General features: G+C 37.2%; 1 pseudogene; it reads right to left on the bottom strand.

Annotated features, from left to right (window-relative positions):
• Window positions 1-10,026: 10,026 nt before the first annotated feature.
• Window positions 10,027-54,641, bottom strand: LOC106008467 (G protein-coupled receptor 83-like; annotated as a pseudogene).
• Window positions 54,642-72,089: the final 17,448 nt, after the last annotated feature.

Here is a 72,089-nt window from a genome sequence, read left to right on the forward strand (position 1 = left end):
CAAAGAACAAAATACTACAAGCAGTTAGAGAATAAAAACAAATCATATACAAAGGAAAGTCCATCAGAATCACAGCAGACTTCTCAACACAAACCCTCAAGTCAAGGAGAGCCTGGAGTGAGGTATTTCAAGCCCTAAAAGAAAACAACCTCCAACCTAGATCGATGTAACCTGCAAAACCGTCTTTCAAAATTGATAGAGAAATAAGATACTTCCACATCAAAAAACACCTGAGAAACATCATGAATAACAAACTAGCACTCAAATATTAATAGACATGAAAAGCCAAATAAGCAATAATACAATTGTAGTGGGGGACCTCAATACCTTACTACAACAAATAGACAGTTCATCTAGACAAAAAATCAACAATGAAATACTAAAATTAAACCAAGCTTTTGAAGAAATGGACTTAATAGATGTCTACAGAGTGTTCCATCACACAAAATTAGAATATGTATTCTTTTCAGCTGCACACAGGTCATTCTCCATAATAGAACACATGCTAGCTCATAGAACATGTTTAAGTAAATGAAAAGGAATTGAAGTTATCCCCTGTATATTATCAGATCATAGTGCAATTAAACTAGAGATCAATAGCATAAGAAACTGCAAGAACTGCTTAAACACATGGAAATTGAATAACACTCTCCCGAACAACCAGTGGGTCACAGAGGACATTAAAGAAGAAATTAGACAGTTTCTACAATTAAATGGTAATGCCAATACAACATACAAGAATCTATGGGACACAATGAAAGCAGTTATATGAAGGAAATTCATAGCAGTGAATGCCCATATTAGGAAAACAGAGTGAGCTCAAATAAACAACCTAATGCTGAACCTTAAATTCCTAGAAAAAGAAGAGCAAGACAAACCCAAAGCTCATAAAAGGGAAGAAATTATAAAGATCAGAGCAGAAATCAGTGCAATGGACACTAAGGGAATGATACAAAAAAATTCAACAAATCAGAGTTGATTTTTCAAAAGTATAATTAAAATCGATAAACCTTTAGGCAACCTTATCAAGAAAAGGCTCAAATCCATGTAATTAGGATTGAAAAAGGTGAAGTCACAACAGAACCAGCAGAAATCCAGAGGATCATCAATACCTACTTTGAGAATCTCTGCTCTAATAAAATGGAAAACACAGAAGAAACAGACAGATTCCTAGATACATATGAATTACCAAAGTTGAATGAAGAAGATATAAAAAGTATAAACACCTCAATTACAATCAGTAAAACTGAAAATGTAATTAAAACTTTACCAAAAAAGAAAAGTCCAGGTCCTGATGGCTTCACTGCTGAATTCTACAAGACATTTAGAGAAGATCTATTGACACTGCTCTTTAAAATGTTCAATGAAATTGAAAGGGAAGCAATACTTCCAAATTCATTCCTGGAAGCAAGTGTTACTTTGATTCCAAAACCAGGGAAAGACCCAACCAAAAAGGAGAACTATGGGCCAATCTCCCTAAAGAACATAGATGCAAAACCCTTCAATAAGGTACTGGCAAACAGAATACAGAAGGGCATCAAGAAGATCATACACCCTGACCAAATTGGATTTATCCCAAGGATGCAAGGATAGTTCAACATATGTAAATCAAAAAATGTAATACACTATATTAACAGAGTCAAGTATAAAAACCATATGATCATCTCAATAGATGCAGAAAAAGCATTCAACAAAATCCAACACCCATTCATGATAAAAAAAAACCCCACCAAAAATTGTAGTAGATGGTCTTTATCTCAAGCTAATAAAGGTTATCTATGGAAAACCAATAGCCAACATCATACTAAATGGTCAAAACCTGAAAACCTTCACACTAAAATCAGGAACAAGACAAGGATGTCCACTATCACTACTCCTGTTCAATATAGTTCTGTGAACATTAGCCAAATCTATTAGACAAGAGAAAGAAATAAAAGGAATAAGAATAGGAAAGTAAGAAGTTAAACTGTCATTATTTGCTGATGCTATGTTACTGTACACAGAAGACCCAAAAAATTCTCCCTAAATACTCCTAGACTTAATTGACAGATTCAGTAGAGTAGCTGGATACAAGGTAAACATTCAAAACTCAATAGCCTTCTTGTACACAAATAACAGACTCACTGAGAGAGAAATTAGGGAAACAATTCCTGTCACAGTAGCATCCAAAAAAAGAGAAATATCTAGAATCAATCTAACAGCAGAGACAAAAGACCTCTACACTGAAAACTACAGCACTTTGGAAAAAGAGATCAAAGAGGATATAAGAAAATGGCAAGATATCCCTTGTTCCTGGGTAGGAAGAAACTTTATAGTGAAAATGGTCATACTTCCAAAGCTGCTATACAGATTCAATGCAATCCCAATTGAAATCCCAACAGTATATTTCACATAACTAGAGAAAAAAAATCCGAAAATTCCCACTTGGAACCAGAAAAGACCTAGAATAGCAAAAGCAATTCTAGGTAACAGAGACATGGCAAGGGGTATCACAATCCCCAACTTTAAACTGTACTACAAAGCTACTGTGATAAAAACAGCACGGCACTGGCAAGGAAACACACCTGAGGATAAGTGGAATAGATTAGAAGATACAGAATCAACTCCAGACATATTCAGCTACCTCATCTTTCACGAAGAAGCCAATCATCCTCACTGGAGGAAAGATAGCCTCTTTAACAAATGCTGTTGGAAAAACTGGATTTCAACTTGCCAAAGATTAAAACTAGACCCATATCTATCAACAAGCATTAAACTAAAATTGAAGTGGATTAAATATCTAAATATTAAAACAGAAACACTAAACTTACTGGAAGGTAAGTTAGGTTGAACTCTTGAAGTTATTAGCATAGGAAATATTGTGTGAACAAATCCTCAGTAGCAGGGGAACTTACACGAACAATCAACAACTGAGATCTAATTTTATTAAAAGCTTCTGCACTGCAAGAGAAACTACCATCAGTGTGAAGAGGCAACTTACAATGTAGAAAAAAATTTTACCAGCTGTTCCTCAGACATAGGTCTACTATCTAGCATATATAAAGAACTGAAAAAAAATCAGATCCCCCAAATATAAAACCCTGATTCAAAAATGGGCATCTGAAATGAACAGACATTTCTCAGACAAAGAAGTAAAAGCAGCAAAGAAGTATATGAAAATATGTTCAATATAACTCGTCATTTGAGAGATGCAGATGAAAACAACACTGAGCTTCCACCTCACCCCAGAAAGAATGGCTGCTATCAAGAAATCAACCAATAACAAATGTTGGCAGGGCTGTGGGGGCTCCATTGTTGTTGGGAGTGCAGACTGGTTGCAACCACTGTGGAAATCAATATGGCGATAGCTCAAAAGACTAGGATTAGAGGTCCCATTTGACCCAGCTATCCCTCTGCTGGGTATCTTCCCAAAAGAATTAAAAGAATCATACCACAGTGATATATGCTCACCCACGTTTATAATAGCACAGCTTGTAATAGCTAAAACTTGGAAACAGCCCAAATGCCCATCAACTGGAAACTGGATAAAGAAGACGTAGTTTTTCTATAAAATGAAGTTCTACTCAGTCATAAAGAATGAGAAACTAGAGACATTTATAGCTAAATGAATGCACATTAAGGCCATACTCTTAAGTGAAATAAATAGGACACACATGTGTAAATACCAAATAGTTTCTCCAGTGTGAAAAACTAAAAGTGTAAATCAAGTTCAAATGACATAATTTATAATGTGAAATAGGAAGAAAAAGTGTAAAGGAATTGGGGAATTGGAAAGGGTAGGGGAAAGGAAAGAAGGGAAAAGAAAAAACATGAGAAAAGGAAAAAATGGAAACAAAAGTCTCTGTAAATAGGGAAGCATGGAGAGGGTGAAGGGAAGGCAGGGAAATGGGGAAAAAATAAGAACTAAGATACATCATGTAAAGGTACAAGATCTCAATGATGAATGTAACTGTATTGTATACCTAAAATGTACCAATAAACTTAATGAAAAAATAAAATCCCTATAATAAAATAATAAACATATTTTAAAATTATTAAAGAGAAAATACCATAAATTACAGATTTGATTCATCCATCATATTTTGTTTCATTTTTCCATAATGACAATAGATGTGAGTTGGCTGAGATTATCAGCTACAAATAAAACATGTTTTAATGGAAAAGTAAAAAAAAAAATGTGTAACACTACCACTGTTTTATGCTTTAGATGTTGAGTGTCTCCCATATGTCTCATAGATGTTTATTACTAGCTTGGTGTTATTGAAATCTGAAGATGAGGAGCCCCATGGAAGTTCTTCCAGTCATTAAAGGATATGCCTTCAAAAGAAATTGTGGGAGCCCAGTGTCTGTCTCTCTCTCTCTCTCTCTCTCTCTCTCTCTCTCTCTCTCTCTCTCTCTCTCAATTACTGGCCATGAGGCTTTACTCTTCCACATGCTCCCCACCATGAATGTGCCACCTTACTACAGGCCCAAATGCAATAGAACCAATTGACTATGGAAACCTCTAAAACTGTGAACTAAAATAATCAAAATAAACCTTCTTCCTTTGTTAGTTGACTACCTAAAGTATTTTATTATAGTAATGGAAAAGTGACTAACACACATATGGGGACTCTCAGAGAGATATTTGTCTGCTTGTGTTGTATTACTTCTGGATTGACAAAGAGGACAGTGAGCCGGTCTGATAATACCAATTATTAAAATACTAAAATACTTACTATTTTAGCAAATAAGACCCTGGATACCCCTGGGTTTCCCAACCTTAAATTACTCTATCTGGCTATAATCCAGGAACTGATTATTAACAATAGGCTTTTAAGACAGTCTGTAAGACCCTGCTCCAGTCCTTACAGCCTATGATGACTAAACTGAGTGGCTACTTTCCAGGCCATACTGACTGATTAAATAAGTTGAATAAAATCCTGTGTAAATAGAGTTATATGGCACTCTATGTGTAGTCTCAGAGTTAGAGAGGCACCAACATGGCCTACCCACCTTCAGATGTTTTGTTTGCTTGTTTGTTTTTGTGGAAATGGAGATTTAACCTGGGACTTCACACTCAGCAACACTTATTTAAAATTTAAGATACAGTATCATTAAATCTCTAAGTTGACCAGACCTGGATCAAACTGACAATCCCCCTGCCTCATGAGAGAGAGCTTCTCAAGCATGTACCACTACTCCAGTTTAAATCCTCAAAATTTGCCCATTCATTGTTACAAGTCACCATCTTTTTCTATACTTATTTACCAACAAATTTTCTTCACGTTTCTTCTACATATGATTTATAGCCAGCAAATAATGTCTTATTCCTAGAAAGATTCAGAGGTTAAAATGCCTGTAACTGTTGTGCCACTTTCCCCACCCATTTCCTTCCAAGACATTCTTTACTTCACTACCCACACTTTCTGGCAGCTTACCCTCCACTGAGCTTGGCACTTAGAGAAATACTCATCCTCCACACATTTCATTCTCCACATGTGTTTTTCAACCACAAAGATCTGAGCATGTAAGCCAAGGCTCTGGATAATCAAGTCAGCATAGGATAACACAAGGGGTTTGCACTGAAGGAAGAAATCACTTTCCTGTGTTTTAGCTTAAAAGATATACCCTCTAAGCCAAGCTTTATTTATTTTTAATTGACCATAAACATAGTCAAAAATTCACAAAAATATATAGATTGAAGTTCTTGAAAAATTATCCTAAGCAAGACACACTTATATACACAAAGCAACTAGCACAGTATAATCACAATATTTGTCTACTCCAGTTCCTTTATCCCTTTCTCTATGAAAAAAAACCTGTGAGAAGGGTTCCAGAGCAGAGTTTGGGCTTGGAACTCCAGAACTTCACATTTGCTTGTTCTCAAGTAAAACATGATGTAAGAAACAGTCTCTCTATCCAAGTGAAGATTTTCCAACAGGCACAATCAGCTTTGACTCTATCCTAGGGTAGCACATTGTCCAGAAGTCCACATCAGAGTTCATTTTTGAGGGCTTTTCAGTGTTCCATATAAACAGGAATACATAAATAATACTTTGGGGACACTGTGGATAATATTTGGGGTTTTTTTTGTTTCTTTGTGAGCTACTGTTTTAGAAAAATATTTAAATGTAGCACCATAATATACTTTAACACACGTTAGAAAAGTACCACAAATAATGTTACATTTAATATTTTACTATTATATCTATAACATTAATAAATATAAATGCACAATACAGTTTCAGAGAATTAAAATGAATCATAATTAGTGTTCTTAGCAAAGAAATAAAAATTCAGAACAGGGACCTTCTACTATCTCTATACTTACATTCTCATTGTCGCCATCTTATCTCTCTCAAGTTTCCTTCTTTGATTTTCTATCTGATTTCTGCCTGAGAACAGAACTGCATGAAACCCACAGAGGGGTTTAACTCAAACATGCATTTGACTATAAATTGGCCTCTGTCTCTTCTGTTCAATTGTCTATAATCTGCCATTAAGCTAGCTCTCTGTTCCTGCCATGGAAGTCATCGTTCTCCTCAACAGTGTTCCCATGGCCAAGCTAAGTCTACAAATATTTTGCCTTTAATCATTCAAGCAGACAATTGAAGTTTATTTTTCACCAATAAGCTATCTCAATCATTTCCTTCTTAAATATCTTCTCTATCCTCTGAGTTGCCTTAATAAGTTCAGCATTTAGAGGAGAGCATAACAACATTAGTATTAATAGTAACAATAGTCTTAATGAAGAGTAGTAATGTTAGTAGCAATAATCATGAGATAAATAATAAGAAAATATAACTACTAATGTTAATAATAATACCTTGTATTTGGGAAAGTGCTATGTTAAAACACTTCCAAATGTGTCATCTGTTTTTACAGATAATCCTCACAACAGTCCTGAAAGGTAGGTAGGTATTATTATACTCATTTTACATATGAAGAAACTGAGGTAGGCCAAGGTCAAGTCACTTGCCCAAGGTGATACAAATGATTGAGTCAAGAAAACAACCCTAGTCCCATCACTGAGTCTTGGGCACTTTTCGATTATATACACCATCTTGTCCTCGTATCTAAACCAAAACATAGAATTGTTATCTTAATTATACAGATGGTGCTTTTATCAGAGAAGCTCCATCTGTACCAGGGTTCTGTCAGTTGTAGGAACAGGTTGTGGTGGAACATCTAGTCTTGTTTAAGTCTATTAGGTCAGCAAAACCCCAAATTAGAAGTAAAGTTTGCCGCCATGCATAAAATTGTCCTCTTTGTGAAGTAAACTGAAATCAGTTCACAACTTTGACTTTAATGTGACCAGTTTGTTGCCTATATTTAAAAGCACATATTAAACAATAGCTAATCTTTAAAAATGTATAAGCAAAGAGTCTGGCTGGAGAGAACAATCTCATTAAGGAATGCTGAGATCTCAAGGAAAATGATATACTTTTCTCAAAGTCCTTGTGCATGATATCCTCAGATGGATGTCCTGGGCCAACATAATTTATGAGAGCAGGAATATTTAATCTTCTAAGGGACAAAGAGAAAAGATATGTAACAAACAAGATGCTTAAAACAGAAATATTGTTTATTCTTGTCATCAACACCACCAGAAAGACTGGCTCCCTTGAAAGCCCAGAAAGTCACTTCCCCTCAACGACCATCTGACACTCCTGAGCTGATGGAAGGCCACAAGTTCCTCTAAGAGTTCTTAATGTCTCCTCACTTTGCCCCTAATTTTCATGTGCCTCAGAAGCAGGAAAAATCCAGAATTGGTGACACAAAGTACAAATAAATGTTCAGGTCTGTTATTGGGTCCATGTGTACACATGAGTTTGTGCATATGAATGGCAGTAGCTAAAGAGAGGAAAACAGAGAACAGGAATACTGAAGTAATAGTAGGTCAACACTGAAGTTGAACTTAACACTGAGGAAGTAAGCAGAGGGGAGACAGAGAGAGAGAGGAAGAAAAAGGAGGAGGAGGAAGAGAAGGGAGAGGAGGAGAGAGAGGGAGGGAGAAGGATGGATGAAAAGGAGGAGGAAAATGGGAAAAGGGAATATACAAATATACAAAGAGAAAGAAAGGGCTAGAATCTAGAGTGGAATAAAGCATGAGAAATGGGGAGATCTTAATTTCAGAGGAAATGATAAGTCTTGGCCCAGAAGGTTGTGAACCACTGGTTAAGGTAGCAGCCAAAACCTAAGTTTGAGCAACCCAGAACAAACAGATATAAAAAAAAGTGAGCACCTAGGTGAAATGCTGGAAGGAGAGAGAAATTTTGTACCTTCTATGAGGGTGCTTCTTAATGTGTGTGTATGGCAATGTGCAGAATATGTGTCATAGCAGAGGTATGAAATAAGGAGAAGAGACTTAAAGTTCACAAAAGATGTGGCAGGGCATATAGGATATGAATTGAAATGAGTTAAGTTGAAAAGGATGTGAGAGAAAGGTAAAAAGGAACCATTGTAAATAGCGAGATAGGCTACAAACATAAAATTAGTGCAGAAGAGCATAATTTATCTTATGGATTTATAGAATCATCACAGGAAAGTACATGACATCAAGAAAAGTAAAATCAGGGGAAGGGAAAGTAAAGCATCAGCAATAAAGAAACCCCAATACCAAGACCAAATAAAATTAACTACATTGAAGATAATGACACAGTGTAATGACTATTGTTATTCTCTTATTTGATTATGGAATTTTGTGTTTTTCATAAAATAAAAATTAAAAAGATAAAAACAAAATATTGCCAAATGAAAAACAAAATTGTCACAGTCTGAGAGCCTCTAAACCCTCACATTAAGCCATGAAATGACATTTAGGCTCAATGAGTATGGATACTATAGGTAGAAATAAGGGACAACACTAGGCAATGATCATGAGTGGTCACAAGAGGCAATATATGCAAGCTTGCACCTGTGTGAACATGAAAGTGTGTATGAGTGCATGTGCATGCCTGCATCTGATTGTATCTTTGTTCCAATTTAGGATGTAAAAATTTATAGTTGCTAGTAAGTAATTGGAGTTGGAAAGGCTGATTTGTCATGCAAGTATTGAGAGAAAAGCATGACTATAAGTCAATATAACAGCCAACTAGGATGGGGAATCCAAATGAGAAAGATCACTATAACTCAACAGAGACCAGATATGCAAGTATATGCCAATTAAATTCAAATACTAATGAGATCCTCTTGATGAGAAAAACCATGGCTCTAGGGAGTAAAATGAGAAATCTGAAACCTAGGAACCAGTTTATAACCATAAGAACTACAAAGACTGAGTTTAGGGAGTCACATTTAAGTAGATGGGTGAAATAGAAGTCTGAGGCCATTCCCCAGTATGTCTTCCTCCTTAAGATGACTTTTTCCCCTCAGGTTTAGTTGAGGTGGCAAATATAGGGGAGCACATAGTCTGTGCTCATAAATAAAATGAAGAAAAAGGAGTTGCTACTATTGAATAGGTGCTATTAAATAGTTCTCCCTCTGATGCTTTACTCATGTTCTCTCTCACTTGTGATTCTTTTATCTTACTGTTAGCAGCAACTAATAGTTATCATAGGTCAAACTTGCAGTCAAATAAATTTCAGTCAGACAATCTAATTCTCACTCTTCTCATCTCTAAAACAAGGTAGGTGAGTCAACAGATTCCTGCAGGATGTCTGGTGGTACCAGTTTTCTTTGTAGGAGTACAGTGGCCCCATCAGGTATAGTGTGACTAACTTTCTAATTCCAAATGCCAGAATCATCAACCCCAAAAAGGAACTGGGGATGGACTTGTAGGGGTGCCAATAACAGAAAAACATTGGGTCTTCATATATGGCTTAAGGGTCATACCATCTCTTGGTGATTTGTTGTTACCATGTTAAATATGAACATCTGATCTAGGATAGGGGATAGGCCTAATTTCCCTGGAAGAAGAATAAAACGGTCATGATCAATTTCTGAGGGTTACTGTCAGCTGAGATGCCACTGAAAATGCATACCCAGGTACTTTTTCAAACAAATTCCAAGGGTTCAAGTGTTCTTCTGTTATAGGTGCCCATCTTAGAGACTGATGGCCCAAACCTGGACACAGAAATAAGTATCCTGAGTTGAAGATTTCTCTTTTTGATCCAGGATGACATCTGGATCTTCCCAATTACCCCGGACAGAGAGTTGAGAATTTCTCTCCCCTGTACCCACACTGGGATCCTCAAATACGTTATGATTCTCCTGAACTTTCACTTCCTGCTCAACCGGGAAGCTACTGCAAAACAGGAAATTAATGCATCAAGACGTTATAGATCTGAGTTTGGCACAGAAGCCCCTGTAAAGCCACCATTAGATGAAAAGATTGCAGTAGGTGTTGTTCATGGCAAACCAGTGGAAGGCATAGAAAACCACACTCTCAGTTTCTATGCCTGCCCTGGAAACAAGAACCCTATAACAGTTGAGGGGAAACAAGTACACTGCAAAGACCATTATGATAAAGGGGAGGGGTACGGGAAAGGAAAGAAGGGAAGGTAATAAATATGAGAAAAGGAAAAAAATGGAAACAAAGTCTTTGTAAATAGGGAGGGATGGAGGGGTGAAGGGAGGGCAGGGGAATGGAGAAAAATACGAACCAAGATATATCATGTAAAGTTACAAATTCCAAATGATGAATGCCATCATATTGTATACGTAAAAGGTACCAACAAAATTAATGAATAAAATAAGAATCAGCATTCGTATGCTCTTCTTCTGCTTCTGGTAGTAGGCCATAAATTGTTGAGCAGACACATGACCAACAGCATTTTGTATCCACAACCTCTTCCCTAAGTGAGTGTATGATACAACAATCACCAGCAGAGGTAGGATATACAGCAAGCTAAAGGTCCCAAGGTCTACATACTTCCCATCTAGCTTGCTGGGTTCAGGAAAACCAGGGAAGTGGTGACTCCTAACAACTCCTCCCCTAGAGTAGAAGAGAATGAAGTTTTGACAAAGAAAACAATGGTATGAATGAAAAGCTTGGGTTCTAGTCCTAGATTTGCCATAGTGTGTCCTTAAATAAATCTCACACCCACCAATCTCTAGATCTTTTATCAATAAAAATTAATAGATGAAACTAGAATATTCTCCCTTATGAGTCCTGGACCAAGCAGAAGTCAAACTGAGGACAATCAAATTCCTAATCGCCAGTGCTCCTAACCTGGTGCCCTACCATTTGGGTCTATTAATACGGTTAGCTTTAGATAGGTGCTCTATGTTCTCTATTGAGAATAAGTGAAAGAAAAGAAAAATGCAGTTAAGAGCTTTTCAAGTGTCAATTTCCCAAGGATCTCTGCAAAGAGGAAGGTAAAATTATCCATTAAATAGCTGAGTACTTACCTACTGATGAGATAGAATAGGTTTTGATAAATTGGATGTGGAAGAGCAAGAAACACTGCAAAACCCCAGATCATAACAACCATTAAAATGCTTTAAGAGTGTGTTAGCCTTGGTTTCAATGGGTTCAGAATTGTCCAGAACAGGCAACACCCTTCTTGACATCAGCTCAGCGCAGTGTTGTTCGTATGGGCAAACATAACATGTCTGAAGTATTAAAACGATTTACCTTATTCCAAAAAATATGAAAGAAGAAAAAATTTACTTTATTGCAATAAGAACACAGTGGGTTGTAGGTAGTTTAGAAAAAAATCAAAAGAAAAGTACATAAAAAAGATATTTCAACTTTGAAAATAGTGGAACTCTAAATGGTACCTACCTAAGAGAGAAGGAGGAAGTGTGGAGGTGGGGAGATGTTTGTGTGACATTCCACAACCATACTTCATCCATAAAACTGGCCTCATCCTGAAGAGTTTGGGGAGGTATCTAATCTATCTTAGCACTGCCCATTCCCTGCCCTTTTATTCAGAAATACTCTCCTGAAGCTTTACCTGGTGTCAGTACATGGCAACTAGAAGCAAAGGACAGGTTGGCTAGTCACTCAAATAATCTCAACTCTTAAAAATTTAGGTTCTAGAATGGAGCTTTGAGACAGACTTATGACCCATATTCCTTAAAGTCCCATCACTCATCACTGGATTAGAGCAGCATCTGCCCTGTGTGCTGGAATCAACTCAATATAGGCACTCACCAGAGCAAAGGAACTGTTCAGCAGAATTATCAAAATGTCAGATATTGCCAGATTGAAGATAAGAAAGCCCTTTAATTTGTTGATTTCCTTGTACTTGATTTAAACTTGGCACACTAGGGAGTTGCCAAAGGGGGATATCATTATGATGATTGCACATGAGAAAATAGGACTATCTTTGCTGAAATGTGGGTTTGCTCTCTAGGCATTTCCTGCCTGTCCTTGTTGGCCTTTCCTATTCTGGACAAGAAATTCTACTGCCATTTAGATTTGTGTGATTCCAGCTTTGATGCCTGATTTGTGGAAAGAAAGTGAAACTTTGATGGAACTAATCAACAGTACTTTTTACTTGTAATAAAAAGGAGATGTTCCATTAAAGAAACAGTTTATTTTCAGAAGGGGTGATAAATTTAGCAGGCCCCAAAGAACTTTAAAGAAGATAGATAAGGAATTCCTTCTCCAAAGCCTGACAAAGAGAAACTTCTTAAACCACCTTATATTTGAAGAATCACATATCCTACAAGAGAAGGGAAGCCAGGAGTCCTCCTAATCAGCTCACAATCACTGGGATGATAGAATCCTGTGAAGCCAATGAAAGCAATCATTTACCCATTAGACTGAGCTATTCTTCCCCCTCATTTCTTTTGATGAATATGAACTTTTCAGTAATTTTGAGGCAATATTTATCAAGCATATTGAAAGTACATTTGATTTATTCCAAATTATCATTGTTGGAGGAGGCAAAAGATAGCCTTGGTACCTTAGCGAAGAATCCTCTCTCAAATAAGTTTTTAAAAAACTAATGAATACGTTATTTATACCGTCTTTATAGGCTCAAATTTGACATAAGATTCCGTCATTTTGAGTCAAAAAAGAACAGCTGTCTGTAGTACAGGCTCAAGGCCAGAGGTCCATATGTGCTCCTCGGGCTCCTGTTTTCAGTCTCCAGATCAGGGTTGTAAAGTAGGACAGTAATGGAGTGTCTTGTTCAATAAATTTGAGTCTTTTGTAAGAAAATGAGTGCTCCTTGAGACCACAATGTTAAGTGAAATAAATTAGACATGCAAGCTTAAATACTGCATGGTTTCTCTTATATGGGAAACACAAAATACAAATATAAAGCAAAGTAAAAGACAGATTATAGGAAGATAGATCTTTCTCAAATTAGGAATGTGATCAAGAGATGGAGGGAGAGGGAAGGAGGGGTGGAGAAGGGGAGGCAAACAAAAAACCAAAATGTATTATGGACAGGTATCAATTCCCCACAAGGAATGTAAACATTATGTATTAAAAACATATATTAATAAAAAATTTATAAATGATACATTGGTAAAGTATATTAAGATTCTGGGTGTACTGCATATTAAACATTTGAAAATTATTCATATATTTTCATCTCTCAGATATTTTATCTTAATTTCAGACTAATATTCAATTAGTAGTAACTGAGGAATTGCTAAGGTTGCTATGTAGAAAATCATTTTAAAAGAAAATAATCATCCTTCTCATTTAATTTGGTCTAGTATTTCTTAGATTTATTTTTAAATTAGATTTTAAAGGAAGATACACCAATATAAAAAAATTACATCCTGTTACAGGCGGAAATCAGGGATAACACTCTATCAGTACATTTGAATGACACACAACAAAAACTACTACAACACTGTAACAATCAGTTTGCATATGCAATCCCAATAAGTATCGCCATTACTAATTTAAAACATTTAAGTGGGAAGGAGTATGTATTAATTCATTTCTAAGATTCTTGGATTAAAACCATCTTAGTCTCTGTCTCCCTTCCACTGGTAGCCCAAAAGAGCAGGCTGTGATTTTTAAAATACTCACAGTCCATAAACTAGTATGAGTACCATCTACTATAAGTTACTTCTTGATTGAGCAATACTAGAAAATGCATCCAATTAATTATTACACACTACCTCTTCTCTGAACAACTTGATTGTTTTGAGGTATGACTCAATTCATTCTGTTAAATCTAGTTAGGTCAGCTGCCTTGGATGATGACAAAATATGTTGCTAATTGACAAATTGTAAATATTACTCTAACACTAAATAACTAGAGAACAATCCAAATTGTGAAACTAAGTGTAAAATGTAGGTGATTTAAGAGCTTTGGTATTGATTTAAAAAGTTACAATTAAAAGTTGAATATGTCAGAGGACTTTGAGAGAAGTTAAGTTAGATATAGATTTTTAAAAATTAATTTTATTGGTACATTTTAGGTATACAATGTAATAGCATTCATCATTGGAGATTTGTACCTTTACACAATCTATCTTGATTCTTTTTTCCCCATTTGCCTGCCCTCCTTTCCACTCCTCCATCTCTCCCTATTTACAAAGACTTTGTTTCCATTTTTTCATTTTCTCATATTAATTCCATTCCCTTCTTTCCTTTCCCCTACCCCTCCACTTCCCCTTCCCCTTTGAACCTTTTATTCCTTTTTCACATTATCAATTATACATTTTGATCTTTATTTATACTTGCAGTTTCTCACACTAGAGAAAATATTGGTTATTTACACATGCGTGTCCTATTTATTTCATTTAAGAATATGGCCTCAATGTGCATTCATTTAGCTATAAATGCCTCTAATTTATCATTCTTTATGGCTGAGTTTTATAACACATTTTACTAAAAAAAATTTCTTTTTTCCAGTCTCCAGTTGATGGGAAATTAGGCTGATTCCAAGTTTTAGCCATTACAAACTGTGCCTCTATGTACATGGGTGCACATATATCACTGTAGTATGTGCTTTTAATTCTTTGGGGAAGATACCCATCAGGGGAAGAGCCAGGTCAAATAGGACCTCTAATCTTAGTTCTTTGAGGTATCTCCATAGTGATTTCCACAGTGGTTGCACCAGTCTACACTCCCACCAGCAGTGGAACAGGGTTCCTTTTTCCCCACAGCCCTGCCAGCATTTCTTATTGGTTGATTTCATGACAGCAGCCATTCTTTCTGTGGTGAGATGGAATCTGAGCATTTTTTTCATTTCCATCTCTCAAATGACCAGTGATATTGAACATTTTTTCATAGGTTTATTTGCTGCTTTTACTTGTCTGAGAAATGTCTGTTCATTTCAGATGCCCATGTTTGGACTGAATCTTCAAATTTGAGAGGTCTGATTTTTTTAAAGTTCTTTATATTCCAGAGAGTAGACCTTTGTCTGAAGAAGAGATGGTAATTATTTTTCCCACATTGTGAGTTGTCTCTTCACACTGTTGGTGGTTTCTCTTGCTGTGCAGAAGCTTTGTAATGAGAAGAGATACCACTTGTTGATTCTTTGTGCTAGTTCACCCTGCGACTAAGGTTTTGTTCATGAAATCTTTTCCTACACCAATGTCTTTCAGAGTTCTACCTAACCTCTCTTCCAGATGGTTTAGTGTTTCTGTTTTAATATTTAGATCGTTAATCCATTTTGATTTTGGTTTAGTGAGTGGTGAGAGATATGGGTCAAGTTTTAATCTCTGACAAGTTGAAACCCAGTTTTGCCAAGACCATTTATTAAAGAGACTATCTTTCCTCCAGTGAGGATGTTTGGCTACTTTATCAGAGATAAGGTGGCTGAGTGTTTCTGGAGTTGTTTCTGCATCTTCTAATCTGTTCCACTTATCCTCAGGTCTCTTTCTTTGCCAGTAACTTGCTGTTTTTTATCACAGTAGCTTTGTAGTATAGTTTCAAGTTGGGTATTGTGATAACCCCTATCTTATCCTTAATGCCTAGAATTGCTTTTGGTATTCGAGGTCTCTTCTTGTTCCAAATGGATTTTTGGATTGTTTTCTCAAGGTCCATGAAGTATGCTGTTGGAATTTCAATTGGGATTGCATTGAATCTATATAGCAGTTTTGGAAGTATGGCCATTTTCACTATGTTGATTCTTCCTACCCAGGACCAAGGGATGTCTTTCCATTTTCTGATATCCTCTTCAATCTCTCTTTTCAGAGTGCTATAATTTTCAGAGTAGAGGCTTTTGATTTCTTTCATTAGGTTGATTCTTAGGTATTTCAGTTTTTTGGATGCTATTGTGAAAGGAATTGTTTGCCCTATTTCTCTCTCAGTGACTCTGTTGTTCATGTAGAGGAAAGCTATTGATTTTTGTGTGTTGAACTTGTATCCAGCTACTTTCCTGAATTTGGTTATTAAGTCTAGAAGACTTTTGGTGCAGTTCTTGGGGTCTGCTATATAGAGTATCATGTAATCTGAAAATAATGACAATTTGAATTCTTTGTTTCCCACCTTTGTTCCTTTTATTTATTTCTCTGGCCTAACTGCTATTTCTAATGTTACCAAAACTATATTGAACAGGAGTGATGATAGTGAATATTCTTGTCTTGTTCCTTATTATAGCATGAAAGCTTTCAGTTTTTAACCATTTATTGTGATGTTGGCTGTTAGTTTTTCATAGATAGCCTTTATCAGGTTGAGATAAAGCTCATCTATTTCAATTTTAGGTAGGGTTTTTATCATGAACAGAGGTTGGATTTTGTTGAATCCTTTTGCTGCATCTATTGTGATGATCACATGGTTTTGTCCTTTGCTCTGTTAAGATAGTGTATTACATTTATTGATTTGTGTATGTTGAACTATCCTTGCATCCCTGGGATGAATCCTACTTGGACAAGGTGTATGATCTTCTTGAAAAACTTCTGCATTCTGTTTGCCAGTATCTTATTGAGGATTTCCCCATCTATATTTGTTAGTGAGACTGGCCTATGGTTCTCTTTTTCAGTTGGTTCTTTCTCTGCTTTTGAGATCAAGGTGAATCTTGCTTCCAGGGATGAATGTGGGAGTGTTGCTTCCCTTTCAGTTTCCCTGAAGATTTTAAAGACTAGTGGCAATAGATCTTCTCTAAATGTCTTGTAGAATTCAGCAGTGAAGCCATCAGGACCTGGGCCTTTCTTAGTTGGAAAGTTTTTAATTACATTTTCAATTTCATTGCCTGATATTTAGAATATCAAGGGTCATTTAGAATTTTTAGGTCTTCTTCGTTCAACTTTGGTAATTCATTCGTATCTAGGAATCTGTCTATTTCTTCTCTGTTTTCCATCTTTTTTGGAGAATAGGTTCTGGAAGTAGATATTGATGATCCTCTGGATATCTGCTGGGTCTGTTGTAATTTCAGCCTTTTTCTTCCTAATTGCATGGATTTGGGCTTTTTTTCATTGGTAAGTTTTTAGTTACATTTTCAATTTCATTGATTGATATTGGTTGTGTAGAAGTTTTAGGTCTTCTTCATTCAACTTTGGTAATTCATACGTATCTAGAAATCAGTCCATATCTTCTGTGTTTTCCGTCTTTTTGGCATATAGGTCCTCAAAGAGAGTATTGATGATCCTTTGGATTCGGCTGGGTCCCTTGTAATTTTATCATTTCCATTCCTAATTGCATGGATTTGGGTCTTTTCTTTCCTCATTTTGATAAGATTTACTAAGAGTTTGTCAATTTTATTTTTTGGAAAAACCAACTCTTTGCTTCACTGATTTTTTTGTATCATTCTCTTAGTCTCCATTGCATTGATTTCCGCTCTGATCTTTATAGTTTCCTCCCTTGTATGAGCTTTGAGTTTGTCCTGCTCTTCTCTTTCTACATGCTTGAGGTTCAGCATTAGGTTGTTTAATTGAGTTCACTTTGTTTTCCTGATGAGTCTTCACGGGTATGAATTAATTGAGTTCACTCTGTTTTCCTGATATGAGTCTTCATGGCTATGAATTCCCTCTTAAGACTGCTTTCATTGTGTCCCATGGATTCTAATATATTGTAATGACATTGTCATTTAATTGTAGAAACTGTCGGATTTCTTCTTTAATTTCTTCTGTGATCCCTCGGTTATTCAAAGGTGTGTTGTTCAATTTCCATGTTAATAACAAAATTCAGTGAAGTAGCTGGATACAAGGTCAACACACAAAAATCAATACCTTTCCTGTACACAAACAACAGACTCACTGAGAGAGAAATGTGGCAAACAATTCCTTTCACAATAGCATCCAAAAAAAAGGAAATACCCAGGAATCAACCTAACAAAAGAAATCAAAAGCCTCTACTCTGAAAATTATAGCACTCTGAAAAGAGAGATTGAAGAGGATATCAGAAAATGGAAAGACATCCCTTGGTCCTGGGTAGGAAGAATCAACATAGTGAAAATGGCCATACTTCCAAAACTGCTATATAGATTCAATGCAATCCCAATTGAAATTCCAACAGCATACTTCATGGACCTTGAGAAAACAATCCAAAAATCCATTTGGAACAAGAAGAGACCTCGAATACCAAAAGCAATTCTAGGCATTAAAGATAAGATAGGGGTTATCACAATACCCAACTTGAAACTATACTACAAAGCTACTGTGATAAAAAACAGCAAGTTACTGGCAAAGAAAGAGACCTGAGGATAAGTGGAACAGATTAGAAGATGCAGAAACAACTCCAGAAACACTCAGCCACCTTATCTCTGATAAAGTAGCCAAACATCCTCACTGGAGGAAAGATAGTCTCTTTAATAAATGGTCTTGGCAAAATTGGGTTTCAACTTGTCAGAGATTAAAACTTGACCCATATCTCTCACCACTCACTAAACCAAAATCAAAATGGATTAACGATCTAAATATTAAAACAGAAACACTAAACCATCTGGAAGAGAGGTTAGGTAGAACTCTGAAAGACATTGGTGTAGGAAAAGATTTCATGAACAAAACCTTAGTCGCAGGGTGAACTAGCACAAAGAATCAACAAGTGGTATCTCTTCTCATTACAAAGCTTCTGCACAGCAAGAGAAACCACCAACAGTGTGAAGAGACAACTCACAATGTGGGAAAAATAATTACCACCTCTTCTTCAGACAAAGGTCTACTATCTAGAATATATAAAGAACTTAAAAAAAATCAGACCTCCCAAATTTGAGGACTCAATCCAAACATGGGCATCTGAAATAAACAGACATTTCTCAGACAAAGAAGTAAAAGCAGCAAATAAACCTATGAAAAAATGTTCAATATCACTGGTCATTTGAGAGATGGAATTGAAAAAAATGCTCAGATTCCATCTCACCACAGAAAGAATGGCTGCTATCATGAAATCAACCAATTGCTGGTTGGGCTGTGGGGAAAAAGGAACCCTGTTCCACTGCTGGTGTGAGTGTGGACTGGTGCAACCACTGTGGAAATCAGTATGGTGATACTTCAAAAAACTAGAATTAGAGGTCCCATTTGACCCAGCTATTCCTCTGCTAGGTATCTTCCTCAAAGAATTAAAAGAATCATACCACAGTGGTATATGTGCACCCATGTACATAGAGGCACAGTTTGTAATAGCTAAAACTTGGAATCAGCCCAATTGCCCATCAACTGGAGTTTGGATCAAGAAAATGTGGTTTTTAATAAAATAGAGTACTAGTCAGCCTTAAAGAATGAGAAATTAGAGATATCTGTAGCTAAATGGATGCACACTGAGGCGATATTCTTAAGTGATATAAATAGGACACATGTATAAATACAAAATATTTTCTCTGGTGTGAGAAATTGAAAGTGTAAATAAGGACTAAAAGGTATAATTGATAATGTGAAATAGGAAAAAAGGGGCAAAGTGGAAGGGAAAGTGGGAGGAGTAGGAGAAAGTAAAGAAGGGAATGGAATTAATATGAGAAAATGAATAAATGGGAATAAAGTCTTGGTAAATAGGGATGGGTGGAGGTGTTGAAGGGAGGGCATGGAATGGGGAAAAAAATGAAGAACCAAGATAGATTACATAAAGGTACAAATTTCCAATGAGTAATGTAATTATATTGTATACCTAAGATTTACCAATAAAAATAATTTTTAAGAAATGTCAATCATTCTTGTCTTTGGTAGACATATAGCTTTATGCATGGAGGAGACAAGGCCAAATAAACAGTTAAGTATGCATGGGCCAAACTATAAAATCAATAAGATCATTATGAATAGACCCAACAAATATTTCCACCAGGAAGAACCAGTAATAACCTCCTACAAAGAGGGTAATTAGAATGTCCAGGGAATTTCAGAATCCTGATGACATTAACCTGTTTTTTAATATCTTGAATAACCATGAAGATAATAGCAAAGGATAGGGAATATACACATAACACTGAGCTTTTATAATTGCCCAAGTACCTCCTTGTGCTGCTTTTAGAATGTCTATTATCATCTGATTTTGGACAACAGCCTGTCTCATTAATTTTAATTTTTCATTTAGGAGAGAGAGCCCAGTAGAGGTGTTGTTTAAGGCTCATTCAGTATAGTTAGTTAAGGCCTTGATGTGTTGCATGACATCCTCTAATCCTAGGGAAGGGACAAAGAGAAGCCAAATGATCATACCAGTGAAACACACTTCTAGATCATCAGAGTCATAGAGGTTATAAGTTTGCAGGTTCACTGATATTTTTGAGACTCCTACCTTATAACCATGCAAATCACAGGATGCATCTCCCTATCCATACAGAAGGTAGCTAGGACCACTGTTTGGTTCCACAGTACCAGTGAGTGACACTGGGGGCTTTCCATCTAATTTCAAGGTGATTAAACCAGTTTGTTGTAAACCAATCTCCAACCTATAAAGTCATGGTGTGCATACACTGTTTGAGGGTCATCCATCTCAAGTATTTAGTAGTTAGGCCAATGAAAATAAGAATGACTTATTTGTTCCTAACATAAGGGGGGCTTTCTACTAAGTTGTCCTATAGTTGGAGTTAACCACATGTAATCATGCCATATCTGAAAATAGACATCTTTGTATTTGATTGTTGCCTCTCATGATTGGAGTGGGCTCTTATTTAATAGGAGTTTTACTATTGTGTGTAGAGAGGCTTCAGTGGCATTTTTAGGAAAAATTCAATTATGTCCAGGACTACTAGGGGTGTAGTTTATAGGCCATTCAGTTGCCTAATACCAGTAGGCTAAACTATGAATCACTAAACTTTTTTGTATCTCATCAATGTAGTCTTGTAGCTTATTCTAATCATCTCCTTGACCTGAGGATATTCACTATGGAAGTCCTGATGCACTTGAGAAGGAGAGTAGGCCATATATCCAGGAAGATCTTTGTTGTAATGACTCTGCATATTCCTGTGCCCAGACGAGAAAGGAATTGTATTCTCCTTTAAATGGTAATTAGTAAAAGGGCTAAAAGTAACATCAATGATCACTTATCTGAAGATGTTGTCTTCTGTTTAAACAAAAATTTTAAGTCTTCTGTGTGTTCACAGGAGTATTTGGATGGTTGCTCACACTCAGTGACAAACTCTGGTTCCCAGGGCTTGAGTCCGGTGTGATGTATCCAGGAGTTCCAGCTTGCTACCTTGGACAGCTGATGGACTTGAAAGAATCATCGTGTTTGGTTCTTCCCCAGTTGGTCCTAGGGAAGGGGGATGATAAGGGAAGAGAGTTTATCAGTACTAAATCTCCAGGTTGGAATATGAGAGTTCCCTTTTCTTTAAGGCTGAACTTGTTAGCTGTGAAAAGTATGTTGGAATTTACCCAGTAAGGTGACATCTTCTCATACAGCATCTGTTTCTCTATCAAAGAGAAAATTATTAGTGAGAAAAGGGTGTCCATAAAGCATTTCAAGTAGACTGAGGCCTAGAATTTGAGGTGTATTTCTTATTTTGATAAGACCTAAAAGTAGTAAATGAGCCCACCGTAGGTGCATTTTCTGAGCCATTTTGGGATGACTCTTTAGGGTCTCATTGTTTTCTTTTTTACCTTTCCTGATGATTTTGGCATTCATGCCCAGTGAAGTTGATAGAGAATGCCTAGTGCCTGAGAGATGTCCTGTGTGACTGTTTCTTTAAAAGAAGGCCCATCATCACTCTGTAAGTTCTTAGGAAGTTGAATCCTGAGAATTATTTCTGAGGCTAAAACATTTACCATTTCTTGTGTCTTTTCTGTTCTATAAGGAAAGGCCTCAATTCAGTTTGTGAAAGTATCTACCCAGACCAGTAGATACTGGAGTCCCTTACAGTTTGGCATGCAAGTGAAATCAATCAATCTTTTCAAGGTGTTTACCATGTCTCTTTATACCTGGAGTGGCTATCATCTGGATAAAAGCATAGTTCTTTTGACAGAGCCGACATGTCTTAACTAACATGTTGTATTGTCTAAGAAAATCTCTTTCCAGGGAATAACTTTGAGGTTATCTGGTGGGTCTTATCTCTCATCAAGTGAGAGTTTTGATGTAAAGACTTAATAACTTTCCATTGACGAGCACCAGGAAGGAACAATTTACTATCATCTGATTGTAACCATTTTGATGGAAGGAACTGACACTCATGGGAGGGAGCCCACTTGACATTTGACTGAAAAAATTTGGGTCAAGTATGATCAAGGGACCCTCCCAAGATCAGGGAGACCTGAAGACAAGGCCTTGAGAAGCTTCTTTTGCTCTACCTATTTTTCCTTTAGTTGCCCATGCTTCAAGATTTATTTCTGTTTCCATGAGAGGGAGGTAGCATACCTGACATGGGTGCATGTAGATATTACAGCATTCAAACAAAATAAAATATCTCTCCCCAGGAGGGGAACTGGAATTTCAGCCATAATTAGGAGTCAATGGGTGAAGAGAAATCCATCCCAGTTATAGCCTAAGTGTGATGAGAAACAGTGAGTTGTCTCCTCTCTGGTGACTCTTTTCACTGAAGTATGATGGGTGGAAGGAAGGCTGGGTTGAAAAAGAAGGATCAAGAGACAGACACCAGTGTCCAGTAATAGGCTGGTTTCTTTTCCTTCTATAGTCATGATTACCCAGGGAGATGCCTGTCTCACCAGAAGGTGAAGGCACAAAGTGCCCCAGGGGCCCTTCAGTCTTTCTGGACCAGCTAGTAAGATGGGTCTGAGCTCTTGGGCCTTCTCCTCTAGAGGCAGTCCAACTTCCAGTGGTCACCTTTCAATCAGGGCATGGCTCAGGGGGCTTTTTGTCATGACTGTTCTTATCACAATCCCTCTTAAAGTGGCCTGGTTATTTTTTTAGTAGTAGAAGGTGAGTTTAGTCACTGACCTCTTCTTGGAGCCCTGAGCATCATACCTCCTGGTCTATTCCTTTTAAGGCTACAACAAAGGCAGCCACCTACTTTTTGACTCTTTGTTTCTTCCCCTTGGTTTCCTCCTGGCCTTAATTATAAAATACAGTGAAGGCAATTTTCACTAAGGTATCAAGTGAGCTATCTGGAGCAAAAGCCATTTCTTGGAGCTTTTTTTCTAATATCTGAGGCTGACTGGATAATAAACATCTTTAAGAAAAATCCATCCTTCAATCAAATCAGGAGCCAGGGATGTATGCTTTTTTTAATGCCTCTTGTAAACAATCTAAGTAGGCAGAGGAGTTCTCATTTTCTCCTACTGAATAGTTGACAATGTAAATAATTGAAGGGCTTAGTTCTAGTCCTTTTTAGACCTTCAAAAATACATGTCTGAAGATGCCTACTATTCCAATCTACTGACAGACTGGTAGGCCAGTAGGGATCTTGGATTGGGACCACTTGTGTTCCAGTGGGAACTTGCTGCTCCTCTGGCTGCCTGTCTTCTGGTATTCTGAAGTTAACAGTATGTTATTAATCTCCAAATGTAATAACAAATTCCAAATGAATTGCTGCCTGTCTTTCAGTAGAAGTCAATGTTTAAGTGTAATGTTACATATTTCCAATCAAGTTCATAGGTCTGAGTAAGTCCTCTAAACACCTCAATGTACTTATCAGGGTTGTCTGAAAACTTTCCCAGATCTGTTTGATCTATTTGAGGTCACTGAGAAAAAAGGACATGTGAACACAAGTATGTCAGAATTCACCATTTACTTCTTGTAAGGGATATTTTCCTTTTTTTTCCAGTACTGGGGATCAAACCCAGGACCTTCTGCTTGCCATGCAGGTGCAGCACCACTGAGTTACACCCCAGCCTATTTTCCTTGATAAGCTTGAACAAAATCAGGGAGGATTCAATTATAGCTGGCTTATAAGCCTCACCCTTAGACCCCAAATGGTAAGGGGGAGGGATCTCAAATTCCAACGGGCAAGTAGGGAAAGCCTTTGGCTCAGTAATAGCGGATGAGATTTTGATCAAAGTTGCCTTGGAAAACTTGTCCTAAGGTTCAGTAATGGTAGGTGAGGCTTTGATTAATGTTGCCTCAGAAAGCTCATCATCAGGTTCCAAAGGGCTAGGGTGGTTAGTCTCAGGCTTAGTGATAGTTGATTCCTTAAGGACCAGAGGTGTCTGGTTTTCCTGTGGCTTATATTTATATTTTGAACACAGGTAAGGATTTTCTCTTAATACAAAGAAAGTCTGAACATAAGGTAATTCTGACCATATTCTCTCTCTCTCTCTCTCTCTCTCTCTCTCTCTCTCTCTCTCTCTCTCTCTCTCTCTCTCTCTCTCTCTCTCTCTCTCTCTCAGAGTACAATTCTAGTTGTGAACTAGTATCCTAATCAATAGTTCGCTCTGCATTCCATTTTGGCTCTAAGGGGCAGGTAGACCATGAGTGGGTGCAAAAAAATATTAAACGACTCTTTCTCAATATGTAAGGATTGAACATTTTCCTATGCTTAAGAATACATTCCAAAGGAGCAAGAGATTTTGATATTGAGTCTCCCATCTGAAACAAGAGAAAGAAATTGGCATCTCATTTAATTTCTACATTATTTCTATATCCTCACAGCATTCCCAAGGTGACTCTACTTCAGAGCAGGTGGTTGCCTTCTGAAGAGAAATGAGTAGGGCCAGGTCAGATTAATCACCTCTTACTGGCTCACAACCCTATCTTCCTCAGCAACTCATACTCCTAACTCTAGCACAAGTTACAGTTGATTCCATCTGTAACTGTCATGTGTTAAAGGAGGAAGCATTGGTAGAAAACCAATAATCAAGAGTTTTTGAATCACTGCTTTTTTACTCTTTAAAAGAGAGTGAGGAAAATAGATCAAATGGGAGCACTTCCCAGCTGTAAAAGAGATCACCTCTAGAGACAGACAGAGTCAAATAAATGGCCAGGAGAAATCTTGCTCTGAGCTTTAGGATGAAGAAGCCTCCAAAACATTTGTGTTATTTACCTAATTACCTAAACAATTTTTCTTATCAACAAGACAAGGCTATGCTTTGTTCATAGTCCTACCTAAAATTTCTATGTCTCTGAAGCTCACAGGTTAAACTTATACCTAGCAACCACAATTTATGTTAGTAAAGGCACATGTATCAGTTTTCTACATGCACATGAAGAGAAAGGCTGACTAAAAATTCCTTTTTACTACTAGTTAGCATATGTAGAACACAAGTGTAAATTGCTTCTCTTATAGCTTTCCTCTGTGAAAGGCAGACCGCTGTTGCAAGCTGCCTCAGTTTGAGACGTCCTGTAGAGAGGTGGGTCTGATGATAAAGAGTTGTAAAGCTAACTCTCAGTAAGTTGGACAGAAAAAAGTAAATTTAGAGGGGTTCTTAAATAAGACCTTTGTCCTAGTGAAGATTTGTCAGGGCATCTAGAAGGTTATTTTTTCTATTTGTGCCTGTCCCCATAGGGGTGTATCTTACTAGCAGAGAGAGATAAGTCCAAATCTGTAGCTCAACTCTTAAAAGAGGCTTAAAAAAGAGCTCCAACAGCATCATCTCAGGTCACTCTGGGACAGAGGATACCTGAAAATCACTGAGAGTTACCTTTGACCACACTGAGGAGTGCAGGTAGGAACAATAGATAAGTGGGTATTTTTCTGCTGGTTACCAAGTTGAGCTGTCAAGACTCAGCTTCTACTGAGGAACCTTTGGGTATCCACAAGAGAGTAGCCCTTGCTATGACCCCTCAGTTGTCCTCTCACCTTCCACCAGTTCCATGCAACCAGAGATCTGTCTCCAGAAATGAATCCTGTCTAGTTAACTTTCTAGTTAACAGCTGCCCATCTAGCTAACTTTCCATCAACCATTGCCTTCAAAGGGGATTCACCAGAAGGTGCTGGGGAACCTATCCTCTCCTTTAAGAATGGTAGCTGCTCTAAGAACATTTACTAGCTGGCAGAATAACCACAGTTTGGTTTAGCATTCTATAAGGGATAGATAAAAGCCTGAGCTTTTTTTTTTTAAATCTAAGATGACTTTCCTGTCTTTGGTGTTAACAAACACTCATTTTCTATGGGATCAACTTAAACATTCTGAGTTGGAAAAGGTTGGGAAAGTTCAGAGATCTTCCTTTTTCTAATCTTACATGCCTTGAAAAGGAAAGTATAAAGTGGCAGGAAAATCAGAAATGAGATCAGAAAAAGGAAGTCTTTTCTTCTCATGCTCAGAGTGATTTATTGCAACAAATTGCTCTTGAGCCTAGAAAGGCAAGAATGGGCAATCTCAAGAGACACACTTGCTTTATCACCAGTGGATGATCAGGCCAGAAAGGAAACAGGCAGAACAGGCTTGACATTTCCTCTAGAGTATAGAGGAAGATTGTGCCAGTTTGTCTCAGTGAAACCTGTCCTCTAAGTCTTAAGAATGGCCACCAGTAGTTTGTAATAGCTAAATCTTCAAAACAGCCACTAAGCCCATCACTTGGTGAGTGTATAAAGAATATGTGGGTTTTTAAATATAAAATGGAGTACTACTCAGCCATAAAGATAAACTTGAGACATTTAGAGCTAAATGGATGCACATTGAGGCTATACTCTTAAAAGTTAAATAAATAGGATACATGTGTAAATACCGATTTGTTTCTCCGGTGTGAGAAACTGAAGGTGTAAATGAGGACCAAAATCTGTAACAGATATTGTGAAATAGAAAGAAAATATTCAAAGGGAAGGAGAAAAGTGGTTCAAAGGGAGGGGGAAAGGACAAAAGGGAAAGAAAAAATTTGAACAAAAGAAGGAAAAATGGAAACAAAGCTTATGTGTATAGGGAGGTGTGCAGGGGTTGAAGGGAGGGCAGGGGAATGGGAAAAAATAAGAACCAAGATATATCATGTACAGGTACAAATTCCCGATGATTAATATGATCATAAGGTATAACTAAAATGTACCAATAAACTCAATAAATAAATAAATAAATAAAAGGCTGCCAGTATATCACCTTTTAATTGGCAGGAGGAGTTCAGTGATTTATTAATAGGCATGTATATTTTCTAAATATGAACTCGATTTCATAAAAATGACTCATTCTACAGCACTTTATATCAATGTCTACTAGGTGGCGCTATAACATTACTTTTCCCTAGCACTGCTGAACAACTCACAGCAAATTGGTCAGACGAGGAACACCAGTAAATTTAACATCTAAGCCCAAATGCAGCATATACAAAACAGGAGGAAAATCTCACATTCTTTAATGGGGCACATCCTCCCATGTTGTCAACTTAAATTTACCATCATTTTAACAAAAGGCAGTGTATAAAAGAGACAAGCAATTGACAAAGACAAGACATAAAAATTAAAAGCATGAGCAATTAAAAAACAGTGATAATACTTTTGATTACCTAAGCGAGTCACAATCCAAAATCTATGAAAAAAACCTAACTCTTATCTCCATGCAATTAGCTCTTTGGGACATCCAAATGATATAGTTAATATCAGGACCTCCAAATATGATGTAAGGGAAATACTGTAACTCCCAAACTGTTAGAAGCTGATACGCTGAGTTCATGTTCTCTAATATTGAAGAATGAATTCTAGGAACAATAGAGGTTTAAGAGTACAAAGCATTTATTGAGGGGGAAAGATATAGCTCCTGAGAGGCAGGGGAGGACCCAAAATGGGTTGCCAAAGACCTCATTTCTCAGGGGAAGTTTTATAGAGCACAACAACATGAGTACAACAAGGGTTACAGCAATGATCAACCAATAAGATTATAAGTGTAGTTGTTTAGATAACGTTGATCCAATAGGGAAGTAAGTCATGTAGCAAGTGTACATGGAAAAAACAAAGAAATTTTCGGGAAGAAATGAGTCTGAGGGTCTTGGTAACATACCAAGGTGACTGATGTCTATTTAGCATTAGACTAAGAGTTACCATTTATCTTAGCCCTGGTCATTTCATATTTATCTTGAGGTCTGACCCCCCACAGATGTGCCTCCCACTGCAGTGTAATATGTTTTTACCTTTGTTCTGACTCTCTCAAGGGCCTAGTCCTGTCTGACTGCCTTTAATATTCCTACCTAACTTAGCTGTCCATAATGATATCATACCAGTTACACACACATGTACAGATGTCCCCTTTACAGAGTCATTAAATAATCTGCTTCCTTATACCCCCCCTTTACTTATTCATTACAAAGGGGCAGGAAGAAACCAAATTGCCAGAAAGAATGTAGGCAGACATGCATAGGATCAAAGCCAGTCAAGAGAATAGATCAGAGATGGACAGTTGCCCACCTGGGAGATGAGAAAGAAACTATTCCCCAATAAAATGAGCCAGGAATAAGAGCTCCTGCTATTTCAGGTCTGATGCTTCCTATCACTTCATGGTAGATATTTATCCTCTTTCTTTGCCATTTTTTTCCCAAATAAACCAACTTTTGTTATACTCAACTGCCCTTTAGTTTAGTTCTTTACTGGCACTGGCTTTAGGATTGCTGGGACCTACGTTTTCAACAAAGCACTGGCATGACGTGATGTGGTATGACTAGATGTCCACCCCTGGATATAACAATGTCATCTTAGGAGGTGATTAGAGTATCTGAGGGAGGAAGCTGACATCTCAGTAGTGACCTGTCTGATGGAATAGGTTCACAACCACTCTAACATCCCCACCCCCACCCCAGGAAAAGGTTCACTGCAAGTGCTACATGCACAAACCAAGGTTTAAGAGAAACTGAAAATTAGGGAATGGTGTACATGAGGACACAGTGGGCACTATGGAATTTCAAAACAAAGATGAACCAGATCACTGAAAGGACAGAGAACCTGAAGGCTACGTGAGTGGACAGCATCTGGGAGTGGCAGGACTTTAAGGAGAGAGGAGGCTTGACTGGCCTAGAAAAATTAAATAACCCATTCCTCCCCCATACACCAGGCGTGCTTTGCTTATGGAAATCCAGTCTGCTGCCTGTGTCTGCTAGCAGGCCCCCACAGAGGAACCCCCAGCACCTCCTTCCATGAACTACACAGTGAAGGGAGCCCTGTGGCATCACAAAGTTCACAGGTTAGAGAGAGGAGCTACTGAGATACTGATTAAATGAAGGACCACAGGTGGAGAACAGAGAGTGGCACTGGGTCAGAGAGTTTCCAGTGATGCACTAGGCAAACATTATCTGGAGGGAAAACATGAAGGCCACTGTGGATTTTGCACTTCAGAAGGGAGTAGGATGGAGGGAACCCTGGCAGAAGACAATGAAGAGCCAGGTACTAGGCAATTACACAGCATCCTCCCCTCTCCAGTTAAACCAAGGTGGTCAGATCTTGGGACAGGGAAAAAGGCCTGCAGATACCTACATGCAAAGCAGCTGGCAGCCAGGAAGGGAGCCTAGAGAGCCACCCTAGTTGATCAGCAGTCCTCTCTATTTCTTTATTGTGGTGACGATAAAGCACACCACAGAAGGAGAACCATCTTGGAGCCTTTCAATCATATTGGGACTGTAACATAAAAGTACTTATGAGGATACTTTATTTTTGTGTCACTGCAAGTGGATGAGGAAAGTTTTTGTTTATTCTATGCTTTGGATTTTTTATTCTTTTTAATTTCTAATTTTATTTTATTTTATTTTAAGGCCTTTTTATTCTTTCCTTTTAGTTTTTTTTTTTTTTTTTCGGTACCAGGGATCGAACTCAGGACCTTGTACTTATGAGGCAGGACTGGCACCACTGAGCTAAATCCAGGCCCTCCTTTTTGTTTTGTTTTTTTAACCTTTTCCCATCTCTTCTTCGTTCATCTCTCTCCCTCTTTCTCTTGCCCCTTATTTCCCTATCTTCCTCTTCACCTTTCATCTGGAATATATATCGGAGTTTGCTATATATGTGATTTAACATAAATAGTACCTTTCATGAGCATGTCACAGTAACCCTTCTGGAATTCAGACATAAACCAACAACTCACATATTAACAAACTCTGCCAAACTCCCAGCTTTCCCCAGCTCAGGCTAACTGTTATAAACAGTATAGTACAGTCTGTAAAGAGCATTGATAAAAAGGAGAAATTTTCAAAACAAGTTTTAAAATACATCATTGATGTATGGTTTGATCTTTTGACTCTGTCATAATGAGGAGAAATTCCCTTCTTGCAACAAAGTGACTAGGTCTAATCCTGTGAAACTGAATATGTTGAAGTGGTTCACAACACATTTCGTAAAGAAACTCAAGATCACATCACTTAAAAGCAGACTCTAACTAAAGAAATATTCATAATAACAATAGAGTTTTTTTCACTCTATTTCACCCTCAACCCTCAGGACACACTGAAAGACAGAAACATGGGAAAGCAAAGAGAGAAAGTATCTCTCCAAAAACTCCCAACTCCCCCAAAGCAGATACAAAGGATATGACTTAGAAGGAAATCAGAAAAAGGAGAGACAATTATGTAAAATTATAAAAGAAGAAACAGAGAAACTCAACAAACTCAAAGATGATATAATTAAACACATAATGGACTAAATAAATTGATCAATGAGCATAAAGAAGATAGAAATAAAAATTAGAAGAGCTTGCCAAAAATATTCAAAACAGGAAATATTAATTTAGCAAATAATTATAGTATATGAAAAGGTTCCAAACAAAAATTCAGGAGATTATGAATTGTATTGAAAGCATGGGCAGGAGAAGTTAAAAATGTGAGAAGATATATTAGAACTAGAAGTAAGGTCTCATCCATGCAACCATATATTCACAGATAATTCAAAAATAACAAGAGGGCAAGGAAAAGTAGTCTAATAGATGATAAACAACACAAAAAAGACTAACCTGTGACTAACCTGGAGTCAGAGAAAAGTCAGAAAATCACACAAATGGAATAAAAAATTTAATTACAGAAATCAGAGTAGAATAGAGTCTCAAATAATTATGACCAGAAAGAAGTTCTCCATGGCTCATCATAGTCAAAATTCCAGGAGTATCACACAAGAACAGAAACCTAAAATGTGTCAGAGAAAAATCAAGAAATCACTTTTAAAGATAAAACCATTAGAATTACAGCAGAGTTCTCAACACAGAACTTGAAGCCCAGAAGAATTTAAAGTGAAGTATTTCAAGCCCTAAAAGAAAACATGAAACCCACACTAACAGATCCATCAAAAATATCTTTCAAAATTGATGAAGAAATAACAGCTTTTCACAACAAAAAATACCTTAAAAATTCATGAACACTAAATTAGCACTCTAAAAAAATTCTGCAGCATATCCAAGACAGAGATAATGAATCCAAAAATGCCAAAATAGCTGATGGAATAAATATATCAAGCAGGGTTAGCAGTTAAGAAAAAAGGAAAAATAAAGGAATCAACAGCAGAAAAATGATGCAATGACAGGAATAAGTCAATCTGTCTTAGAAGTAACTCTCAATGTAAATAGACGCAACTCACCTGTCAAAAGACATAGATAGGCAGACAAACAGAAAACAAATCCTAAAGGTATGCTGCATAAAAGAGACACTTAATTTAAAAAAAAATCATACAATAAAAATAAAACAATGAAGAAAGAATAAAAAAATGAAATACTATATGCAATAAAACTTTGAAAGCAAGAATTAGGTATCTTATTTTCAAACAAAGAAGACTTCAAGCCCAAACTGATCAGAAGAGTCAAAGAAGGTTACTACATATTAGTTATGGGAACAACTCAATAGGAAGTCATAACAATTATAAACATAAACACATTGAATATAAACACAAATAACTTCATAAAACAAATACTAATGGACATAAAATATCAGATAAACATCAATAAAAATGATAGTGGGGAACATAAATACCCTTATATTACAAGTAGCTCAATAAGACAAAAATCAAAAACAGAGACTTCAGATTTGATCCACAACTTTGAATAAGTTGACTTAATTGTGTATATATCTACACAGTGTTTGATCCTACCAGAACAGAATATACATTCTTTTTTAAAAAATTAATTTTATTGGTACATTTTAGGTATACAATATCATCACATTCATCATTGGAAATTTGCACCTTTACATAATCTCTCTTGGTTCCTATTTTTGCCCATTCCCCTGCCCTCCTTTCATAGCCTCCATCCCTCCCTATTTACAAAGACTTGGTTTCCATTTTTCCATTTTATCATATTAATTCCATTCCCTTCTTTCCTTTCCCCTACCCCTCCAACTTCCCCTTCCCTTTTCCCCCTTTTCTTCCTATTTCACATTATCTATTATAACTTTTAGTGCTTACTTACACTTTCAGTTTCTCATACTAGAGAAACTATTCGGTATTTACACGTGTGTCCAATTTATTTCACTTAACAGTATCACCTCAATGTGCATCCATTTAGCTGTAAATGTCTCTAATTTCTCATTTTTTATGGATGACTAATACACTATTTTATTTAAAAGCCACATTTTCTTTATCCTCTCTCCAGTTGATGGGCAACAGGGATGCTTTCAAGTTTTAGCTATTACAAACTGTGCTGCTATGAACATGGGTGGACATATATCACTGTGGTATGATTCTATTAATTCTTTGGAGAAGATACACAGTAGAGGAATAGCTGGGTCAAATGGAACTTCCAGTCCTAATTCTTTGAGCTAGCTCCATGCTTATTTCCATAGTGGTTGCACCAGTCAACAATCCCACAAGCAGTAGAGCAGGGTTCCTCTTTCCCCACAGCCCCGCCAGCATTTGCTATTGGTTGATTTCATGATAGCAGCCATTCTTTCTGGAGTGAGATGGAATCTGAACATTTTTTTTCATTTGCATCTCTTCAATAACCAGCGATGTTGAATATTTTTTCATATGTTTATTTGCTATTTCTAGTTCTTTGTGTGAGAAATATCTGTTCATTTCAGATGCCCATTTTTGGATTGGGTCTTTAAATTTGGGAGGTCTGATTTTTTAAAATTCTTTATAGATTCCAAATAGTAGACCTTTTGTCTGAGGAACAGCAGGTGAAAATTTTTTCCCACATTGTAGGTTGTCTCTTCACACTGCTGGTGGTTTCTCTTGCTGTGCAGAAGCTTTTTAATAAGAAGAGATCCCACTTGTTGATTGTTTGTGCTAGTTCATGGGCAACTGAGATTTTGTTCATAAAATCTTTTCCTACACCAGTGTCTTCAAGAATCCTACCTAACATTTGATTCAGCTGGTTCAGCATTTCTGTTTTAATATTAAGATATTTAATCCATTTTGATTTTAGTTTAGTGCATGGTGAGAGATATAGGTCTAGTTTTAATCTTTGGCAAGTTGAAACCAATTCTTCCAGCACCATTTATTAAAGAGGTTATTTTTCCTCCAGTGAGGGTGTTTGGCTCCTTTGTTGAAGATGAGGTGGCTGATTGTGTCTGGAGTTGTTTCTGCATCTTCTAATCTTTCCACTGGTCCTTAAGTCTGTTTCTGTGCCAGTACTATGCTGTTTTTATCACAGTAGCTTTGTAGTATAGTTTCAACTTGGTGGTTGTGATACACCCTACCATGTCTTTTTTGTCTAGAATTTCTTTTGTTACTCTAGGTCTTTTCTTGTTCCAAATGAATTTTTCTCAAGGTACATGAAGTGTGCTGTTGGAATTTCAATTGGGATTGGATTGAATCTATATAGCAGTTTTGAAAATATGGCCATTTTCACTATGTTGATGCTTCCTACCCAGGAGCAAGGGTTGTCTTTCCATTTTCTGATATTGTCTTCAATCTCTCTTTTCAGAGTGCTATAGTTTTCAGAGAAGAGGTCTTTGATTTCTTTTGTTAAGTTGATTCCTAGATATTTCAGTTTTTAGGATGCTATTGTGAAAAGAATTTATTGCCCTATTTCTTTCTCCCTGAGTCTATTGTTTGTGTAGAGGAAAGTGATAGATTTTTGTGTGTTGACCTTGTATCCAGCTATTTTACTGAATTTGGTTAAGTATAGAAGACTTTTGGTGGAGTTCTTGGGCTCTTCGATATAGAGTATCATGTCATCTGTAAATAAGGACAATTTGACTTCTTTGTTTCATATCTTTATTTCTTTTATTTCTTTCTCTTGTCTAATTCCCATCGCTAATGTTTCGAAGACTATATTGAATAGGAGTGGTGATAGTGATCATTCTTGTCTTGTTCTTGATTTTAGTGTGAAGGATTTCAGTTTTTGACCATTTAGTATGATATTGGCTATAGGTTTTTCACAGATGGCTTTTATCAGATTGAGGTGGAGATTGTCTATTCCAATTTTTTGTAGGGTTTTTATCATAAATGAGGGTTGGATTTTGTCAAATGCTTTTTCTGCATCTATTGAGATGATCATATGCTTTTTGTCCTTGGCTATATTGACACAGTGTATTTTATTTATTGATTTGCATATGTTGAACCATCCCTGCATTCCTGGGATGAGTCCCACTGGGTCAGAGTGTATGATCTTCTTGATGATTGTTTGCATTCTATTTGCCAGTACCTTATTAAGGATTTTTGTATATATGTTCTAGTGAGATTGGCCTATAGTTCTCTTTTTCAGTTGAGTCTTTCTCTGCTGTTGGAATTAAGGTGATGCTTGCTTCCAGTTATGAATTCCGGAGTGTTGCTCCCCTCTCAGTTCCATTGAGAAGTTTTAACAGCAGTGGGAGTTCCAGTCTAAATGTCTTGTAGAATTCAGCCATGAAGCCATCAGGACCTGAGATTTTCTTAGTTGGTAAGTTTTTAATTATGTTTTCAATTTCATTGATTGATATTGGGTTGTTTAGAATTTTTAGGTCTTCTTTGTTCAACTTTGATAATTCATACATATATAGGAATATGTCTGTTTCTTCTGTGTTTTCCATCTTATTGGCATATAGGTTCTCAAAGTAGGTATTGATGATCCTCTGGATTTCTGCTGGATCCTTTGTAATTTCATCCTTTTTATTCCTAATTGCATAGATTTGGGCATTATCTTTCCTTTTTCTGATAAGTTTGGCTAAGGGTTTGTCAGTTTTGTTTATTCTTTTGAAGAACCAACTCTTGGCTTCATTGATTTTTTTGTATCATTCTCTTACTCTCCATTGCATCAACTTCTGCTCTGATCTTCATAATTTCCTCCCTTGTATGAGCTTTGAGTTTGTCATGCTCTTCTTTTTCTACAAGTTTGAGGTTCAGCATTAGGTTGTTTAATTGGGCTTAATCTGTTTTCCTAATATGAGTATTCACTGCTATGAATTTCCTTCATAAGATTGCTTTCATTGTATCCCATAGATTCTGATATGTTGTATTGTCATTGTCATTTAATTGTAGGAACTGTCTGATTTCCTCTTCAATTTCCTCTGTGACCTACTGGATATTCAGAAGTGTGTTGTTCAATTTCCATGTGTTTATAAAATTCTTGTGGATTCTTTTGCTATTGATCTCTAATTTCATCACACTATGGTCTGATAATATACAGGGGATAACTTCAATTCTTTTCACTTTCTTAAACATGCTCTATGAGTGAGTATGTGGTCTATTTTGGAGAATGACCTATGTGCAGCTGAAAAGAATGTGTATTCTGCTTTTGTGGAGTGGAACACTCTCTAAACATCTGTTAAGTTCCTTTGTTCAAGAGTTTGATTGAATTCTAGTATTTTGTTGTTTATTTTTTATCTAGTCAATCTATTTATTTGTGATAGTGGGGTATTCAGGTCGCCCACTTCTATTGTATTAGTGCTTATTTGATTTTTCATGTCTGTGAGTGTATTAGTGTTTGGTGTATATATGGTTATGATTGTCATCTCTTCCTCTTGGATTACTCCCTTTACAAGGATGTAGTGTCCTTCTTTGTCTCTCTTAATCCGTGTTGGTTTGAAATCCACTTGATCTGCAAAAAGGACAGCTACTCATGCTTTTTTGGGGTCCCTATCACATGGAGTATTATTTTTCATCCTTTAACTTTCAGTCTATGAGTTGCTTTTTGAATTAAGTGTGTTTTTGTATGCAGCATATTGTGGGATCTTGCTTCTCGACCCATTCTGTCAGTCTCTTTTGATTGGTGATTTAAGACCATTAATATTGATGGTTATAACTGACATGTATTGACTTATCATTGTCATGACTTTTTCTTTTTGTTGGATTCTCTACCTTTGAGTTTAATTTCTTGTCATGCCTGATGGATTAATTCTGCTGGGCTTGCTGAGGTTGTAATCCACATTTCCGTTTCCAATGATATTGTCTAAAATTTTTTGGAGTGCTGGTTTGGTATTCTTGAAGTTCCTAAGGTGCTTTTTGTCATGAAAGTATCTTATTTCTCCATCAATTTTGAAAGATAGTTTTGCAGGGTACATGAATCTGGGTTGGAGACTGTTTTCCTTTAGGGCTTGAAATAAGTCACTCCAAGCTCTTCTTGCATTGAGTGTTTGCATTGCAAAGCCTGCTGTGGTTCTGATTGGCTTTCCTTTGTATATGATTTGTTTCTTTTCTCTAGCTGCTTGTAGAATTTTGTTCTTCTGTTGGGTTTCTGGAATCTTATCAATTATATGCCTATGTGTAGATTTTTTTTGATCAAGCTATTTGGAGTCCTATATGCCTCACTTATCTGTATGTCAAGTTCTTTTCTCCTCCTTGGGAAGGTTTCTGCCATTACTTCTGTGAATAGTTTTTTATGTCATCTGCACTCTCTTCTGTTTCTTCATTGACTCTGATCAGTCTTATGTTATTCTTCTTTGCATCGTTTAGTAGCTGCTGGATTGATTTCTCATGATCCCTTACTATTTTAAAGAAAGTTTTCTTTTCCTGTCACTAATTGCAATCTTATCTTCTATATCTGAAATTCTGTCCTCACATTGGTTCATACTGCTGCAGAAACTTTCAGTGGAGTTTTTCATCTCCTGGATATCTATTTGCATCTGTTTTATGGATTCCATTTGTTTTCTATGTTGGGATTCCATCGTGTTCCTCAGTTCCTGTATTTTTTTATCTGTGTTCTCTCTAGACTTATTAATCATGTCTTGCACTATGGGCAAAACCTCTGCTTTTATCTGAGAAATTATTTCTGACTTCATTTTTTCCTGATCCTCTTTCGTTGCTAGTTCCGTCAGTCCAGGTCGTGGAGTACTAAAGTGTTCTCTCTCATTTCCCTTTGGGGTTGCTTTAGGTGATCTGGAAGTCTGGTTTTGAGAGTTGTTTAAGTGTCTTCTCATTTCAATGTGGGGGTGTGTGCTGCTGTCCCCCATGCAGCTCATCTCCTCAGTGCTGGGGGGGGTGGTAAGGCACCCTGGAAGGTTCACCTCCTCTGCACTGGGGGGAGCTCTGCTCCTTGGCAGTGGGGGCGGTGGTATGGTGGCCTGGAAGGTTCCAGAATAGACATTCTTAACAGAACTCAAAAGTTTCTCCAAAATAAGACACAACGTAGCCCACAAAACTTGCTTAAATAGACACAAATGAATAAAAATTATTCCACGCATATTATCAGATTAGAGTGCAATAAAGCCAGAAATCCATGCCAAAAATTGTAGAAATTAAGCAAACACATGAATACTAAAAAATGCACTCTAGAAAAATCAATGAGTCACAGAAGAAATCAAGAAAATAAATAATTTCTAGAATCAATAAAAACAGTACCACACACCACACCCTATGTATGATATACAATGAAAACAGACATAAGAAGGAAAATTAGTGTTGTAAATGCCCAAATTAAAAAAAAAGAGTAAGCCAAAATGAATAATCCAATGATGAATCTCAAGTTTCTAATGAACAAGGACAATCCAAATCCAATTCTAGTACAGTGAAGCAAATTATAATGATTAAAGCAAAAATTAATAAAATTGAGACAAATAAGAAACAATACAAAGAACAAAAATATCAAGAAGTTGGTTCTTCAAAACCATGATGAAATAGGCAAACACTTACCAAAGCCACCAAAAGAAGAAAAAATCTGTACCAATGCAGTTACAAATAAAAAAGATAAAATCACAATGGACCCCAAGATTTAATTATTTGTCACTACTTTGAAAACATGTGCTCTAATAAATTAGAGAGTTTAGCAGAAATAGATTGATTCCTTGTCACATATGAATTTCCAAAACTAAACCAAGAAGATAGAAAAACCCTAAACTCAAATGACAGGAGAAGAAATACAAGCAGTTAAATAAAAGCTGCCAATTAAGAAAAGCCCAGACCTGGATGGATTCACTGCTAAACTCTACACAAACATTGAGGAACATCTAACACCAATACTCCTTAAAATCTTTCATGAATTAGAAAGGAAAGGAATATTATCAAACTCATTCCTTGAAGCTATCATTATTCTGATTCCAAAACCACAAAAGTACCAAAAGAAAAAAGAAAACTACAGCCCAATCACTTCAATAAACATAGATCCCCAAATCTACAAGATACTGGAAAACAGAATTCAACAAATCATCAGAAAGATTTTGCATTATGACCAAGTAGGCTTCATCCCAGGAATCCAGGGATTTTTGAACATTTACATAAAACACAGGTATAATACATGACATAAACAGAGACAAGGCCAAATTCACATGATCATCTCAATAGATGAAGAAATAGTCTTTGACAGAATGCAACATCTACTCATGAAAAAACAAACACTGAATAAAATAGATATAAAGACTTCATCTCAATATGATAAAAGCCATTTATGATAAACCTAGCGAAGGAACCATATTAAATGGAGGAAAAGTAAATTCTTTCACTCTAAAATCAAGAACAAGACAAGAATGTCCACTATCATCATTCCTGTTCAATATAGTATTCAATGCATTAGCCACAGCAATCAGGCAAGAGAAATAAATAAATAGGGATACATATAGGAAAGGAAAAAGACATTGCTATTATTTGCAGATCCTTTAAACAGAAAACCCAAAAAATTCCACCAAAAGACGGCTAGAACTAATAACCAAATTCAACAATGTAGCACAATTTAAAAAAATCAACAGACAAAAATTGATAGCATTCCCGTATATGAATAATGGAAAAATTAGGAAAAATTTATTCACCTTACCCTCAAATAAACTTAAATACTTAGGAATTAACCTAACCAAGTAAGTGAAAGATTTCAGTAGTGAAAACTGCAGTACTCAGAAAGAAAAAAGAGATTGAAGAGGAAATCACAAAGAGGAAAGATATCCTTTATTCCTGTATAGGTAGAACCGATATTCTCAAAATGCCCATATGCCCAAAACTGATATAAAAATTTCATAAAATACAAATCAAAATATCAACAGCATTCCTCATAGAACTAGAAAAAGTAATCATAATAGTTATATGGAACTAGAAGAGATCCAGAAGAGCAAAGGACACCCTGGGCTTCAAGAGCAAATCAGAAGGCATCACAATCCTAGATTTTTGTTTGTTTATTTGGAAAGGTGAGCTTTATTTTAATAGCCTTTTCAGATAACAGTGGATACCCTTTCTTGGTATTAAACACAAACTCTGCAAATGATAGGTTTTCAATGTTAGCTGCAGTGTGATGTTTGAAACTGTATCAATGTACATACCACGTTATACCAAAATCCATTGATCTACCTTGGTTTCAAGATAGATATGTTGGTTTTGAGTTTTCTGCTTTTTGAAACAGGGTCTCACTATGTAGTTCAGGCTGGCCTTCAACTCGCAATGATCCTCTTCCCTTAGTCTCTCAAGTGCTACAATTATACATATGCACCACAGTGCCTGTCTTTCTTTTTTTAAAAAAATTAATTTTATTGGTACATTTTAGGTATACAATTCGTTTACATTTATCATTGGGTGTTTGTACCTGTACATGATATATCTTGGTTCTTATTTTTTTCCCCATTACCTGTGTGCCCTTCACCCCCTCCACACTTCCCTATTTACATAGATTTCATTTCCATTTTTTTTTCTTTTCTCATAGTTTTTCCTTTCCCTCTTTTCCTTTCCCCTTCCCCTCCTTTCACTCCTTCATCATTGGACCTTTTATCGTATTTCAAATTATCAATTATTCATTTTAATCATTTTAACCCTTGTTTACACTATCAGTTTCTCACACTAGTGAAACTATTCAGTATTTACACATGTGTGTCCTATTTATTTCACTTAAGAGTATGGCCTCGATATGCATCCATTTAGCTATAAATGACTCTAGTTTTTCATTCTTTATGGCTGAGTAGTACTCCATTTTATTTTTAAAAAACCCACATTTTCTTGATCCAGTTTCCAGTTGATGGGCACTTGGGCTGCTTCCAAACTTTAGCTATTACAAACTGTGCCACTATGAACATGGGTGCACATATATCACTGTGGTATGATTCTTTTAATTCTTTTTGAAAGATACTCAGCAGGGGAATAGCTGGGTCAAATGGGACCTCTAGTCCTAGTTCTTTGAGGTATCTCCATACTACTTCCACAGTGGTTGCACCAGTCTCCACTCACACCAACAACGGAGAAGGGTTCCTTTCTTCCCACAACCTTGTCACCCTGCCAGCATCTGTTATTGGTTGATTTCTTGACAGCAGCCATTTTTTCTGGGGTGAGGTGGAATCTCAGGGTTGTTTTCATTTGCATCTCTCGAATGACCAGCGATGTTGAACATTTTTTTCATATATTTGTTTGCTGCTTTTACTTCTTTGTCTGAGAAATGTCTGTTCATTTCAGATGCCCATTTTTGAATTGGGTCTTTGAATTTGGGGGGTCTAATTTTTTTCAATTCTTTATATATTCTAGATAGTACTCCTTTGTCTGAGGTACAGCTGATAAAATTTTTTCCCCATATTGTAGGTTGTCTGTTAGCTCTGTTGGTGGTTTCTTTTGCAGTGCAGAAGCTTTTTAATAAGATGAGCTCCCCGTTGTTAATTCTTTGTGCTAGTTCCCGTGCTACTGAGTATTTGTTCATGAAGTCTTTTCCTATGGCAATGTCTTCAAGAGTTCTACCTAACTTATCTTCCAGCAAGTTTAGTGTTTCTGTCTTAATGTTTAGATCTTTAATCCACTTCAATCTTAGTTTAGTGCATGGTGATAGGTATGGGTCTAGTTTTAATCTTTGGCAGGTTGAAATCCAGTTTTTCCAACACCATTTATTAAAGAGGCTATCTTTCCCCAAGGATGGTGGTTAGCTCCTTTGTCAAAGATGAGGTGGGTGAGCATGTCTGGAGTTGTTTCTGCATCTTCTAATCTGTTCCACTGCTCCTCAGGTCTGTTCCTTTGCCAGTACCATGCTGATTTTATCACAGTAGCTTTGCAGTATAGTTTCAAGTTGGGGATTGTGATACCCCCAGCCATGTCTCTGTTGCTTAGAATTGCTTTAGCTATTCTAGGTCTCGTCTGGTTCCAAATGAATTTTTGGATTGTTTTCTCTAGTTCTGTGATGTATATTGTTGGAATTTCAATTGGCATTGCATTGAATCTATATAGTAGTTTTGGAAGTATGGCCATTTGCACTATATTGGTTCTTCCTACCCAGGAACAAGGGATGTCTTTCCATTTTCTTGTATCCTCTTTGATCTCTTTTTTTCAGAGTGCTGTAGTTTTCAGTGTAGAGGTCTTTTGCTTCCTTGGTTAGATTGATTCCTAGGTATTTCATTTTTTTGGATGCTATTGTAAAAGGAATTGTTTCCCTAATTTCTATATCAGTGAGTCTGTTATTTGTTTACAAGAAGGCTATTGTTTTTTGAGTGTTGACCTTGTATCTAGCTACTCTACTGAATCTGTCAACTAAGTCTATAAGTCTTTTGGCAGAGTTTGTTGGGTCTTCTATGTAAAGTATCATATCGTCAGCAAATAATGACAGTTTAACTTCTTCTTTTCCTATCTTTATTCCTTTTATTTCTTCCTCTTTTCTAATTGCTGTGGCTAATGTTTCCAAAACTATATTGAACAGGAGTGGTGATAGTGGGCATCCTTGTCTTGTTCTTGATTTTAGCATGAAACTTTTCAGTTTTTGACCATTTAGCATGATGTTGGCTGTTGGTTTTTCATAAATAGCCTTAATCAGGTTAAGATAAAGACCTTCTATTCCAATTTTCTGTAGAGTTTTTATCATGACAGGGTGCTGGATTTTGTCGAATGATTTTTCTGCCTCTATACAATCCTAGATTTAAAACAATAGTACACATCTACAGTGATAAAACAGAATAGTATGGCATACAGATATGTGAATCAGTGAAACAAAATAGAGGATGTATAAACAGCCCTTGGCATATCTAGCCATCTAATTTTTTATAAAGGGACCCAATACATTCTGGAAGAAAGACAGTCACTTTTGCAAATGTTGAAAGCTGGCTAAATACGTGCAGAAGATTGAAGCTAGATGTATATCTCTCACCATATATTAAAATAAGGTCAAAATGGATAAAATTTGAATATTAAACAGAAACATTCTAGCTAATGTGCTAGAAGATTTTTAAAGAGTAAAATTCGTTATGACACAGGAAAAGGCTACAACTTTTGAAACAGAACCCAAATTGCACAAGAAATGACATCAAGAATCAACAAATGATCAAGCATGGTGGTACATGTCTGTAATCCTAGCATTCAGGAAGCGGAGGCAAGAGGATTGCCATGAGTTTCAGGCCAGCCTGGGCTACATAGTGAGTTCAAGGCAAGCCTGAACTGATTAGTGAGACTGTCTTAAACAAAATCAACAAATGGGATTTTATTAAATTTTGAAAACTCTGCACAGTATAGAAAATAATAGAGTTAAGAGATAAACTGCAGAATGGGAAAATGTATGGGCACCTATTCTTCAGACAGAGAACTAACATCTAAAATGTATAAAGAACTTGAAAAAATTAATCACCCAAAATAAAAGATCTAATAAAAATGGGGAATTGAAATGAATAGACACTTCTCAATAAAAAGTAAAAATTCTTATTTTTTCACCATTATCTGTGCTCCCTTCCCTATTTACATAGACATCTTTTCCATTTTTTTCTTTTCTCAAAATTTTTTCTTTCCCTTCTTCCCTTTCCCCTTCCCCTCCCACCACCTCTACACCTTTGGAACTTTTCCTATTTCACATTATTAATTTTAATCATTTTCATCCTTATTTACACTTTCAGTTTCTCACACTAGAGAAACTATTCAGTATTTACACATGTGTGTCCTATTTATTTCACTTAAGAGTATGGCCTCAATATGCATCCATTTAGCTATAAATGTCTCTGGTTTCTCATTCTTTATGGCTGAGTAGTACTCCATTTTATTAAAAAAAACACATCTTCTTTATCCAGTTTCCAGTTGATGGACACTTGGGCTGTTTCCAAGCTTTAGCTATTACAAACTGTGCCACTATAAACATGGGTGCACATGTATCACTGTGGTATGATTCTTTTAATTCTTTTGGGAAGATACCCAGCAGGGGAATATCTAGGTCAAATGGGACCTCCAGCCCTCGTTCTTTGAGGTATCTCCATACTGATTTCCACAGTGTTTGCACCAGTCTGTACTCCCACCAACAGTGGAGAAGAGTTCTTTTCTCTCCACACCCTTGCCACCATTTGTTATTGGTTGATTTCATGATAGCAGCCATTCTTTCTGAAGTGAGGTGGAATCTCAGGGTTGTTTTCATCTGCATCTCTCAAATGACCAGTGATGTTGAACATTTTTTCATATATTTATTTGCAGCTTTTACTTCTTTGTCTTAGAAATGTCTATTCATTTCGGATGCCCATTTTTGAATTGGGTCTTTGAATTTGGGGAGGTTTGATTTTTTTCAATTCTTTATATATTCTCGATAATAGACCTTTGTCTGAGGTACAGCTGCTAAAACTTTTTTCCCACGTTGTAGGTTGTCTCTTAGCTCTGTTGGTGGTTTTTCTTGCAGTGCAGAAGCTTTTTTAATAAGATGAGATCCCAGTTGTTGATTCTTTGTGCTAGCTCCCATGCTACTGAGGATTTGTTCATAAAGTCTTTTCTTATGCCAATGCCTTTAAGAGTTCTACCTAAATTATCTTCCAGCAAATTTAGTGTTTCTGTCTTAACATTCAGATCTTTAATCCACTTCGATCTTAGTTTAGTGCATGGTGTTAGGTATGGGTCTAGTTTTAATCTTTGACAGGTTGAAATCCAGTTTTTCCAACATCATTTATTAAATAGGCTATCTTTCCTCCAATGATGGTGGTTGGCTCCTTTGTCAAATCACCATGTAAACAGAAGAATAAAAATCACATAATCGGGCCGAGGATTTGGCTCAGTGGTGCCGCCACCTGCCTCTTAAGCGCAAGGTTCTGAGTTCGATCCCTGGTACCAAAAAAAATCAATCAATCAATCACATAATCATCTCAGTAGATACAGAAAAATACTTTGACAACATCCAACATCCATTCATGATTAAAAACCTTGATGCAAATAGGTATAGAAAGACCTTTCCTGGGGCCGGGGATTTATCTCAGTGGTACCGCGCCTGCCTCGTTTGAGCAAGGTCCTGAGTTCCATCTTCGGTACTTAAAAAAAAAAAAAAAAAAGGAAGGGCGGGGGTTTTAGCTCAGTGGTTTAGCTGCCTGCTGTGCAAGCTCAAGGACCCAAGTTCAATCCCTGCTACAAAAAAAAAAAAAAGAAGAAGAAAGACCTTTCCTGAAACTAATAAAAGGTATGTATTTTTAAAAAACCTACTGCCAACATCAAAATAAATGGGGAAAACTGAAATCATTTTCTCTAAAATCAGGAACAAGACAATGGTGTCCCCTCTTACTTCTTCTGCTCAATATATTACTCAAAACTTCACCCAGAGCAATCGTGCAACAGACAAAAAAGAGTATATAAATAGAAAAGAAATCCAACTACTCTTATTTGCAGATGACATAATCCCCTTACATAGAACACCCAGACAATCCCAATAGAAGATTATTTAGAAATAATAAACAAATTCAGCACAGTGGCAGGATATAAAATAAACATGCAAAAATCAGTAGCTCTCTTGGACACCAACAATGAATCCATTATGAAAGAATTCAGGAAAACAATACCTTTCATGGTAGCTTCCAAACCAAAATTTAAATACGTAGGAAAAATCTAACCAACAAAATGAAAGGCCTCTGTAATGAAACTATAGTGTTTTGACAAAAGACATTGAAGATGACATAAAATGTGGAAAGACATTACCAATTCCTGGGTAGGCAGAATCAACATTGTCCAAATGGCCATTTTACTAAAAATGATACATGGATTTAATGCAATTCTAATCAAAATACTAACAGCATTCCTTGCAAAACTAGAAAAAATCTTAAAATTAAATGGCACCAGAAGAGTCCCTGAATAGCCACAGCAATTCAAAGTAGCAAATGCAGAGCAAGAGACATTAAAATCCTAGATTTCAAGTAATGCTACAAAGCAACAGTAACAAAATAGCATGGTATTCACACACACACACACACACACACACACACACACACATAAAACAAAAACACGCCCTGAAGGAAACACGCTTTCTTTAACAGACAGTGCCAGAAAATTTGATTATCCATATGCAGAACAATTAATCTACACTCTTATTTCTCATTCTGCAGTAAGTTCAAATAAAAATGGATCAAAGACTTACGTATAAAAACAGCAACACTGACAAAGGAAATTACTAGAGAAGAGGGTTCTTTGTGATGGGGAAAGTATAATTTGTTGTAAAATTGTACTGTATTTTTAAATATTTAGAAAGATTATAAATAACTGGAGAAAAGGTAATTTTATAGGCTAGTATAGTGGAGTTAGCCTGGCAGTTATTAAAATCCTCTCTGAAAATTACAATCTAAAATTATTTGGGAAACTACAATGAAACAATAGATGATTGATCTATACACATTGGTAAATTAAACCCATTTTATTTTTTAAAACCCACAGAAACATGGAATCTACCAGAAGATAAATTTGGTAAAATTCTTAAAGGTGTGAGTATAGACAAGGACTAGAATCCCATGAACAGAACCCCAATTGCACAAGAATTAATACCAAGAGTCAATTAATGGGATTATACCAAATTTAAAAGCTTCTGCACAGCAAAGAAAACAACCAACAGAGTGAAGGGACAACCTACAGAATGGGAAAAAAATTGTCAACTATTTCTCGGACAGAGGAACAATACCTAGAATATATAAAGATCTCAAAAATATTAGACCATAAAAATAAAAGATTCAATCAAAAATTGGGCAATTAAAATGAATACACTTTTCAAAAGAAGTACAAATGGCCAATAAATACATGAAAAAACATTCATTATCTTTGTAAATCAAAACAACACTGAGATGTCATCTTATTCCAATAAATATCATCAAGGACTCAAAATAACAACACATTCTGGTATTGCTGTAAGTTAAAAGAAACTCTTCTACATTTTTGGTGAGATAATAAAGTAGCATAACCACTGTGAAAATTAGGATGGAGATTTCTAAAAACCAAAACAAGGGCCGGGGATTTAGCTCAGTGGTTCTGCTGCCTACCTTGCAAGCTCAAGGGCCTGAGTTCGATCCCCAGTACCTAAAAAAAAAAAAAAAAATAGAAATCGTATTTGACACAGCTGTGCCTCTTCTGGGCATCTTCCTGAAAGAATTAAAGTCATCATATTACAGTGATGCAGGCATACTCATGCTTATAGCAGCCTCATTCACAATAGCTCAATTATGGAAGATGCCTATATGCTCATTAGCAGATGAGGAAAAAATGTGGCATATATGCAATGAAATATTACTCAGACATAAAAGATAAATTTAGGCCATTTGTAGGAAAAATAAGGCATCATACTAAGTATAATAAATCAGACAAAGAAGATTAAATATTGCATGGTTTCTCATGTTAGAAACTCAAAATATAAATAATTTAAAGAGCAATATAAATGTGAGGTGGTAGGAAAAGGGAGGTAGACTTTGTGGACATGGGGAGGGGATCTATATGGGTTGGTGGGGAGGCAGGGTGAGCAAAAATGATCAAAATGCAATATGTAAAAATACCAACTTACCAAGATGATTACAATTATTATGTATTGTGAACAGGTAATATAAATTAAAATTAAAATTTAAAAACAGTGTGGTCCTGGCATAAGGACAAAGAGATAAATGGCATAGAATTGACAGTCCAGACAAACTGTTGTATAAAAAGTCATATGATTTTTCACAAGGGTGTCAGATAACTTAATAGAGAAAAGGAAGTCAATTCAACCAGTAATGTTAGGAAAAATACATATCCCCATGAATTTAGATGCTTATTTTATATCATTTTATGGTTTATATCTAAAATGTCCTCCAAAGCCTCATGCGCTCATAGGTGGGACTTTTGGAAGGTGACTGGATTATGAAGGCTTACATCTGACTTGCTGGTAGAATGTGGGATCTGACTGGAAGAGGTGGGCTACTCGAGGTGTGGCCTAGGTCTGTTTCTTCCCAGATTCTCCTTTGATCTCTCTGTCTCTGCTTCTCACTCCCATGCCAAGAGCAAGCTTCCTCTGCCATGCCCCTCTGTCTTACTGCCCTGCCTTGGAGCCAGCCAACTATGGACAGAAACCTCTACAAAGTGTAAGCCAAAATAAACCATTCCTCCTTAGAGTTGTGGGTGTTGAAAATTGTGTGCCAGTGATAAGGAAATTAACTAGGAACATATCATATACAAAACTTAACTAAAAATGAGTTAAAATCCTAAACTCAAGCCTATAACTATAAAACTCCTAGGACAAAACCCTGGAGAAAATCTTCATGACATTGGATCTGACACCAAAAGCATAGGCAAACATAGCAAAAATTTTAAAAATGAAACTACATAAAACTTCACAGTTTACATGCATTAAAGAATAAACTCAACAAAGTGAAAAGGCATCCTATGGAATGGGCGAAAATATTTACAAATCATATAACTACTAACTGGTTAATATCCAGATATGTAAAGAATGAACACAACTCAAAAGCAAAAAAAAAAAAAAATCATTAGCCCAATTTAAAATCCTATGCAACAGGCATAGGATTTTTTTCAGTAATTATATAAAAGTGGCATATGCATATGGAAAGAAACTCAACATCTCTAATTATCAAAGTGAGGCAAATCAAAGCCTTATGATAGATCACCTCAAAAATAAACAGAAACTGAGAAGCACTGTTGAGGATGTAGGGAATTTCGAACCTTCAAAAATGGTTTGTGGTATTAACAAATGTTTCAACTATTGTGAAAAACAGTATGGCGGTTCCTCGAAATGTAAAAATAGAAATACCATATAATTCATCAGTCTCATTTCTGCCCTAAAATATTGAAAGTAGGGTCATGAAGGTATATTTGCACACTCATATTCACAGCAGCACTATTCACAATTGTCAAGAAGTGAAAGTGACTTAATGTTTGTGGATAGATGAATGTGTAAAAAAAGTCATATATATTGATTAAATGGAATATTTTCAGTCTTAGAAAGGAAAGAAATGCTGTCACATGCTGCTACATGGATGCACATTAAGGATAGTTTGCTAAATAAGATAAACTAGTAACAAAAAGACATATGCTGTAGGATTTCACTTATATGAGATAACTAGAATATTTAAACTCTTAGAACAGAAAGTATAATGGTGGTTACCAAAAGCTGGAGAAAAGAGAAAAAGGAAAGTTCTTGTTTAATAGGTATAGAATTTCATATTTGTAAAGTGAAATTGTTCTGGAAATCTGTTTCACAACAATGTAAATATAATTAATACTAACAAATATACACTTAAAATTAGTTAAGATGGTAAATTTTATATTATTTTTACCACACTAAAAAGGCAAATTAATAATTAATGGAATTTCAGATGATTAAAGGAAATTACATTTAATTGAATGCAATTTCTTCATTTTCTAGGTGGGGAAATTGAAGTTATGAGAAGAAAAGAAATTTGTTCAAGGACTTGCAATGAATTAGTTTCAAATCTCAGATGATTCCTTGGTTCAGCACTTATTTCTGTGTTCTATTCAATGAGACAGATTTTGACCTATCTGCAGAGATACAAAGTCTGAAAGACATCTAACTATGTGCATTCCAAGCTTTCTCTAATAAAAAGAGCAAAATGATTGCTTACTCTCTAACCCACTGCTATTTCAAAAGGTTGAATTTTTTTAATGAATAAATTCACCTTTTTTAAACATGCATTAGCATCAGACAGCTGCAAAGAATGGGTTTTTCTACCATCTACCCCTCCTCTACTGTTTTCTAGAACTCAAAATCATGGAAAAATAAGATTGAAAGAAAAAAGTTTCAAGGTTAGATTTTGGTTTAGCTCCTCGTCTCATATGTGAATATTGGAGAAAATCAATTTCCAGCATCTTCTTGAGTACTTTCAAAAGTCAGGAAGCTCATGTCCTCTCAAAGCAAACGATTTCCTCTTTGAATTGCTCTAATCGCTAGACAAAACGTTTTCACATCCAGCTGAATTCTGCCTCCATATAATATCTACCTGAAAGCATCTAAATAGAAAGCAAATGTAGTATATATCTATGAACTCAGTCAAGCCTCTGATCAAGACCATTGAAACTACCCTTTATTAAAAAAAATTTAAAAAAAGAAACTACCCTTTATTATATTTACGCAGAATAACAACAAGTTAGTAATTTTCACATGTGTTCCCATTGCTGGCTTCAATAAACCAAAGTCTTCCACAGCTAAAAAAAAAATGTAATCATTCTATAGCTTTCATAAGTGTCTCACAGAGGGTCATTTTACATTTCTATTATTTTGTACCTTTGTGAAAACTCATTTCAGAATTTTAGGCTCACCTAGGGATAACAAAGTATTCTGTTGCCATTCACCTTAAGGGTTCACCCTGAGGATAGTAAACCCATATTTGGATATATTTTCCTTACTTTATGTCATATAATATTGACTCCCTAATTCATATTATCTACTATGATCTTTTCCTGAAATATCTATATTACTTCAGTCCTCTACATGAACCCATCACTCACTCCCTTCCTCAACTTTCCTTTTCTCACTGTATACTTTGTGTCATTCCTCAAGTCAATAAGAATCACCTGACCTAATTTAACAGGGAGAGCAAGTGTGCAAGGATCAACCAGGATGGGGATTAAAACATGAATTACTCAGTAAATGATGTTAGGACACAAGTGTCTTTCAGAAGGTAATCTGATGTCATTACTCACATCAAAATGTGTTTCTAGTAAATGAAAGTTTTAAAGTACTATCATATGTTGTTAATAAATATTTGATATACATTTATAATGTTTATAGTGGGTAACGATTTCCATGGCACACCAAATCCAGATGCATTATGAAGAAATTGGTTGATTAAAAGCATTTAAAGTGTTGAGATTGTCAAAATAAGCATGGAGTCCATGATAACTCTTAACAAAACATAACCAAAGCTGAGAGATGTTAAGTACAAGTTCTCTCACACAACTATCTCATATTAACTTTCACAAAAGAATCCCCAGAGCCACAATCTTTCACAAAGGCTAATATAATCTACATTAAAAACAAAACAAAACAAAACAAAAAAACTTCTGCAAGAACATGCCACAGCAACTGTCTGTTCAACCCTGGACAGGAGTCACCATGTTATTAATCCTTAGGGCCAAGGATTATTGTCTCAAAATTGCTGATGTGATCCTTCCCATATTTGCCTTTAAAAACTTCCCTTGCCTCAACCTTTCAGGAATGCTCTCAGTTTACTATAGCATATATATTCCCACTGTAATGTTATTCCTTTGCCCCAGTAAATACCATTGTTCCTTAGAGAATCTCTCTCTGGTTGATATTTTGGTTAACAAATTTTAAAAACTTTTTTTTGCAAATGAGAGATTTGGATCGTGAGCTGTTCACAGGGTGTTAGGGAGCAGGCGAGCTGAAGCATGTTGAAGGGAAGAGCTTGACTGGGGAATTGGGGATTTGCATGGGAAGAAGAGGGCTTCCACTTGAGCCTAGCTCCAAGAGGCCCTTCTCAACACCCTGGAGAGAGATGCCTCTTGTTGGAAGTACAAGTTGTGCAAGAAGCTAGAGAAGATCATCAGATTCATGTCAGCACCAGCTGAGGGTGGCAGAATTGATGAGGAGGTGGCTTTTGAGGCCGGAGCTATCCTCTCACAAGGGCAGTGGCTGGCGTCAGCCTGGGTCCCAGAACTGAGCACTGAGGGGAAGTCACTGGGGCACACCTGGGCCCCCTTCCCTTGTGTATTACTTTGGGCACTGCAAGGAGAAAAGGTAAAAGGACTAGACACCCCACTCCAGCAGCAGCAATACCCCCACCCTCCTGAACTTATACCCACAGGTTGAGCATGCCTTCCCTCTTCTTGCTAATTATAACCATCAATTTGTTAATTTTTACCTCACCTCAATCTCCACCTGTAAATATGTGTTCCTTATGGAATGCTGCCAACTTCACTTACAATCTTCCCTCTCCTATCTCAGCTTATCATCCATTTGGAAGGCAGAGCACACTTACTAAGCAGTTTGACAGATTATGTTGATGCTCTACTCAACCTCCCTAGTGGTTTAATTTCCCCCAAAACTCCTAAAAATCTGCATCTCATTATCATTCTAGTTATATTTTCCATCAGTTTGCACCTAACAACCATCTATTTTAAAGCTAAGAAAAAGAGAGAAACTGGATCATGTCAGTAATATTCTGGGAAATTAAATTGTACCCCAATAAACTGACTTTAAGTAGGAACAAATAAACATGAAGAATAAAACCATAAAGAGAAATAAGTGTGATCAAGAATAAAATTCAACTCAAGACCAAGGAAAAAGAAGTCCTAGGATAAAAGCCATGCAGTCACTCAATTGGCCTAGACCAGTGATGGTGAACCTTTTAAAACTTTCAGTGATACAAACAGCCCACCACCACTGGCCTAGACAGAACCAACCAATCAGGAAAAGAACAACAGACACACACACACACACACACACACACACACACAGAGAGAGAGAGAGAGAGAGAGAGAGAGAGAGAGAGAGAGAGAGAGAGAGAGAGATTGAAATTTTAACTATATGGTATTACCAAATCTAAGCCAGTAGGCAAATCGGGCAACTTTTATGTCAGAGAGGGAAAGAAATCTCATAAAAGAATGAAATACAGTGGAACTGTCCCAAGGTGATGGAGAGGTGAAGCTGAGTAGATAGTGATGCAAAGGAGATAATTCGACAAAGAATGACAGAAAAAGTGGGTAAAGGGGGAGAAAGGGATATGATCCTCCTTGTTGTAGCCCGGACAGATACTGCAACATCTAAAGTTCTTCCTCACTACTGTCATCTCTTCCTGTTCTTCATTAAGACCATCGCCTCCAACACAGGACCATGTGACAATGTCCCTCTTCTTCCAATCCACAACATCAGAGTTCTTCAAGTTCTGCAAAGGTAAACTGCATGTATATATGGAATAACAGGGATGAGGTACATCCTGCCACATGAAAGAATCCCCCACAGAAAAGAAAATATAGGAGACACAGGGTAAAAACTAACCAGCCATCAGGCCACAAGGGGCAATGAACACTGGGAGATGGGAAAAAATGAAGTAAGCTCTGCAACTGACCAGAGGGTGAATTTTGGTGGACCCTAGTATGTTAGAGATGGTTTAGAGATTCCAGACAACTAGCATCTGTAGGGTAGAGAGAAGAAAGCTGCAGGACAGAACCCTGCATATCGCAGAGAGCTTGGCTCAAGTATCTAGCAGAGCGCACTGATCAGCACAAAGCATTTTGAGGTAACTACCAGAGATCAAGGAGTGGATCCCCACCCCAATACACCCCAGAGGATAATAAGGTAGCCCTGCCCAGCCCACAAGCAGGACAGGAACTAGTGGGTATTCTACCTACACACCAGGTTGGAAAGGCTCATCATTCATAAGGAACTGGGCAGGATGCTATGAAAGGTCTGACATTCAACCAAAAAAAATGTATTAGAGAATTAGACAAAAAAAAAAAAGGCAGAGAGGTGAGAGCCAATGGCACAGCTTCTCCAACACAAAGTGTCCACAGTCTGTAAATCAACAGCCCAGAGACCAAAAAAAGTGCATAGAGGGCACAGGAGAAGCACCCACGAGGAAACTGACAGAGAAGAAGAAAATAAGATCCATTGCTACAGAAGAAATAGATTATGGACACAGATTGAAAAACATGTGACTTACAGATCGGCTGTGTATCTGCCCCAGTGGAAATCAGAGAAAACAACTTTACTGCTCGCTGAGAAACAGACTGGACCTGGTTGGAGGGAGTCTTATTCAGAGGCAGCGGTGAAAGTACATGACAATATTCCCCGAACGCCTCCATAGAGAGAATAGTTGGTAAGTGAGACAGAACAGCTCTCAGCGGATACGCAGCTGGCATTCAGGCCGCCATTTTTAGCAGAGAGGTATCCACTTGAACTCGGACAGCAAAAGAGCATTGCTTTCTTGCAGGGTTGTTTTGCTGCCCTGAGAGAGAGGGGAAAGATCGTCCACTCACAGTAGACTGCCGGCAGCTGGTCAGCAGATTGGGGTAATTTACGTTGAGAAGTAGACACTGGGAGCAGCCAAACTCTGCTCCCAGGACCACCCAGGGGTACTGAGACCGGAATCATCCCCTCTGTTGTGCGACTGGAGACAGGAGCAGGCAAAGGGCTTTGAAGGTGGGAAGGAGACACACCCCCTGTGCACTGTACCCTGGACACAAACAGCAAACGACGTTAGTCAGTGGCAGAACAAAGGCGCCCACCCTCCCCCACCACAGCCAAAGAGGGTCTGGGAGGGCCAACTGTGCACAGACCTGGTATTAGTCCTTGGCTGGCTCCAGCTGAGGGAGTCACAGCAGCTGAGAGAGCTGTGTGGACAGGATCACATCAGGGTGAGGAGACGGGCAAAAGATATCTGGAAGGCTGCTGTCTGGGGAATGGTCCCAGCTCTCACCCCCGGAAGCTAGAAATAGACTCCTGTCCAGCATTGATCTTCCTACAGACCTGGCAGGGCTGTACAGTGCATTTACATGCTCTGTCTCGGACACTATCACAGAGCTATGGACACCAGAGGAAAGTTAGTCTTTTTATTATCTTTCTTTTTCCTTGTTTGCTTGATTGGTTTTTTTCTTTTTCGATCTGGTTGGGGTTTGGTGTTTTTTTTTTTTTTGGTTGTTTAGATTTTATGCATTTATTCATGTTTTGTTTTATTCATCATCTTCTTTCTTTCTTTCCTCAACTATCTCTCTTGATTTTATATTTTCATATGAATGATCAGTGTCTTGTCTCTCTGGTTCACTTCAATATTCCTTTGCTTCCTCCTTCATGCTTTTTCTTCTGTCCTCTTCTCCAGTATCCCACAGCTTGGGTGTTCATCCTTTGCCCTCCAGTCTTGCTTCTAGTGTATTTCTCTTCACTTATCTCTCTGTATTGTCCACTATCCCTCTTAAATTTTCCTCCCATAAGATAAAATCACCCTACTAAGGGGAAACTCATTGCATACAAGCTCTTGATTCATGTTGGATTTTGTTATACAATTGTAGAGATTGCTCATATGGTTAAAGGTAACAAACTTTGAGGCCACAGTTTTCCAGTTGCTAGGCTGTGTTAGATGCTATTGATACTGTTAATTGTACTACTTTAGCCAGGACATCATACCTGTTGTAATCAGTTATTCTCCAGTCTATGACAACATTGGGATTGTCTGAGGTCTCAACCACCACCATAGTCCAGTACCAAAGGACTAGGTGCAGAGCTAAATACATGGCAACCTTCATAGATTGGGAAGGTAGGATCTTGGGGTAAACACAAAGACCAAGAACCACCTACACTAGAAGACACCTCTGAGGAACAGGCACTTCCCAGAGAAGCCTTAATAATGGTGCTAAAGCTATCTACCATGAGAAATCTATAAGCAACAACTCAGAAAACAAAACCAATAAATAGAAAATGACAAGACATAGAAGCAAAATGCAACCCCAGACATCCAACCCACCCAATACAAGTACAGGGAACAATAAGATAGAGGAAACTGGAAGCAAACTACCTGAACTTTCTGAAATGATAGCTGAAGAAGTAAATAAACAGACAGAAGAGGCTACAGAGAAAATAATCTTTCATGTACAAAAATAAATGACAATCCAAATGAATGAATGTTCAACAAATCTAGAGTAGTCAAAGATTAAAAATATAGAGCTTAAGAAAATAATGGACACAGGAAGGAAATGGAATCTATGAAACAGATTCAAACAGGTATCCAGGGGATTAAAAACTCCATTGAAAGTATACACAACCATTTAAACCAAGGTGAGGACAGAATTTCAGATCTAGAAGACAATATTGCAGTTACCGACCATGAAAAAAACAGATATCTTAAAGACAGCAAGAAGCCAAAAAGTACCAGAGATGAGAAAATTTAACCCATAATAAGAAAATAAACCAACTAACAAAAGCTATTCATATTGGTAAAGAAGAAATAAAACTGTCTTTACTTATAGATATATTGATCATCTATATAGAAAACTTGACCAAATCTACAAATTAATCACTAAAATTAATAAGTTAAGCAATATTTATTTTGCAGTATACAAGCTATTTAGAGGAAGTTAACTCCTACCTCCTAAACACAACCAGTTATCCCAGTACTTTTCTTCAGTAATCTGAAAGGAGGCTAGTAAACCACAAAATTTCTAATCTGCTGTTTCTGAATTGCTGCTCTTCCCACACAAATTAAGTTTCTAATTTTGGCAGCAGGCCAACCCATTCGTGTCAAGGAAGTGACAAACCAGAATTCAAGTGGGAAGCACACATTTCTGGGGAGCAATGTTGTATTGTAGATCAAAAACCTTAAAAATAAATTAAAAAGTAAGTATTTAACTCAGTAATTCTACTTCTCAGCATCTATTTTAAGGAAATAAGCATTCATGCCATGACTCAAATGTAAAAATTTCATTGAATCATTACCTACACTGGGGGAAAATTTTAAAGTTCAATAATTATATGGCAATACATCTTTATGCTTCCACTCAATAACATTTCTGGAAGAGTCTTTAGAAATAGGAAAGGTAGTATGTTAAATTTTTAAAAATCAGTAAAAAAAAACATAATGGTAAATTTAAAAACGTATGATTTGTTACACATTTAATTTATAAAATAAAACTATGACTAAGACATATTAAAAATATTGATAGCACCTGGATGTGGCCTCATACACCTCTAATTCTAGCACTCTGGGAAGCTGAGGCAGGAGGATTATAAATTCGAGCCCAGCCTGGGCAATTTAGCAAGGTCCTGTCACAAAATAAAGGAATAAATAAGGGCTGCAGATCTGGAGGCTTTGGGTTCAATCTCCAGTATCTCAAAAATTTAACAACAGTACAATAATAATAAAATTTTTATTTTTAGTGTTAAATGTTTGGACTTAAATGATTTTCTTTTTCTTTCATTTTCTAAATTGCAAATTACCTCATGCTACTAGAATATCTCAGAATATCTCAGAACCACCCCTCGAACCCAAGGATAAATATGAGAAAATCTGGAAATACGACAGCTGAAAGTAAAGTTAGACAAAAGTTTAACTAGCTTACATTTAAACACCCACTCCTTTAGCAACAGGGCAAACAAGCAAACCAAAAGATATAAAGGCTAATAGAAAAAAATTAGAATTCAATGATAAAGTGGCAATTATCCAAAATATCAATACCCGATAATTTGTCTAATAAAGGGATAACCCATTAGGACTCAGATCTCTTTTCTTGTCCTTGTTTTGGCAGAACTGGGGCCCCAAGGCACCCAAATGTTCCTTATCACCAGAGAAACCTGGTCAAAAAAGGTACTGACAGTAGTTTGGAAGAGAACAGGATCGTCAGTCCTCCATCTACTAAAGGGTAGAGCATCAGATTTTTTTTTTTTTACTTTCCAAAGTTTATTAAAAATCAAATAATAGAAAAACTTTACGTAAAAATTTGTCAATTTTAGCTTCCACATCATTGTCTGCACACCAAAAAATCTAAACATGGTATCTCTGTTAAACCTGTAGTGCACGACCCCGTGGCAGCCAGGCCAATTCATCTGTCCACCTATAAACATGAGAATTTTGTGTAGGTCCAAGATACCATGTCTCCTGCTTGTGCTTAACCCTCCAGTGTCTCCATTAAAGCACCCCTATGGTAGAGACTGCCTCCTGGCACCTGCTGCCATTCCTTTCTACAGATTCTTCCAGAACCCACACAGCCAGGAAACTGCTGTTCAATGTGAACTCCTTCTGAATAACGTCTTATTGGTGCTGAGCATCTGGCATGGAGGCCCTGCAGGCCATTTCTGCCACCAGTGGGGATAGGAAAAGCAGGGCTAGAGAGCTAGGGGAAAGATATGGTTAAGGCACCATGAACACTGATTATGCTGGCTTCTTGAGGGCTCCTTACACCTCAGAGGCCCACTTTCACGCAGGCCTTAGAAGCCCCCAAACTGTCAGTCCAGAATACCCCAAGCCACTTCCCCAATGCTTCAGGCCTTTTTCCACAGCCTGTGCTTTTCTCAGGCACAGACCCTCCCCTCATCTCTCATCTTGTCAGAATTTCCACTCCTCCTGCCCGCTTATGCACCTGTCCATCCCCTTCCTAAATGATCCTTGACCTTCCTTCACAGTGCCCTGACCTATCTTCCTCACTTGGCCTCGGAAGCCCAGCCCAGAAGGCTTCTTCCAAAGGATACAATTCCAGAAGTTGACTTCCAGGCCCTATGGCTGGCATGGTTACATCTTCACTGCATCCCTGTGGGCCCAGTTCACCCTGGGAAGTAGCAAATCATTCCCAGACAAGGCTACCTTGGTCAGGAATGCCTGGAGCACCCTGGTAATGAGGACCTCCAGGGCCACTCAGTTTATCTAAGTTGCTGTGGCCACCCTCTTAATGTCCTGCTTGAGATACCACAGCAACCAGGAGCGGGGGGGGGGGGGCGGGCGGCTATGCTTGCTACCCTGGCAATCTTCGTGGCCCACTACACCACTAATATTGCCATCTGGGGCCTCCATGGTTGCTCTGCCTCTCCTCCTCAGAGTCTACCTCAAAATGAACCTCGCTCCTTAATGCTTAAGGGAATGAGGGACCATCGTGAAGCTCCTCCACTTTTCCCCATAATGCAACTAGCAATGCCCATAGCTACTGCACATACAAGTCCTCAAACAGGTGGATTCCCACCAAGCTGCCCTTCAGGTAGGCCACACAGAAATGTCTTCCATTGCCAAGCCAAAGGACAGTCCCTCACAGAGCTCTTCCCATGAGCATCTGTGGCCATCCCAGTGCCCATGAGCAAATGGACCCCTGTATAGCTGGTCTCCCTCTGCGCTGGCTCAGGCACTAGTCCCAGAGACCTTTTTGTCCACAGAGACTTTGGTTTCAGGAGGCTGAGCTCCACAGCATCTCAGGCTCTCCAGAATCCCAGTGCCAACAGGACTGAACTTGTTCTTAGACACTTCCAAGAGGCTTCTGCCCACCCTCCCCCACCCCTCCACACACACACACACACACACACACACACACATACACGGACTCAACATGCTTGCCCTGAGGCAAGGAAGACCCCGCTGACTCCCACAGGGACAACTTCACCCATGGCCACTCTGCTGGCCCATCTCCCATCACCAAGATCTAAGTGGGAGGCAGGTACCTTTAGGCCAACTCCATCCTGGGCCTCTGGTCCCCAACACGTGGTCCAATTCTGGGGATATGTGGACTGAGATGTGGATCCCTTCAAGTCTGTGTCATTAGAGTTTGCTCTGGCTACTCCCAGGAGCTGGGGTAGGCCTTTCTCCTTTACAGACATCTGTCATTGTCATCCCATTATACCCTCCTTTTGAGGGAGCCAATGTTATTCCATATATTTTTAGCTGATACTGCAATTTATTTTCATCAAAGAATAATATTCCTGTGTGTAGATATAGCACAGTTTGTTTATCCATTCATCTATGGGAGATTATCTGGGTTACTTCCAAGTTCTGACATTTATGAATAAAGTTATTGTAGATATTAATGTGAAGGTTTCTGTGTGAGCATGAGTTTTCAATCCATTGAGTAAACATTAGGTGGCATGTTATGATTTCTATTGTTATATTTTCTTTCTAAATTGGTCTTGAGGTCTCTCTTTTTCTTAGTTTATTAGTACATGCATGTAGTACATAATGTTTACATCTCTTGTGGAAAGTTGGTACATGTACATAACACATCTTAAATCCATTTAAGATCCCCTTGCCCTCCCCACCTCCACCCATCTCTTGGTATCCTTCCTATTTTTGGTACATATTTGCAGTACATAATGCTTACAATCCTTATGTGGAGTTGGTACATGTACATAGCACATCCCAATTCCTTTTTTCATATCCCTCCATCTCTTCATCTCTTTCCCCTTTGAGAGCAATCTATCTCCCAATTTCCTATTATCCATCTTTTTATTTTTCTCTTTAGTTTTACTCTGGGTTTCTCATATAAGAGAAACCATGAGATGATATTTTAGCCTGTGTGTCTGATTTATTTCACTAAATAATATGGTCTCAAGGTGCATCCACGTTTTTTACAAACTGGTACAAACAGTATGGAAATTTCTTTAAAAAATGAAACTAGAAATTCCATTTGACCCAGCTATTCCCCTTCTAGGTATCTTCCTGAAAGAGTTAAAGACATCATATTACAGTGCTATGTGCATACCCATGTTTATAGTGGCACAATTCATAATAGCTAAATCTTGGAAGTAGCCCATATGACTATCAACAGATGAATGAATAAAGAAAATGTGCTGTTTATACACAACAAATTATTACTCTTCTATAAAGTAAGGTCTCTTTCAAGAGTAGCTGTAAATGCTAGCTTTTCTCTTACCAGAAATGATTTGGTCATGGGTGTTTACACATCTTTCACAGATTTTATCCTCATGAATGTCCTAACAACTACAGTATATGTCTAACTTATAACCAGGTGTTCTTCTGAAGGAATCTTGTTTTCATGCTCTCAGACTCCCTGTTTGACTTAGTCCAGTTTATTCTTGTCAACATAGTGACTCCACAAGAGAGTGTCAGGTGAAATACAATGAAGTAAAACCAAGCTGTATGAAACAGAATAAATTTACTACTCATCAGTCTCAGAGAGGTCAGAAGTGCCAATAGGAGACTTATTGGAAGTCTGGAGGACCAGGAACCTCAATCAGTGAGTGGGAGTGAGAGATCTGCGGGACTACACCTTTATGAAATCCGTGGACATCATTCCTTAGGCTTTCCTGAGATGATTGTAGATTAGCTAGATTGAGAAAACACATGTGAATGGGAGGCTTATTTACATGATTCTGGTGTTCACCACTAGGTTTTATTATGCTCAGTAGCTGTATGGTGTGTTGGGTTGTAGGTCAGTAAGATGAGGAATAAGCTGGATATATCACAAATGACCAAAAGGGGAAAGGAAGTTTTAACTATACCAACTAGGTTTTAAGTTACTTATATGGGCCTAAAAGTGGATGTTGGGGAAAAAATTGATTAAATAAATTTATAACAGCATGATTTCTGGATCATAAATTAGGATTGTGTTAAACAGTTGGCTATAGCATTATGCCTTCTCACCAGTAATAAATAAAATTAATTTTCATTCAATTCGCATCATCTTCACCATGGATTGTTGTCAGTGTTTATATTTTATCCATTCAAGTAGAAGTATTGTAGCGCATCATTGTCTTTATTTTATTTATTTTTTTATTAAATTCTTTTATTGGTACATTGTAGGTATACAACACAATTACATTTCTCATTGGGAATTGTACCTTTACATGATGCATCTTGGTTCTTATTTTTTCCCCATTCCTAGCCCTCCCTTCACCCCCTACACCCTTCCCTACTTACAAAGGCTTTATTTTCATTTTTTTCCCTTTCTCAGCATTTATCTTTTCCCTTCTTTCCTTTCCCCTGCCCCTCCCACTACCCCTACCCATTTGGACCTTTTCTTCCTATTTTGCATTATCAATTATTTATTCTAATCATTGGTACATTTTAGGTATACAATATAATGACATTCATCATTGGAAATTTGCACCTTTACATATTCTCTCTTGGTTCTTATTTTTCACCCTTACCCAACCCTCCCTTCCAACCCTCCATTCCTCACTATTTACAAAGGTTTTGTTTCTATTTTTCCATTTTCTCATATGAATCCCATTCCCTTCTATCATTTCCCCTAGCCCTCCCACTTCCTTCCCCTTTGCCCCTTTTCTTCCTATTTCACATTACCTATTATACATTTAGTCCTTATTTACACTTTCAGTTTCTCACACCAGAGAAACTATTCGGTATTTACACGTGTGTCCTATTTATTTCACTTAAGAGTATTGCCTCAATGTGCATCCACTTAGCTATAAATGTCTCTAATTTCTCATTTTGTAAGGCTGAGTAGTACTCCAATTCATAAAAAAACCACATTTTCTTTATCCAGTCTCCAGTTGATGGGCATTTGGGCTGTTTCCAAGTTTGAGCTATTACAAACTGCACTGCTATGAACATGGGCACACATATATCACTGTGGTATGATTCTTTTAATTCTTTGGGGAAGATCCCCAGCAGTGGAATAGCGGGGTCAAATGAGACTTCCAGTCCTAGTTCTTTGAAGTATCTCCATACTGACTTCCACAGTGGTTGCACCAGTCTACACTCCCACCAGCAGTGGAGCAGGGTTCCTCTTTCCCCACAGCCCTGCCAGCATTTGTTATTGGTTGATTTCATGACAGCAGCCGTTCTTTCTGGAGTGAAGTGGAATCTCAGTGTTGTTTTCATTTGCATCTCTCCAATGACCAGTGATGTTGAACATTTTTTCATGTATTTATTTCCTATTTCTAATTCTTTGTCTGAGAAATGTCTGTTCATTTCAGATGCCCGTTTTCAGATTGGGTCTTTAAATTTGGGAGGTCTGATCTTTTTAAGTTCTTTATAGATTTGAGATAGTAGACCTTTGTCTGAAGAAGAGAAGGTGAAGATTTTTCCCACATTGTGTGCTGTCTCTTCACACTGCTGGTGGTTTCTCTTGCTGTGCAGAAGCCTTTTAATAAGAAGAGATCCCACTTGTTGATTGTTTGTGCTAGTTCATGGGCAACTGAGGTTTTCTTCATAAAATCTTTTCCTACACCTATGTCTTCAAGGGTTCTACCTAACCTCTGTTCCAACTGGTTCAGAGTTTCTATTTTAATATTTAGATCTTTAATCCATTTTGATTTTAGTTTAGTGCATGGTGAGAGATATAGGTCTAGTTTTAATCTTTGGTAAGTTGAAGCCCAATTTTTCCAGCACCATTTATTAAAGAGGCTATCTTTCCTCTAGTGAGGGTGTTTGGCTCCTTTGTCAAAGATGAGATGGCTGAGTGTGTCTGGAGTTGTTTCTGCATCTTCTAATCTGTTCCACTGGTCCTCAGGTCTGTTTCTTTGCCAGTACCATGCTGTTTTTATCACAGTAGCTTTGTAGTAGAGTTGCAGATTGGGGATTGTGATACCCCCTCTCATGTATCTGTTACCTAGAATTGCTTTTGCTATTCTGGGTCTCTTCTTGTTCCAAATGAATTTTTGGATTGTTTTCTCGAGGTCCATGAAGTATGCTGCTGGGATCTCAATTGGAATTGCATTAAATCTACATAGCAGTTTTGGAAGTATGGCCATTTTCACTGTATTAATCCTTCCTACCCAGGAGCAGGGGATGTCTGTCCATTTTCTGATATCATCTTCAATCTCTCTTTTCAGAGTGCCATAGTTTTCAGAGAAGAGGTCTTTGATTTCTTTTGTTAGGTTGATTCCTAGGTATTTCAGTGTTTTGGATGCTATTGTGAAAGGAATTATTTGCCCTATTTCTCTCTCAGTGAGCCTGTCATTTGTGCAGAGGAAAGCTATTGATTTTTGTGTGTTGACCTTGTATCCAGCTCCTTGACTGAATTTGGTTATTAAGTCTAAAAGACTTTGGGTGGAGTTCTTGGGGTCTTCTATGTAGAGTATCATGTCATCTGCAAATAATGACAATTTGACTTCTTCATTTCCTATCTTTATTCCTTTTATTTCTTTCTCTTGTCTAATTGCCATGGCTAATGTTTCCAGAACTATATTGAACAAGAGTGGTGATAGTGGATATCCTTGTCTTGTTCCTGATTTTAGTGTGAAGGACTTCACTTTTTGACCATTTAGTATGATATTGGCTGTTGGTTTTCATAGATGGCTTCTATCAGTTTGAGGTAGAGACCATCTATTCCAATTTTTTGTAGGGTTTTTATCATAAATGCATGTTGGATTTTGTCAAATGCTTTTTCTGCATCTATGGAAATAATCATATGGTTTTTGTCCTTGACTCTATTGATATAGTGTATTACATTGATTGATTTGTGTATGTTGAACCATCCCTGCATCCCTGGGATTAATCCCACTTGATCAGGGTGTATGATCTTCTTGATGATCTTCTGCATTTTGTTTGCCAGTATCTTATTAAGGATTTTTGCATTTATGTTCATTAGTGAGATGGGCCTATAGTTCTCCTTTTCGGTTGGCTCTTTCTCTGCTTTGGGGATCAAGGTGATGCTTCCTGGAATGAATTTGGGAGTATTGATTTCTTTTCAATTTCATTGAAGAGTTTAAACAGTAGTGGCAGCAGTTCCTCTCTAAATGTATTGTAGAATTCAGCAATGAATCCATCAGGGCCCGGGCTTTTCTTAGTTGATAAGTTTTTAATTACATTTTCAATTTTATTAGTTGATATTGGGTTGTTCAGAATTTTTATGTCTTCTTCATTCAACTTTGGTAATTCATATGTACCTAGGAATCTGTCCATTTCTTCTGTGTTGTCCATCTTATTGGCGTATGTGTTCTCGAAGTAAGTATTGATGATCCTCTGGATTTCTGCTGGGTCTGTTGTAATTTCACCCTTTTCATTCCTAATAGCATGGATTTGGGCCTTTTCTTTCCTTTTTCTGACAAGGTTGGCTAAGGGTTTATCAATTTTGTTGATTCTTTTGAAGAACCAACTCTTGGCTTCATTGATTTTTTGTATTGTTCTCTTAGTCTCCATTGCATTGATTTCTCCTCTGATCTTTATAATTTCCTCCCTTGTATGAGCTCTGGGGTTGTCCTATTCTTCTTTTTGTAGATGCTTGAGTTGCAGTACCAGGTTTTTTAATTGGGCTCCTTGTGTTTTCCTAATATGCGTATTCACTGCTATGAATTTCCCTTGCAAGACTGCTTTCATTGCATCCCATAGATTCCGATATGTTGTATTGTCATTGTCATTTAATTGAAGGAGCTGTCGGATTTCATCTTTAATTTCCTCTGTGATCCATTGGTTATTCAGAAGTATGTTGCTCAATTTCCACGTGTTTATGAAATTTTTTGAGTTTCTTTTGCTATGGATCTCCAATTTCATCACACTATGGTCTGATAATATACAGGGGATAACTTCAATTCCTTTGCACTTACTTAAACATGTTCTATGTGTGAGTATGTGGTCTATTTTTGAGAATGACCCATGTGCAGCTGAGAAGAAGGTGTATTCTGATTTTGTGGGGTGGATGACTCTGTAAACATCTGTTAAGTTCATTTGTTCAAGAGTTCGTTTCAGTTCTAGTATTTCATTACTTATTTTTAGTCTAGTTTATCTATCTATTTGTGACAGTGGGGTGTTGAGGTCCCCCACTACAACTGTATTAGTGCATATATGACTTGTCATGTCCGTTAGTATTTGTTTTATATAGTTGGGTGCACTAGGGTTTGGTGCATAGATATTTATGATTGCCATCTCTTCCTCTTGGATTGTTCCCTTTACAAGGATGTAGTGCCCTTCTTCGTCTCTCTTAATCAGTGTTGGTTTGAAATCTACTTGATCTGCAAAGAGGATAGCTACTCCTGCTTTTTTTCAGGTTCCTGTTGCATGGAGTATTGTTTTCCACCCTTTAACTTTCAGTCTATGAGTTTCCTTTTGAATTAAGTGTGTTTCTTGTATGCAGCATATTGTTGGATTTTGCTTCTTGACCCATTCTGCCAGTCTATTTCTTTTGATTGGTGAATTGAGACCATTAACATTGATGGTTATAACTGAAACATATTGACTTGTCATTGCCATGACTTTTTCTTTTTGTTTGGTTCTCCCCCTTTACATTTAATTTCTTGTCATGCCAGGTGGGTTCATTCTGCTTTGCTTCCTGGGATTGTGATCCTCAATGTCTGTTCTTAGGATATTGTGTAAAATTCTTTGGAGTGCTGATTTGGTATTCCCAAAGTTCCTAAGGTGCTCTTTGTCATGAATGTATCTTATTTCTCCATCCATTTTGAAAGATAGTTTTGCAGGGTACATCAATCTGGGTTGGAGACTGTTTTCTTTAGGGCTTGCAATATGTCACTCCAAGCTCTTCTTGCCTTGATGGTTTGTGTTGAGAAGTGTGCTGTGATTCTGATGCCCTTTCCTTTGTATGTGATTTGTTTCTTTTCTCTAAATGCTTGTAGAACTTTGTTCTTCTGTTGAGTTTCTGGAATCTTAACAATTGTATGCCTATGTGTAGAATTTTTTTGATCAAGGCTCTTTGGAGTCCTATATGCCTCACTTATCTGTATGTCAAGCTCTTTTCCCCTGCTTGGGAAGTTTTCTGCCATTATTTCTGTGAAGATATTTTTTATGTCATCTGCACTCTCTCCTGTTTCTTCATTGATTCCAATCAGTCTTATGTTATGCTTCTTTGCATCATCTAGCAGCTGCGGGATTGCTTTGTCATGTTCCCTTATAATTTTGAAGCAATTTTTCTTTTCCTGGTCATTAATTGCAATCTTATCTTCTGTATCTGAAATTCTGTCCTCACATTGGCTCATTCTGCTGTGTAGACTTTCAATGGAGTTTTTCATGTCCTTGAAATCTATTTGCATCTGTTTTATGGATTCCATTTGTTTCCTATGTTGAGATTCCATCATGTTCCTGAGCTCCTCTCTAGATTTATTAATCATGTCTTGCACTAGGGGCATAATTTCTCCTGTTATGTGAGAAATTATTTCTGATTTCATTTTTTCCAGATCCCCTTTTGTTGCCAGTTCAGTGGGTCCAGGTGGTTGAGTATCAGAGTGTTCCATCTCATTTCCCTTTGGGGTTGCTGTAGGTGATCTGGAAGTCTGGTTTTGAGACTTATTTATGTGTTTTCTCATTTCAACTGGGATGAGGGCTTTTGGCACCTGCACAGATTACCTCCTCTGTGGTGGGAGAGGTGGGACAGGACTGGGAGCCGCAATAGGGATGGTGTCCCAAAAGCCCTTTCCTGTGGGCTGGGAGCAGCGGCAGGGATGGAGGCTGGGAAGCCCCTTCCTCTGGTCCAGGAGCAGTGGGATGGTGGCTCAGAAGCCCCTACCTCTGGGCCAGGAGTGGTGGGAGGGATGGTGGCCTGGAAGCCCCTTCCTCTGGGCCATGAGCAGCGGGACAGAAGTTGACCCAAAAGCCCTATCCTCTGGGCTGGGAGCAGTGAGAGTTATGGTGGCTGGGAAGGCCCTTCCTCTGGACCAGGAGCAGTGGGACTCAGTACCGTGGTCTAGTGGTCCGGTGTCCTCTGCGTCTTTGTAGTGTGGAACCAGGTGGCTGTACAGAGGAGCAGGGGTGGGGGTCCAGTCGATTGTTGCTGGGGCTCAGTCCAATTTTGCATGTTCTGCGTGACTCGGGACCTTGGTAGGGCATGGGCAGACCTGCCTGTCTGCAGCGGGCCAATTAGGCATGTTCCACGGGACTCGGGACTTCCACAGGGCGTTCACAGATCTGCCTGTCTTCAGCAGGCTGATTCAGCATGTTCTGTGCAACTGGGGACCTCAGTAGGGTGTGTGCAGACCTGCCTGTCTGCAGGGGGCTGATTTGGCGTGTTCCGCATGACTCCGGACCTCGGTAGGGTGTGCTCATTGTCTTTAATTTGTAATTCTACTATGTCATATCATATCTGACAACTTTTCATATAGTTATTCTTTGGAATATGCAAGGAGATTGTTACAGGGCCTCCAATGGATAATAAAATCTATATATGCTCAAGTCCTTTATATAAACTGGAATAGAATTTGCCATATAGCCTGTATATATCCTCCCATATGCTTTAAATCACCTCTAGAATACTTACAAAACTCAATATATTGCTAATTTCCTGTAAATAATTGTTATACTGTATTTTAAAGGAAATAATAACAGGAAAAATCAAGGCTGCATGTATTCGGTGCAGGTACAACCATCATAGGCCTAACTATATTTTCAGTCAACAGTGAGTTGGACTTACAAATGTGGAGCCAGCAGATACTGAGGTTCAACTGTAAATATTTGACATCTGTATGTTTTCTTTGGAGATGAGTATCTTGACATCTTTTGATTCTCTTAATTGTATTATTTTCATAATGTTGAGTATTAAGAATTAACTTTATATTTTAGATACACATTTTTCAAATATTTTATCACAGTTTGTGGCTGGTCTCTCTCTTCTGATAACAGTGTCTTTACAGAACAGAAGTTTATATTTTTAATAAAGCATAGCTTACTAATTTTCTTTCAGGATTGTACTTTGAGTGTTGTATCAAAAAAGTAATTGTCAAATGCAAGGTCACTTAGATTTTCTCCTGTTATATTCTAGAAGTTTCAGGGCTTTGTGTTTTAAATTGAGGTCTATGATTCATTTTGAGTTAACTTTTGTGAATGTATAAACTCTATCTAAATTCATGCTTTGTGTGTATATGCACTGCAACTCCAGCATAATTTGTTAGAATCACTGTTCTTTCTCCATTACATTTCCTATCCTTCTTTGTCAAAAAGAAATTCATTACCTTTCTGTGGGTCTATTTCTGATCTCTATATTTTGTTCCATGGATTTATTAGTGTACTCTTTTGCCAGTATTATTCTGTCTTCATGAACACATCTTTAGTGTGAGTATTCAAAATGGGTAGTGTTAGTCTTCCAACTTTGTTCTTCTTCTTCAGTATTTATTTGGCTGTTTGCGTCTTTGACTTTTCATATAAACATTAGATTCAGTGTGATAATATCCACAAAATAGCCTGCTAGGCTTCTACCAGAGATTACATTGAATCAATAGATCAAGTTGAGAACAGACACTTTAACCATATTGAGTATTCCTGCCCATGGACATGGAATATCTGTGCATTTATTTAGGTCTTTTTTATTTCTTTCATCAGAATTTTATAATTTACCTCATATAGATTTTATACATATTTTGTTAGACACCTAAGTATTTTACTTTTCGATGCTAATATAAGTGATATTGTATTTTTTATTTAAGATTTTAATTTCTCATTGCTGGTATATAAGAAACCAATTGACTTTTGTATCTTAATCTTATACCCTACAAACTTACTACAATCACAATTTCAGATGTTCATTTGTTGTTTTATATAGTTTGGGATTTTTACCTAGAAAATTATGTCATGTACATACAAAAGCAGTTGTATTTCTCCTTTCTTAATGTGTTTTCCTTTTATTTCTTTTTATTTTATTTTGTTAGCTAAGACTTCTAAAATGATATTATATAAAATTTGTGAGAAAATACATTCTTACATTTCTCCTGATTTTAGAGATATGTCTGGATGCTTTTAAGATAGGAAGGCAGGATGACAAAATCAAAGGTTTGTTTAAAAAGTCTCATCCAGAGACATCATGGTGGATTAATTATAAACAGAATGGAATTGGAACAGGAAGCAGAAATTCCATCTATAACACCACTGGAGCAGTGCAAGGAGGAGTCAGCGTGCTAGGGACATGAAAATACATGAAGAAAATGAGATGTCAGAATAACCAGACATGGTCAATGAATGTATTTAGAGAGTATAGTGAGAGAATAATGTAATGACGAAGGTATCAGAATTATGGCAGATAGTCTAAAGAAATTGAAGTCTGAGTTGTAAATAAGAAAATGCAGAGAAACTGTACTGGGGCAACAGAGAATAGAGAAAATATTTCTTAATGGAAGATATCTGCAATTAGGGTCATCTAATGGTACTGTTATCTAGAGCTATGGAGAGTGGCTCTGGCAGAGAGCTCAGGTGGAGTGGCACAATTTATATTTACTTATTTATGGATGTGTTTGTGTTACCATGGATTGATCACAAGGCCTTAGTACTAAGCTACTCCCCTGCCTTTTAAAATTTTTTATTTCAATACGGTGTCTTTCTTAATCACTAAATTGCTCAAGTGGGGCTCAAATGAGCTATCTTTCTTCCTCACCCTCCAAGAGTTCTGGGATTACAGGCTTGCATTACCATATCTGGCTGACTCAAGTTTTTTAAGCCAATTATTTTGACTTTCACATACAATCACACTAATGACCTATGACATACTTTAATGTTAATTGGCTTTGCAGAAAACATGTGTGTATGCATGGGTGCGTGCATGGGTGCATGCATGCATGTGTGTGTGTGTGTGTCTTATTAGCAAGAGGTAAGTCAGATAAGAAAATGTTTATAGCACTAGGGTGGACAATAGGGATAAGATGACACTGGGCAAGACCTCAGACCAGTGAGGATTCTACACTGACTTTTGAAATCCATCCACAGGTTATCAGTACAGGAAGTAAATTAGTAATCCACTGGGGAATCCAGGAGCAAGATGTGAGCATTCAGTAGAGCACATATACCAGAAACTGTACCCAAATTCAGGATCATACCAGAAAAAGTACAGAGACCTGATACCAAGACTCAAGTTGAGTCTAGGGTTATTTCATTCTTTTCTTCTTATAGTTAAGTTCATATACCAGTGGTGGTACAGAATATATTCTTTGTTTTACAGTGCCTGAGCTCAGGATTGATTTTGGAGACAGGACTTAGTATACAGATAGTAATTGAAGAACTCTAGTTGGTAGAGATACATACATAAGTTGGCATGTCTAATCTGAAATGTCTAAATTTCAAACACTATGAAAGTATAGTGAGAAAAATACATTTTAAGCCTTAAAATGTAACTTAATTCATACTAAGTAGAACACATGCATTTCTACCAATGTGCCAGAACAATTCTGATTGCAAAACAAGATGTTATGATCTTACACATAAAGATAAAAATAAAATGGGTGAGGCGAGGCATGTGTGACTTGTGTTGCCCTTGGTACAAATGCCTCCAGACCCAATGTGAAAAAGATATTTTTAACAGTCAAATGTCTAAGTACAAAATTGGCTGCTTAGGTGAGTAGTAAGATTTATATAATTTGAAGTATACAAGAAGAGACTTAACACTTGCTAGAGATATTTACTGTGTTTTGGATATTGTGGGAATCAAATATTACATCTGTCACACTGTAAGTTGTATGATTCCTTCTAGTCCTGAGACTATAAGGTTATGGCATGAGATATTCTGCATTTGAATCCAAGAACTGAAAAATTGGCTTCTTCACACAACAAAGAGCTTTGAATTGTACAATTCATCATCTGTAAAGTGCCACTTGTATCTTAATGACTGGTAACTAAAAATGTATAAACTTGCTCATGTTGCAAACTCTTGCACATTATATCTGTGATCCCTTTCCTTTCCTGTCCTCAAAGAATCTTTGCTTTCTTTTATGCTCATCTGAGTTTTTCTAGTTGTCTGAATGACGATATTTTAAATTTTTGTTTTATTTTTAATTATGGTTATCAATTACCTCATTATTATAGTTTTCATCTTAAATGTTCCCCCAAAGGCTTATATTGTAAAGGTTTGGTTGCCAGACTGTATCACTATTGGGAGAGGCTGTGAAACCTTTATGAGATAGGAGCTAGTGGAAGGAAGTGGGGTCATTGAAAGCGTGCCAGTGGAGGGATATTGGGACACCTACCCTTTCCTGTCTCTGTCTTTTCCCAGCCTCCATAAAGTGAAGTGAATAGCTCTTTGTTCCATTGTGTGTTCCCTGCCATGATGTATTGTTTTGCCACAGACCCAAAAGCAAAAGGGCAATCAACTATGGGCTAAAATCTATGAAACTGTGAACCAAAATAAACTTCTCTTTATGTTTCTTGCCCTATGTATTTTGTTTCAGCTATAGAAATCATACTATCACATTCACAGTCCTTTTTTTTTAAAATAAACACATAACTCTAAACTCTAACCATTTGAAATGTGCAATTCACTAGTATTAATTATATTCACATAGTCTCATCTTGCAAAACTGAAACTTTATGCCCAGTTAATATTAATTTATTATCTAATCTTCCCTTTGTCCTTGAAATCACCTGCATATATTCTGTTTCTACAATTTTAAGTACATTAAATACTTCACATGAGTGATATGTAGTATCTGTCATTTTGTAATTTACTTATTTCACTTAGCATAATGTCCTTGAGGTTCATCTATGCTGTAGTATGTGAAAAGATCCTGTTTCTAAAACTACAATATCATCCCTTATGTACACATACCAAATTTTCTTTATGCATTTATCCATTGAACATATAGGTTGTTTCTACTTTTAATTTTTGTGAATAATACTTCAATGAATACAAGTAGGAAAATATATCTTTAAAGTATTTTAGACATATATTCAGAACTGGGGCTATGGGATCATTTGATAATTTTATTTTTAAAATTTGTGGAACTTAGTATTGTTTTCCTTACTAGCCATGCCAAGGTGATTGGGGGCAGGGTAATAGGGCATGAATAGGTAGATGGCAGTAAGTGAGGCTAGGTAGAGCCTCTATTTGTGTCTCATTTATATTCTTTATCTCTCCTTCTCCTTCTCCTTCTCCTCCTCCTCCTCCTTCTTCTCTTTCTCCTTCTCCTTCTCCCTCTCCCTCTCCTTCTCCCTCTCCCTCTCCCTCTTCTCCCTCTCCCTTTCCCTCTCCCTCTCCTCCTCCTTCTTTTTCTCCTCCTCCTCCTCCTCCTTCTTCTTCTTTCTTCTTCTTCCCCTCTTCCTCTCTCCTTCCCTCCCTCCCTCCTTTGACATATGTACTGGCATTTGAGCCTAAAGTGTTCTTCATCCAAATGCCACTCAATTGCATCTCCAGCCTCATATTTTTAAAAAATTTTGAAACAGGGCATACCTAAATTACCCAGGATGGCCTCAAACTTGTGATCCTCTTGTTTCAGTGTCCCAAGTATCTAATATTGCAGGCTTATTCTGAGCCATCTGATAGCCATTCTAGAGTGTCTGGGTCATGGACCTCCTGAGTGAAAGAAGGTTTGGATGAGGCCTCATAATGGACTTT

Source organism: Heterocephalus glaber, unplaced genomic scaffold (genome assembly GCF_053883595.1).
Source record: "Heterocephalus glaber isolate CG9 unplaced genomic scaffold, H.glaber_assembly_v1.0 deba00001790, whole genome shotgun sequence".
Lineage (NCBI taxonomy): Eukaryota > Metazoa > Chordata > Mammalia > Rodentia > Bathyergidae > Heterocephalus > Heterocephalus glaber.